At 34.1% G+C, this 72,089-nt stretch overlaps 3 protein-coding genes and 1 pseudogene across 7 annotated transcripts; 1 reads left to right on the top strand and 3 right to left on the bottom strand.

Annotated features, from left to right (window-relative positions):
* Positions 1 to 19,211: 19,211 nt before the first annotated feature.
* Positions 19,212 to 22,919, bottom strand: LOC133311336 (uncharacterized). Of its 4 annotated transcripts, none has more exons than XM_061512362.1 (4): positions 22,741 to 22,919; positions 21,796 to 22,010; positions 20,572 to 20,668; positions 19,212 to 19,694 (listed from the first exon to the last, which is right to left on the bottom strand). In XM_061512362.1, exons 2-4 carry the CDS (start codon positions 21,964 to 21,966, stop codon positions 19,438 to 19,440), a joined length of 525 nt encoding a protein of 174 aa, XP_061368346.1. In that variant the 5' UTR covers positions 21,967 to 22,010; positions 22,741 to 22,919; the 3' UTR covers positions 19,212 to 19,437. The 4 variants fall into 4 exon arrangements, with proteins under 4 accessions (XP_061368346.1, XP_061368348.1, XP_061368345.1 ...); XM_061512364.1 differs by having other exon boundaries at positions 21,793 to 22,010; positions 22,747 to 22,919; XM_061512361.1 differs by having other exon boundaries at positions 22,747 to 22,919.
* A 3,788-nt stretch (positions 22,920 to 26,707) lies between these two features.
* On the top strand, positions 26,708 to 29,546 carry LOC133311323 (beta-glucuronosyltransferase GlcAT14A-like). The gene is made up of 4 exons (XM_061512345.1): positions 26,708 to 27,512; positions 27,634 to 27,709; positions 27,811 to 27,926; positions 29,047 to 29,546. Exons 1-4 carry the CDS (start codon positions 26,936 to 26,938, stop codon positions 29,544 to 29,546), a joined length of 1,269 nt encoding a protein of 422 aa, XP_061368329.1. The 5' UTR covers positions 26,708 to 26,935.
* A 22,119-nt stretch (positions 29,547 to 51,665) lies between these two features.
* Positions 51,666 to 55,340, bottom strand: LOC133311327 (phosphatidylinositol/phosphatidylcholine transfer protein SFH3-like; annotated as a pseudogene).
* Positions 55,341 to 60,351: 5,011 nt separating this feature from the next.
* On the bottom strand, positions 60,352 to 64,235 carry LOC133311341 (uncharacterized). 2 transcript variants are annotated; one of them, XM_061512371.1, is made up of 4 exons: positions 64,014 to 64,235; positions 63,554 to 63,692; positions 60,566 to 60,632; positions 60,352 to 60,441 (listed from the first exon to the last, which is right to left on the bottom strand). In XM_061512371.1, the coding sequence occupies exons 1-4, from the start codon at positions 64,115 to 64,117 to the stop codon at positions 60,392 to 60,394; spliced, it is 360 nt and encodes a 119-aa protein (XP_061368355.1). In that variant the 5' UTR covers positions 64,118 to 64,235; the 3' UTR covers positions 60,352 to 60,391. The 2 variants fall into 2 exon arrangements, 1 of the variants encoding a protein (XP_061368355.1); XR_009751551.1 differs by lacking the exons at positions 60,352 to 60,441; positions 60,566 to 60,632 and having other exon boundaries at positions 63,375 to 63,700.
* Between the last annotated feature and the right edge of the window lie 7,854 nt (positions 64,236 to 72,089).

Here is a 72,089-nt window from a genome sequence, read left to right as displayed (position 1 = left end):
ACAATCTATTGGTATTAATAAAGGAAGTCAGTTACAGACACCAAACCAATTCCAACATAAAGCAGGGCGGGAAAATTACAACCAAAAGGAAATTATAACTGGAAATGAAAGATAATGGGAGAGCAATTTGAGGAGCTCTACAATCCTCCCAATCTTTAGTCTAGCATCAGCCTAACAATTCCAAAATGCACAATCCTATTTAACAACTACTGCTAACAATGTCCTTTCCACCCTTTCTACCCATTTAGCCACCAAGTTTGTTATCCAAGTCAGCCATTCGGTTATGCATCTGCACGTCTAACAAATTGAGATCAGCACCAGTGGCCACGTCAGCATGAGGGAATTTTCCTCTAAAACGTTTCCTGGTATATGTCTTCAGGGGCCTATCAGACAATTTCAACCGTGCATGTCAAATGTACAAAGAGATCAATAGACTATATCATCTTCATTTCAAACATGCAAAATATATAAATGACAAAAAAAATAAAATAATAACATAATAATAAAAAGATTGTTACACTGAGATCACTGCTTGTTCCATGAACAAAACAGCATGCAAACCTTACTCTATTTTCTAACTTTTAGAAAAGTCCATTTACAAATTATGATATAGGTTCATCTTAAAAAGCCTGACCTAAAAGGCTCCATACTAACTTTTAAATTTTTTTAATAATATAATATATTTATCATATATATTATTCACTTAAAGACATATTCTGATATCATAATTTGTAACACTAATTTTCAAAGTAATAAGATTGATGTTATTTTAACAAATAATAAATATTTAAGAATATAATATAAAATAAAATTATTAAAGAAAGTGCAAATTATATGTATATATACATAAATTAGGTTTTTTAGTTTTTTATAATAGGTCAGATAAGACCTATAAATCAAGCTTTTAATAGGCTAATATGCTAGTATAGGCTCTAAATATTTTAGATAGGCTTAAGCTATCAAGCCAAAATCTGGCTCATTTGCACCTTTAGCCGCGACCAATGAAGAACATCAACATAGAAGGACAGGGAAATTTCCCAATTAATAATAAATATGGAACAATCAGTAACAAATGTCTAAAATTATTTAAATGACATTGGATTGACATAAATCATCTAATCAGTGATTAGATATTTAAAAAAATTTAAAAAAAGAAGAAGAAGTTGTTAACAGGTATGTACAAGAAATTTTCATACTCCATATATATACATATATCTTCATTGATTTTTGTCTTTAACAGTTTCCATTCCACTGATTAATTGCCAAAATTCTCATTCCTATTGAGAAATCAAACACAAATAATGCAAAAAAAACAATTCAATTCCATTATCAATAACAACTGTAACTCTACATTAAAATAATTAAAAAAAAAGATACACGTAAAACAACACTCTATTTTTCAAAAGAAATAAAATCAATAAATACAACCAACCACACAAAAAAGGGCATGAATTTTATTCATATTTGAAACACCCAATAAACAATTATGGTTAGCAAAGACAAATAATTTCTCTTTTACAAGGTTAAAAAATGTAAATCAAATTTTCCCCAGCAACCAATATAATTACCAACGCATATTCCAAGAACATGTATCCGTAAAATCTTGATAAAGGAACGAAACATCATACCTTGTCGCAGAATGGCTGAGTTTCGGGTGATGAGTGCGAATAAGAAAAAAATTAGAAGAAAACCCTAAATGTAAAAAGATGAAAAAAGAAGAAGAAGAAGAACAAATTAAGAAGAAAACAATCTGTTATTTGATCACACACGCAAAATAGCTCCAAATCTTTGTCTATTATCATTGTTACAATTTTAGCTAGAGCTAACTTACAATTTTAGCTAAAATCCAAATATAATTACTTATATAATTATATATAATAAATAAAATATATTAAAATGTAGCTGGGACAGGCCCTCACTAAATATAACTGGCACGTGGCTACGCCAGTGAATATGTAATTATAATAGAACGCCGGTTTAATTTGTTACCAAGAATTATATGATTGTATATGTTGAAGAAATTTAGCTTATTTTATTTGGTAGGATAACCATAAATAGTTATTCATGGAGGGATTGTAAGGTGGGACCAAATGTATCGAATCAGGTGATGGACCAATCACTACAACAAAAATGTTATTTAGCCACATTTAAAAATGTGGCAAACATTGATAAAAAGTGTGGCTAATTAACTTTACCACATTTTAATTAAATGTGGCTAATAGTGGTGTTGCAATAATTTAACCACATTATTTTATTCACTTTGCCACATTTTGACAGAGTGTGGTAGCTTTTTTTTAGCCACATTTATTGTTAATTTAGCCACTTTATAAATGTGGTTAAACTGTATAATTTGCCACACTAAAAAAAATGTGGCTATTTATGTATGAATTTTTTTTTAGCCACATTCTTCATGAATGTGGCTAAATATATGAATTTTTTTTTTTAAAAAATATTTCAAATTTAATAAAATTACATTAATAAAGAAAATAATATTAAATCGTGCAAAATAGTAAACACGATAAAACGTGAACCAAACTCCAAATCCTATATCCAATTTTGGATATGTAAGTTTTTTTATTGATATCATTGAAGAATTTATACAAGACATCAATTTTAAGTTATAAAAGAAAACAGGACAATGTTAAGTCACATTATGATGGATGGTACTAGAACACAATTGCATCATGGTCTCCAAATGAAAACATGGAGAAAAAAATATCAAAAGAAAAACCTATTCACCATCCAGTCCATGCTAGAAATAGATTCAGGCCCAACTCTGGTCTTTCTTTTGCAAAATTGAACATAAATGTGTACATGATCACAGTAGGCTCTGCCACTCCCAAAATCAGCAAAGGTTGACCGCCAATGATTGAGTGTATAATGCCACATATAGAAGTGGATACCAAGGTTTGAACAACTGTTAGAGCACCATCTGCAAGTGCAAACAATAGGCATATGTTATAAAGCTCATATAGTATGGTAATAATATTGTTCTATTTCCTAAGTTCTTTAAAAAAAATATTATATATTCCAAAAAAGAAAAAGGGTTGCAATTGTGAAGGCGAATAACGAGTGCAACATTGGGAGGACTTTATCTTTTAATACTTTTTTTTCAAGAAAAAGAATAATATATTGAAGCTAGAATATTCAGTACCTGTATTTCTCTCTAATTGTTCACCAAGTGAAATGACAGGTATTGCTGAAGCAAAAAATATATATGCCGTGGGGGCCAAAATCCTGTAAAGGGAAGCAAAAATTGTTAAAAGTTATACGTAAACTGCCACTGGTTGAAGCTAGAAACATTATAATCTTTCAGTATATAGACCACTAATGCCTAACATTAATTGACTATAGCATGACCCATCTTCCAAAGTGTTTGGGGGAATCAAGAGATGAAGAGACCAGCTCACAAGTTCAAATGTTTTCGGTCCCAAAAGACATACTCTTGTCATCATAGTATCTACCATATGTAGTTAACAACTTTTTCTTCTTTCAACAATACCATGAAACCAAAATAATCTACCTTGCCATCATACTCTTGTCTCAGCAATACTTCTAGAGCAATATATACAGGAGTTCCCACAGTTGACTTTGGTTACGAATGAAGCACTGAAGACTGCAAATAACAACATCAATCAAATTTCCAAGGTACAACAATGATCTTAAAACCTTAAAGAAAAGAAACTAGGATCTAATGATTGAAGTCCCTCATTAGATTGAAAGATGAAATATTTAAGTGCTTACAAGCCAGAAGAAAATTGAATCAATGAATTAAAAGGATGACAACAAAATACAAGTAAGTCATGGTGAATTTTAATTCCAATGTACTCTAAAACAAAAGACACAGATACAAGTATGCAACCCAAATAAAATTTACAGTCCAATAATACAGACATAATATCTTGGAATTAATCTCATAAAAGTGTCATAATTGCACTCATAAGAATGGAACCGGACTGCTTTACAAGAACTTATGTGACAATAAAGATAATAGTACAAGTGACCACAACAATAGTCAACTGGTAATTAAAAATGTAAACCATTATAAATAATTAAGAATAATAGAATGAGTGAACAATATTGCAAGCGAAAATTGTGTATCATTTTAAAGGACACAAAGTTATATCATTTTAAGTGAGAGAAAGAGATAAATCATGAGGGAGGGAATAAAGGAAAAAAGTTTTAAAAATGTGGGTCTCACCTCTTATGAGAGTAAAAGGATGTAAGGTGTGTCATTTAAAATGACACACCTTTTTCCCATAATGCAATGCCACAAGTGTGGACCCTTTCCTCAAAATTTGCAGGGCCACATGGTGACTGCTTAACCGAAAGCAACTTAGCTCCTGCAAAATTAAGAGTTAAGACATGCAATATTTGATTAGCAATACAACAAAAATAAAATAAAATTATCTATGTCCCCACTATCGAAAAAAAGAAAAAAGAAAATCCAAACTAACTAAACCACTTCCTAATATTAGTAATATAATTGAAATCAATAAAAGTTGTATAAAAAATAACCATGATGGATAAAAAATAACGATAACAACTATTAACATGTTATTCTATAATAAAAAAATAATATAAAATAAAATTTATAATTATAAATAACCTTTTTTTATTGTTTTTTTCGTTTATGGATTCTTTTTATAATTATTTAGATTTGCTAGATGTTGTAGTTGCAGTAAGAAAAAACAAAGGTCAATGTTATTTATAATTATTTAGATTAGCTAGAGCTTATAGGAAATAATTCATTTATACCCAAGTAAAAGCATTATAAGCTTTAGACACATGCTGCTTTAGATAGCCTTGAGAGCATGTTTACAACAATTCATACTACTGAAATTGACACTCCATCAATAGAAAAGAGAACAAGGGAAGAGCTGTCCAAATGTTACCTTTAACTGATCCAAGGAGACTGACATGAGAACAGAACCATCCCGGTGCAGGACACCTCTACAAACCATCTCCTCACCCTGTATTCAGATGGAGAGTTCTATAATAAATGCATGTGTAGTGCCATAGAAGGAAAATGTGTAAATAATTTCAGAGTTTGTGTATGTGGTATATATTTGGTTACATATTTTTACAAAGTTTATAATTCAACCTCTTTTTGCACTGGCAATTGACTAGATCGTTTGCAGAGTTTGCTTTACAACTCTTTGAAATATTCTTAATATTAAATCATCATGTTTTATATATTCTAGTCTTGTTTTCTCTATCTGAGGTTTAAAGATTTGCAGATTCGTCAGAGAAGAAATAAGAAAGCAATTTGGCATGAAAAAAAAAAACCAAACAAGCGAAACCAAAAATTCTTCTTACATGCTAAATCAGTTAACGTTATCATATGATAAAACATCATTAGTTCACACCAGCTACACTTTCTTCAGGAAAATTATCATGTATACTACATAAATGATTGATAAGACTGCAGCGACCTGAATTAATAACAAAGCAATAAATCAAATTAAAGAAGAATAGTGTATATAATAGAAATTTGTTAGAATCTTCAGAACTATTCCAAAAGAGAGTTGACATACAAATGCTTCGCATGGTGTAACTTACCAGAGATGCTGCCACTAGATACTGGGATAAGCCCTTGAAGCTGTTTGTCAGCTAAATTTAACCGATAAAGTTTTGATAGGTTACTAATAGAATGCGGAATTTTTCCACTAAAGCTATTTGAATTTAAAGATCTGCAATTCAAAGTAAATGATTTAGACTAGGATATAAGATATATAATTAAATTACAAAAACTAAAGACACATTAGTTATATAGCAGAATACTTCTATAGAAAATACGAATAAACATGAAACCATTATTCAGTAAGTTTTCAGTTAGAGCAACTAAAAAACCAATTCAAATATTTGCACTATATGACGGACTTAAAAATCCTTATAAGAAGAGGAGCTCTTGTAGGTATCCTATTTTGTCTGGAATTGGACCATTGAAGCTACAACCAATACTGCCTTACAAGGTTGACAACTTCTTCAACTCTCCAATGGATTGTGGAAGTGGTCTTGTCAAGTCATTGTTGTAAGATAGGTCCCTAAAAGGAGAAAAATTAGTAACTAATCTACCCAAAAAAATCAGGAATTAAAGAAAGAGGGAATATCATAAAAAATGATTTCTCTATCAGGTTAAGGCTTTTGCTTGGACAATGGGATTAATACTAGTGGCCTGCTGCAAGTACATAGTCCAGATAAAGCCTTATCTTCAGATGTGTGTGTTTTGCATCATAGGAACTTGGAAACTGTTAATCATCGCAAGGATCTGAACCAACCCTATTCGAACGAGTGTTCTTCCAGGTACTTTAGGGTGGCCACTACTTTAGAAATTAAAGAGATAAATAGTAAGAATATAATTTAATCACTGAAATCTTATATATAGAATTATCCAACTTTTGATTGCTTTGAAGATGTGCAGAAGAAATGATTAATACTGACAAACTCTTGCTAAAAATTTAAGTTCTCTATGCTTTCTAGCATTTGCAATCAAGGCCTTAACGAAAATAGAAAATGGAGTCACAATATCAGTATTGCGGTAGAATATGAAGGTGAATTAGATTAACTTTTAAAAGGTAAAACCACTATTGTCATATACAGTAAAGTTTCACATAAATGTATCAAGAAACCTTATTAATCATATTTTAAGTGCAATAATATGATAATAAGAAAATATTGTTTTCTAGTTTTTTTTTTTAAACCAGACAGCATAGACATTAATATGCCACTTGCCTGTTTGAGCTATCACTCAACCCTTCTAGAATAGAAGGTACTTTCTTCTCGGCTTTTACAGATGGACCTAAGAAGCATGCCTGAAATCAACACAAGATCCAATGTTCAGTAATGAATATTTGAAGCATAAAATCCAATAAGCACATAGTACCTTACGTACATGCATCATGCATGATCATATTCTGCAGTATATTTAAAGGAAGCGGAAGACATAGAATATGAATCACATATAATCCTGGACTATAGATAAAAAATAAAGGATCCATAAAAAGCTATATATAAATAAGACAATAGAAGATATATAAAGGGAAATTTAACATTAAAAAGCTCATGATTTTGTCTTTTCTTCATGATGAATTTACGCCTAGTAAATCTACAGCTATCAGTTTATACATTTCGCTGTACTGCATGCACAACACACAAGTAGTGAAGCACAGACCTTCCTACTATTAGTCTATTAGTCTAGTACTAGTACTATTAAATTACTATTACTACTTAGCTCTCGAGATTTTCATCATCATACTATTTTTATTCACTTCTACGAAAAACTAGTACTTCAAAAGGCTATTCAAAAATAAAATTCGGCTTTCTAAACAAGCAATTGGAATTTATGCTCTAAAAAATGTTCTACAAAGACACTACCCTCCTACACATATCAGCTAAATAAAGATTATGGAAAATGACATCCATAACAGCTTCAGTTAAATCAGTCTCCAAGAACCTGAACAAGATTAAACAATCCTAAATTACAAAGATGGGTCAGATTAACATACCCCGTCTGCGAACAGATTACTCATGCTTTTGTTCTTGAAGAGTGCCAGCTGAAATTCTTCATGGACGTGTATATGATCTAAAACTTTAATTACATAATAGAGAATAAAGGATCAAACTTAGGGACGTCACATTAATCTGAAACGATGCCTCACCTTGTGAATAAGACCATTTTCAATAACTGAATTGCTCAACTTCTTATAGAGTTCATGTAAGGCCTCTACTTCACCCACAGTAACTGTAAACAGGGAAAGAAAGATACAATTTTCTTTTATTCAGTTGATTAATGGATAAAGTGACAGCCTGCAGGGCCCTTTCAATCATGTATCATACATTATTACCGCGTGTTGAATGAAATTATTAAAAGCTTTACATTCACCAAAATAAAAATAATCAACACCACTCAATTAATTTTCCAAATGTAAAGACTACTAAAAAATAGAAAATCAATGTATTTTTAGTGGAGTTAATGGTTTCGATAAGGAATTATAAGTTCAACAATTTGAACTATAAATGCAAAACAGGTTGCTGCACTTCCTTTAATGGCAGCGTGAAAACGAGGTTGTCTGGCTTGATTTTTAAAAGGAAAAATCACACCCACAAAGTTCAAATAAAATTATACTATTGATTCATGATTCAAAACCAATTTGGGGCATGGACTACAAAATGTAGCTGGCAATGGAATTCACCAATTTGGTCCACATGGGTCGTGTAGTCTAGATTTTAATGGAATGGGTGCAGAGCAGCAAATTAGCTCCAGAGCCCTCTGCAGATACCAAATCAACCTTGTTAAGAATTATAATGTCCTGAAACAAGCAGCAAAATTATTAGCTCTTTAGTACTGAATTCCACTATTTTCATTTATCATTCAGAAAGAAATATTATTGTTAAACTATTATGGGTACCCCTAGATTAAATGCTTGTACTAGTTGTACTATGCTTGTCCTGACATAAATTGTTAGTATAAATAGGAGTATAAGGTTAGTGTTATATAACTTGGAGTCACATTGGTGAAATATATTTTATTGTGTTCCCTTCTTTTTTGTTCCTTTTCCATCAAATCTCTAAAATTCTGGTGATTATTAAATGAGAAAAGGATACATATGAGATCAATATAAATCAATTATAAACAATTACCGCAAATGCTATATGAAAATATGCTTCAGGGAATGAAGATGAGTCACGATGCTCATTAAGCTGGAAGCAAACATTTTTGGCATCCACCACCTACTTGAGCAGAAACTCAATTAAAAAAGAGACCATGATTCACAAGACATGCCCTCATATACCATGGAAAGAAACAACTTCTAACATTATCCACAGCTAAAGAACTTGCACTGGCACTATATCCCAAATCCACATATCCAGAGCTTCCAGATGGAGTTCAAATGATGTCTTCTCTCTATCTAATCCATTAGAAGTGCTATTAACACCACTACTAATATTCTGGTGTTAATAGCTTGAAGACCATCACTCTCATAGTCTCATGCAGTCAAATACTACAAAAACAAGAAAAATTAACACGGTAAAGGCTGCATACAGTTCATATTTTGTAAAGACGGCTAGCAAACAAGACCTTCACCTTCGACTGAATGTCATGACATGGATTCTTATTCAATCCAGCTATGTATGAGAATCTTTAGAGCCGCACCATTGAACGACCACAAGTTGATTGTCTCGTAGGACAGTCCAACAGAGACCTCATTTCTCTCTCTGCTTTTAATTTCCACCGCGAGTTCAAACTCAACAATTTGAGGAGCAAAGCAAATCAACCCACCAACCAGCACAAATCTCAATCAATATTCTCAATTCATGGCCTCTTCCGAGTTTTCTACCTCTTTTCCTCTCTTTCTCTATTCTCTTTCAAGTTTCCCTTCCCACGATCAGCGGTACTATAGCAATGTGGCCCATATCTAGACTAATATTCTGCAAAATTCAAACAAAACCCTTACTAAGATCCTTATAAATCCCTTTTAACTTGAACAAATTAAGAAAATTAAAGCAAAGTTGAAGACAAGACCAAAGAACAAAAGCTAGAAGAATAGGAAATCACCGAGGAATAATAACGAGCTCCAATGGAAGGAAATACCTAACAAAGATGAAGAAAGCAGACAAATGCAAACGACGTCAGTGAAAAGAGGCTACAACCCGATGATTGCAAATGGTGAACTCAAAATGCTCTTCAACCTTCAATGTTCAACCATAGACGAAGGTGATGAAGCGCAAATGCAAAATAAAACGAGGATTTGAAGAAATTGTGAACTTGCTGTGTTCGAAGATTTGAAGACATCGAAGGATGAAAAATTGAAAGAAAAAGCTAAAACTAAATATTACAAAGTTTCATTTGACCTCGATGGGGTGTTTGGTTGAAGTTTTTTGAGAGGATTACCGGTAATCCTTCTTTGGTAACGTTTGGTAGAAGGAATAAATTACGATTCTCGGATATCCAAGGATTACCGGTAATTTGATTTATAAAGAAAAGTCACTATTCAGATTACCAAAAATAATATGGTAATTCGGAATACCAATCAGAATACCAAGTAAAAGGAAAGCACAACAATAAATTTTGAGACAAAAATACCTCAATACACATAAAAATCTAGACCCAATCTATCAATTACAAAAGTAAAAATAGTTTGGGGTTATTTTTGTAAAATAACTTCATATTCCAAGTCATATTTCGTTCTAAACCAAATATGGAATCAGTAATTTTTACCCAGTATTCCCGGTAATATTTTGGTGAACCAAACACCTCTTTCGTAAGATTCCAAGTAAACTCAATTTCTACTGAATTCCCATTAATCACGATTCCCGGTCACCAAAAAATTTCTCCTGTACCAAACACACCAGGGTTTTTTTACGGGGAAAGACGTTTTTATTTTTTTTTGTAATAAGGAAAGACGTTTTTGTTTGTGTGATTTTGATACAAAATGATTGTTTTTAAGGGTAATTTTACCACATTGGTAAACAGTGTAGTAAAATTTAGGGTACTTTCCTATTTATACCATCATTTCAATAAATGTTGCTACACCAATGTGGTTAAATCCTGTGTTTTTTGTAGTGAATGTAGTGTCACGAACAATTATCAAAAGCATGAAGAGCGAGAAGAAAAGGAAGAGAAGAGAAAATAAATAATAATAATTACGCAATACTATATTTATATATAATAAAATTTTCTTCTCACCCGTAGCATAAATAGTAATTAATTTAAAACTCATAAAGTATATATAGAATGCATTAAAAATATTTACCGGGGAAATGGACCCTCTTATATCACATGACTTCATATGAAATAATCATTTATAGTGAAATAAATAGTTATCATTTTCTCATTCTTTAGCCCTCTCTCATTTCTCATAATTATTGTTGTTATGAAATGAAATCATTCCATGCCACTTGAATTCATATGTTATGAAATGTTCCATACCCAATTAGCCATCTAATTTATGAGTGAACTAACCATGTACTTTGAAACCCTTCATATTTACTTGCAAAGCATTATAAATACTAAGTTCTTTGATCTACATTTTCAAATATTATTCATGAAATATGTATATTTCCTAAAATTAATTTTAAACAAATAATTTTTACAAAAATAAATTATTATAAAATATTTTATTCAACTAAAGTAATAAAAAAATCACATCAAAATAAGACATAATTGAGACAAGGTGCTGCAACATACTTAAATTCAAGTGTTTTATTATTGTTTTGGGTTGAATTTATGTGGCCTCGAAATTACACATGGTTATGGCATGGTAGAGGGGCATACTAGATTCCAAAATGTAATCCCTTTAGACTATAAGGTGGAGAGGAAAATCTAATTCTCTTGTAACGGTTGAAAACACCTTACATTAGTGATTGAGCGTGAACAATATTCAATTATTTAACAATATTAGTATTGTTAAGAGTGTTAGTGTTAATAGTGTAGAAGTCCCACATTGAGTGTGTCTCTTTGTATTCTTCAATTGGTTTGCTATATAATAGCACCAATGTTGTGTAGTTTAATACAACAAGGATTACTATCATTTCCTCTTGTATCTATGATATTTAACATGGTATCTAGAGCCTAACAAGAGAAATTTTAATCCGTTTAACTTAGTTCTATTTTCCATAATTTTAATATGGTTATAGAGAGATATCACCCTCCTTGAGAGATTCCCGTTGCTATTTCTTTTTCGGGTTTTTCTTAGTATGCTCTGTGACTGCAGCTTAGACTGATCTGTCACATTAGAAAAGAATGATCCTTGGGAAGTTGTTGGGTTGACCACCGTTGTCGTTGACCGCGTCGTCCACCGTTGACAGCCGTCTCCGGCGACTTTTCCGATGACTTTCCGGCGACTTTTTCGGCGATCCACCACCGTCTCCGATGACTCTTCCGACGACCCACCGCCGTCTCCGGCGACTTTTCCGATTCTGCGAAGCTTTGTTTTTCTTTAATCTTCTTTCTTCCCAAGATGGAGTATTTATACTATTCATCATCCATCTTGAGGGGGAGCACTGTCCAAGTTGCTGATGTTGTCTCCGCTGATGTTAATTCCGACACCGAAGTTCTTCTTGAGGGGGAGCACTGTCCATGTTGCTGATGGTCATTCCAACACAATTGTCTTTGCCGATGATAATTCTGGCACTGTTTAGAAGTTCCTCTTAAGGGGGAGCACTGTCCATGTTGCTGATGGTCATTCCAGCACAATTGTCTTTGCCGATGATAATTCCGGCACTGTTTAGAAGTTCCTCTTGAGGGGGAGTACCGTCCATGTTGCTGATGGTCATTCCAGCACAATTGTCTTTGCCGATGATCATTCCGGCATCTTCCATGTTGATGTTCATTTCGACGCCATTTTTAGCACATTGTTGATTTTTGGTTTCTCATTTAGGAGATTTATTTTGATGTTATATTACTTGGTCTTTCTTGTAATAAGCTTGTAGCATAGTCAATGAGAAACCACGGCTGCTCACCAACTGTTAAATGAAATGTCTGAGAGGGATCTTGATGCTGATGTCCTGGTCAGCTCAGTTGTCTTTGCCGATGATAATTCTGGCACCACCCATGCTCTGATGTCCATTCCAGCACTGTCTCTTTATCAGCTCTTCAGACTGATGGTCATTCCAGTTGATTTGTTGTACTTAGTCATTTCATTTCGTTGATGTAGCATTGTTGTTTTTGGTTCCTAATGGGAGTATTATTTATGTATCAAGCTTGTAGCATATGATCTATATGCTACAGCTTGAGGGGGAGTGTTAAGAGTGTTAGTGTTAATAGTGTAGAAGTTCCACATTGAGTGTGTCTCTTTGTATTCTTCAATTGGTTTGCTATATAATAGCACCAATGTTGTGTAGTTTAATACAACAAGGATTACTATCATTTCCTCTTGTATCTATGATATTCAACAAGTATTATGATTAAAGTGTGTAATTGTGTGGTAACAACATTAATATTGTCGACGTATGAAAAGATATTAGTGCAGACAATCAAGTAATGACAAAGTATATAAGCAACGAAGCGCCAATAATATTTGTAATTGAACTTGAATTGTTTCTCATAAAGGAACTTCAAGTACAATTCGAATAGCTAGATGAGCTATGAAGTTACCATGTATATATAGCCATTGGCTATGATTTAAGCTAACGAAAGCAGAGAAAATTTTGAAAAATCCTTGGAAGAAAAAATAAGGAATATGTTGGAGGTGATATCTTATCAGATTATACTTGTAGATATTATTGTGATATTCTTGCTGTTGTATACCATTAGGTTGTTGCGTAGGATGTTTCTCATTTGTTATTGCTTCTTATCTTTTGCACTGAACCTTTGTACCACTTTTGCCTTCTTTAAGAGGCTACATCTCCGTGATATGATCAAGTTGTAATACCAAATATATCTTGATATCAGAGATATCTTGTGTTAAACACTTCCACAATTTGTGAGCTTTAAGAAGAGTTGGAAAGTTAGCCCAGCAAAGGATGGCCAATGAAGGAAGTAACAAATTGAAGACGTCAGATCCTGGTTCACCATTTTATCTGGGAGGAGGCTCAGATAGTCTAGGGATCCTGTTGACGACTGTGATGTTACAAGGAAAAGCCAACTATGAGAATTGGGAAAAGCTCATGAAAAATACACTTAAGGCGAAAAACAAATTATTTGTAAAGAAACCAGAGAAGGAAAATGCGGAGGAGTGGCACACCTAGGAGATGTGCAACTCGATGATCAATAGGTGGATAGACAATACCATTGATCCAAAGTTACAACCTTTCATCAAATGTTTACATGAGGTGAAGGATCTTCGGGTTGAAGCAGAGATACGTAGTGGAGAAATTCCCACCCCAATATCAACTCAAGTCGAGCTTAGCCAACATAAGGCAACAAGAAAGCAACTTTGGAGAATATTACATAAAGCTGCGAGTAGTGTGGGACGAACTTGAGGAAAGCAAGTCTTATAAGTCTTGCACGTGTGGTGATAATTGCGCTTATGCAAAGGAGGTCGAGGAAGAAAGAGAGCATGATTGTGTCTATCAGTTACTTATGGGGTTGGATTTAGCCACCTTCCGGAACTTGCACTCGCAGATTTCAAATAACTCAATGCTCTTATCCGTCAACAAGGTTTATGTTGTTGTCATGCAGGAAGAGACTCATCGTACCATTGCTCATAATCAAGAGGAGCGAGGCATTGTGGTAGGATACGCACCTCTAACTGATCCCAAGGTGGGAAAGGTCTCACTTCTAGCTTTCTTTCCTCTATTTTTCTGGTTTTGGCCGAGAGACATGGTGAGAAAAGAGCAAGCAATAGCTTGATGATCTAGTCACAATTTCACCTAGGTTTCAACATGAAAAATATTGCCAATCATCTTAGGAACATAACCCTTTAAACTACACCTCTTGAGTAACTGATTTGGGAGATATATCCTACCATATAGGTAGCGACCTTGTTGCTGGATTTTCATCTTGGAGAAGTTTTCCTTCTTGTTTAAGTTGTAGGGAAGCCTAAGATCATCCTTTGGAAGCTATTTGAGGTAATAGTTGTTAATTTGGATGGTTGGAAATTTAAATACCAAGTGTGTTTTTTTATTTTGTGGGGCTGATTAGGGATGCTTTTATCTTGAGTATTTGGTGGTTTATATGATTATATATGTTGGTTGTTTAATTGGTGGAAGATGTTCTATGTTTAAGATTGTTGAAAAGAAGAAAATTATGGAGTCTTGCACATATACGGTGTAGTTCGGTTATGTGTAATGAAATGGTGCCAACCATGTGTTTGTTTATATGTCTATATGAAAGATTAATTTTTGAGTAAATTAAAGATGATTAGAATGAAAAATTAAGAGTAGAAATTGTAAAGGAAACATATGTACCCTATATTTTGTTTTCGGCTATTTCAAAAAATAAGGTATGGAATTAGGGATAGGATATTGTGACAACCAAATAATGTTACTACCAATGTTACTACCACATCTTAACCGTTGATTTCCGTTAATCAACGGTTATCATTTTTCAAATCAAACTCATTAATTAATTATTAATTCGTAATAAATAATAACCTTTGATTGATGGAAATCAACGGTTAAGATGTGGTAGTAACATTGGTAGTAACATTATTTGGTTGTCACAATATCTTATCCCATGAAATTATTGTTGCAATGTATTAAATAATGTTTTATGACTCTTGAATAAGGTGTAATTGATTAAAGTATTAATTGGTTAGTGGAAGTTTGTAAGGTTAATGAATCAATTGAATTAATGTGATTAAATGAATAAGTCTAGGAGATTTACCTATATACCATTGGACCACTTGTAGTTAAATAGAGTTGAATTGTGGTTTGTTGTTTTAAATGGTATTTGTATGTATTTAAGTGTGATGAATTGATAAGTGAAAAACTAGGAAAGATGTGTATGTTGTGCACGTAGGGTTCGGACAAGTTGTGAGGTAAGTGTTTGGGAATCAAGTTAATTATAAGTAAAGAGTATAAACTTATTTGAAGTGTATTTCAAGTAGATTCAAGAGGTAGAATATATAGTTTGTGGTACTTTGATGTAGGTTTAAAACTATGTGAACAAGTGTCAAGTTATGAGTTTTAGGTCTGATTTGTGGTGTAGGTATGAAATTGTCAAGTATGTTAAGTTAACGAGTATTATGATGTAATGTGTATCAGGCGATATGGTGATTTCAGATCAGGATTCTGAGAATCTTACGAAGGTTACTTGTAACTCAAGTAGTCGTGATATATGAGCATCGAGAGGTAAGCTCTTGGTTTAGGAGGATTTTCTTCTTCTTTGTTGTTCCACCATGGTCCGGTGGGAATTTGGTTTTCTGATTTATGACTGTTGATTGTTAGATACTAGTATAGTAGCATTCATGTAGGTTATGTATATGATATAATATGATATGTATGACTTTCATACGTCGAACTTATGGTGTCGGGAAGTATAATATTGATATGTATGACTTTCATACGTTGTACTCATGGTGCTGGGAAGTATATGTTGGCTCTCATTATGGGATACAGCCGTGGAGTATAGCCACTGGATATGTTGTGTATATTTCGAAATATATAATGTATTCTATGCTATGTTATTTGACCTTTCATGCAGGAAGTAAACTCATGAGTAGAGACTACTTCATAAACCCTGAGTTTACTAAGATGTTATCGCTCACCCCATTTTGAGGACATGTTTCAGGTAAGGCAGTAGTAGAAGAGCTCTCACAAGGCAAGGGACCCGCATAGGATTAGAGCATACCAGATGGATTTTCATATACTTTTTGTGGGCATGTTATAGTATCATGCACTATGTATCTATGTATTGGCAGATATGTATTTTTAATGGATGATTGTATTTATATGATTTGTAAACCGTGATATGTTAGGATTATGTATATGATGTATATTATGTGGTGAGATAGTATTAGTAATGGCACGAAGTCGTTTTTTGGTACTTATATGTGTATATATTTTTGTGGACAGGACTTGTCTGTTATCAATTACAAGATTAAATAGTGAGATATGATCCCTGATTATCCAATTTACAGTTGTTATGTTGAAACTTTATCCAAAATAGTACAAAATATTATTTTTGAATAGTTATTTGATCATTAACTATTTATAGAGTTGTCAAGTATTAATTTTGCACAGGTGTGAGACTGTATAATTTATAATAAATGAAAAAATAAATTAGGAATGGAAAAATATATAATGTAAATATAAAAGAAAAAAATTAATTCTTCTGCTACTTTAATTTAACATACAACGCTTTTATGACCATAATATATGTTAACAAACCCAGTGCATAATTAATACTTGACAGCTAGGAAGCACGGATACGTTGTTTTGAAAAAAAAAATTATGTGTCAGATACCGACACGCGTTCGACATGCGGTCAATTTTTTCGGACACATTGACTATCTCGACACGCGAATTTGACCGTGTCCGACACGGTCAAAGGGTAGAAATGTAATTTTTTTGAGATTTTTATAAAATTAAAATAATTATAAAATAAAATCTATAAATCCCCATGGCAGAAACTCTTCATCGCCTTCAGACGTCGGGCACCGCCAATCATCCGGTGGCTTCTCAAATTGAAATCCCGCCAGAACCGGATATGAAGGGCCACCGACGACCTCGTGATATTTATACCCACAAGAACAACAAGATCTCAATATTCAGCACCGCAAATTTCTCTTCTAGTCTACGCTTATCCCAGTATCCCACTATTCCACCCACTTGCATTGTTGAGTCTGGTTGCCTAAAGTGAACCTGTCTTGTATTTGAGATGTCAACAGAGGTTAGGTGGATTTGTGTTTTCATGGCCATGTAACTTTAGCTTATCTACGGCTATGATTTTTTTTTTTTTTTGCGATCCGTGTGCTTTTGCACAGACCAATAGAATGCCATTATTCCACCATCTTTCTTCTATTTGTACTAGGTTTTCTCTCTTTTTAAATAGCTTGGCCACGTCAATTTTAATTGGCTGTTTATAAGTGTTGTCTAATGCCATTTTATGGATTTTAAAAATAATAAATTTATTTGTGCTTTACTTTTTTAAAGGAATTCTAAAGAAGTTGAGTAAAAAAAAAATATTCTACTTATATACTTTATTATAAGATATTATATGTATTAAATATAAATTATATTATATATATTAAAAATATTATTTAATATCAAAATGTGTCTTAACGTGTCGGAATATGATATTTTTTAAAATTTACGTATCAGAATGTCGTGTCGTGTCGTGTCCCGTGTCGATGTCAGTACATCGTAGCTTTACAGAGTACTCAAAGGAATCATCGTCGACTATCCAACGATCTATAACTAAGGTAAAGAACCATGTCATCAACTAGTACAAATACATTCTATCCAAACAACCTTTACTTTTGACTTTAATTTCGATATTATGTACATTTTCTAACCAGCTCTTTACTAAATTCTTCTCGGCACATGTTTCTTTCGATCAACTAGCTTGTTTCTTCCAAGATAGCTCAATTCTCTACTTAAAATAGCTTCAATATTCCCAAAAAATTGCCTCAAAGTTAATCTTCTATCATGACTATGTGGTAGATTTCCTCCAAAACCGGAGCAATATCAATATTTTGCATGGTCAATAATCATATCGCAATATCAAATCTTCAATTATTGGCAACTCGTGATAATCTTCAATTTTCATGTCTCAATATTTCCACATATCTCAATTAATTAAATTTAATTTTTTACTCGTAACGACTATAATTTAAAGCACCTCCAACCCGAGTACTTGACTTGTAGACGCAGTTAACATAAATATAAATATTAGTTTCACTTAACAATTAAATATTGTTGAATATATATTTAATATTATTTATTGATAATATTACTTAATCAATGAATATTTTAATTACTTATATTTAATATTTTATCTAGTACTCAGCACATTTATTTGCAACTGTTATAAAATATTAATTAATGTGTTTTACTCATTTAATGATGGGTAATTGAAACGTTGCCGCATAGCACTCAACCTATTTTTTATATCAATTCTAATTAAATTTTTGAGATGAGTCAATCCCGAATGTTTTGTATACCCACAAGTTTCAACATTTGAAGTCGGCTATAAGACTAATCTCGAATCGAGATTTAATTACAACTAAAGTTCTTCACTCCTTCCCAATTATATATTTGGTCATAATTAAACTCAAAATTCTCTCGCCATACTCCTTTAGATTGAGGATCAATATAAAAAAAATGCCATAAAAATTTTAATTAAGCAAAATAACATCATAAATACCAAGGTTGAGGACCCCATCTCCGTTTGAGCGCTTAATTATTAATATATTATGGGAAAAAATGTGTGCTTTTAAAGGACACAACATTGTATTTAACTTTATGTCTTACTGGTAATACATAATTATAATATGAAAAGTTATTTTTTTTCTCTTTTCTCAATCACTTTGACGTGGATAGAGAAATTTTTTTTCTTCATATTATAACTATATTTTACAGGTAAGACATAATATTAAAAACTAAAAAGACACGACTTTATGTGTACAGACACTCAACCCATATGTTATATATGCAATAACCTAATGAAGCTAACATTTAACATTTGATATTTGCTATTAGCAGTTATTATTCATCTCCAATTGGTCAATAACAAAGCATTACATTAAGCAAAGAATTTGAACGTGCGGCACATAATTCCTCCTCTCTACACAATCTTCCTCAGACAAAATTTGAGGGTCACAACTTAACCTGCAAAAGTTACGCGTTGAAAATAAAAGTACAAGAGTTCCTAAAAGAGCTGAATCCAAAATCATTAGGTACACACCACTTATATTGCTTGCTTAGAATATGATCTCCAATACAGCATTAGCAATTCAAAATTAGAATATCTGGGGGCATCCAGATATTACCAGAATCGATTATCGTCACTCAAAGATTTAACATAAATAAATAAAAAAACCCTTCAGATCAATCATCAGGAAAACCAAGAAATCTGTTTATATGCTTGGCCACTGGTGTAGCATCACCTGGAGTGTAAGGAAGGAGAGATTTTAAATCCATATCTGCTATAGTTTGATGGAGTGTTTCAGGACTTGCACAATACAGATGCTTTCCGTTGGCAAGTTCTTCTGCAAGCTCACTTTGATGATTATCCATCAAATCTTTATTTACAACCACAATTAAAGGTTTTCCCAGCCGCAATGTCTCAAATATGCTACCTGACCCTGCATAAAATTAGAATAGTTACAGTTACTTATCCTAGAACCAAATAACAATAAAAACATAGGTCACTTAAATTTTCCTTTAGTCATATCATACATGTTGTCCACTCATGATGAAAGGCAATGAATGGATGCAGGATTTTCAGCATAGATAGGAATTAATGCAGAAAGGCTTTAAGGCAGCACATATAGGAATTGGAACACATCCAATCACACGGTTGATCTTATCAATGCAACTTGGCAATCATTTCCACATCGTCTGTGGGCCACACGGGAAGGAATGATAAAGCAAATCTACAATGATTCTTTAATAAGAAATTTTTTTACAAATCATACTCAACTCTTTAACTTACAAATGCATCAATTCAATACTAACAAGTCTGTAAAATAATTCCATTTATTTGACATCACGCGCTGCACCATACCCTCATTTTGACCATTACAAGCCCGTTATTTCTGGATTATTTCATAGCAAATTTTTTATCATTTCCTCATTTGATCAAGACAAAAAATATATTCCTCAACTACATCTCATGCTTTGACTGGTTTGGCAGCTTGTGATGACAGCTGCTACTCATTTCTCATTATCTCTTTCTTAGCTCCAACCAGTGAGTCACAATTGCACCCAGTTACACTGAACCAAAAGTTTTCTAAGCCAAGTTTGTTTCAAAGGAAAAGGTCATCAAATATTAACCAAACACCATTGACAATAAATCACTAATCACAATACCTAACACCCAAATGGACAAGAGAGCAAAATACAAGCCACCAAGACCAAGTAACAGATAAACTGACAGTGTAGACTTGAGAATTATAACGTGTCTGTCATTACATAATAATTAGTAAAAAAGCATGCAAAAGACAAGCTGAACAAGCATACCAGCATGGCTAATGACAAGAGAAGCTGATCTGAGATGATCTGCAATACTGGATGAAAAAGTGAAGTAGTCTACAGTCAACGAACTATCTCCTTCAGACTGCAACAAAAAGTATACTAATAGGAATAACAAACTCGGTAAAAATAGAAGTATCTGCTATTGAAAAGGATACTACACGAAACAGAGTCAGAGAAAAAGAAAATTTGAAAAGGAAACGTGTATCAATCAGATTGAATGCAAACACAGATCCAATATGGGTATTACACTGTAGTGTTCAAGGAAATTTACAAGAACTGGGAAGGAAAATTACAGAACAAACAAAAGCTACAAGACTGCGAATTAACAAAACAGACACTGATATCAAGAACAATTTCCGAGGTTTTGGATCTCTTCCAAGAGCCCCAGAGCCCCAACTTTCCAAGATGATTCTAAAATGATCCTCCACTTGCTATTAGTAACCCACCTCGTGTGATGCCATCAGTGTGACTCTCACCATTAGATTGCCCTCTAACCAACTAATGCTGACTCAGCAATTGTAAGTGGGTGTTGGAATCCTCTATTTCTCTTCCTCTCATATACCCTTCCAAATTTGTTTCTCGGCACAACTGTATCAGATATTTGTCGATACTTTGTGTACAGAAGTAATGGAATTGTGTTCCTTTTGTTTTAAATTTCAAACAAGGCAAGATTATCTACAATTTTCTACATATTGTTATTTCCCTTCATTTCTCCTGTTAGTTAAACTTAGTTGCACGTACAATTCCTAGATGTTAGTTTGTCTCTCCGAGTTGTTAAGTTGTGAGTTGGTTGCACTGTCACATGGCTTTAACCAGGCATACGGCTCGTGCTACTAAACAGATGTACTTATATTTTTCCGGTGATCAATGCAATGGACAAAATCGATTTTATGATCAATTCATAGAACCAACATGGTATTACAGCTCTGCCATTCTCTCTTAAATCAGCAATACCCAATTATCTCCAAGATTCTTCAAACTTTCTCCACCCCAATCGACAGTCATGACATCAAGTTAAGTTTAGAAGGATCATTCAGTATTCAGTAAACGTTCAAGTGACAATTCCATATTATTTTTCATAGCCCATTTCAGCACAAGTTGATTTTAAAATCTAGTTATAACTTGTAAATGAAAATGCACAACCAAAAAAGCAATTTAGATCAGAAAATGAACTACTAGAAACAAAAATTGAAAACGTTTGAAAACTACCTTTGTAGGAACATAGGATCCACGACCCATTTGGATGAGAAGGTGTGTATACCCTTTTGCAACCAACTCTTCTTTAACATTCTGGGAATCCACTGCTCTCACAAGAGCATCAAAACAAGTCGTCCCTACAGTCACGAAAACGACTCTCCTTGTCTTATCCCCATCCCCCATTCAGTCACACCAGTCAATTCTCCGAAAAAACAGAGCTTGAAAGTCTATTGACATCAGAAACAACAAATAGCATTTAGGAGAGTCGATTCCATCATTGAACAAAGCATCACAAACAAACAATGAATCAATCAATTCAAACAGCCACAAAATCCAATTCAAATCAAATTGCATAAAAAACGTGTTGCAAAACATGGCAGGGAGGAAAGAAAGCAATAAAGGGGAATCTGAGAATCAAATTGAGTGAGAAAAGGTGTATTCTGCATAACAAGCCAAAGATGTGACTGGCACAGATCAAAGAAAGTAAGGACAGCCCAATAATATAAAGCTCCCGCCATTCACAGAATCCATGGAAGGGTCTATGGTATATAGCCGTGTCTTGCATTTGCAAAAGATTAAATATATGAATCGAAAATGTGAGTTTTGGGTACATGACCACAACACCAACCATTAAGACTAGAGAAAGTAACAACTTAGTAAATCTAAACTAAGTTAACTATACTCCTAACAGATGGGTACTCAGTAGTGGTGACCACATCTACATTCAGATGGTCTTTGTCATACCAACACAGAAACCTAGTGCAAGGAAAACCACGTCTATAAATAGAGAAAAAATTGAAAATCAAATAGCACATAACTAATATGAGAAACTAGAATCAAATCAAAGGCAGGTGAGTTGGTGGTTCAGGCATTTTATCGAACATAAGATAGGCAATTCACCAAAAATAATCAAATCATTGTTGAAAGAAAAAAAATTCTTCAAGACAGGTGTCGAACTTTTACATTGGGATTCCTTTTCTAGAAAATATGCAAGAAGCTTAGCGAGCTTCAGACCTTGGACTTCAGGATATAGATAACAACGACGTACGCGTGATTTGATTGATCGAGAAAAGTGGGGTTTTTTCTGGCTTCGTCAAATTTCAACGATGGTTGCTTCAATTCTTGTTAGGATTCATCAGATGGCTTTAGGATGAACTCAATTTTTATTACGGTTTTAGTTTTAAAAATTTATAAAATAGACCGATTGGGTCGTTAAGTAATTAATTATTGAGAAAAAGGATATTGTAACATATGTTACTACCATACTACTACCAATCAATCTCACCGTTAGATTAATTATGTTGATCTAACGGTTATATTTATTTTCATCTTTGTGTGATTACATTTATGTTTATCCTTGAATTAATTTTTATTGGTACATGGCATAAATTGATTGTCATCATCAAAAAAGAGAAATTGTGGATATTTGTTATACCCCAATTGTTTAATTAATTTAAAATATATTTTGAAGATTACAATTAATTTAATCTTAATTTAATTGATAATAATGTATTGTCTTGAAATTACTAACCTTATTGTTTGAGATTTCATAATAATATTTATTCTGATTTGAAATAGTATTCAAGATAATTGAAGATTGCATGAAGAATGGAGAAGATATGGAAAATATCATGAAGAGAGAGAAAAATATGGAATCAAGTAAAATTTAGGATAAATTTTATCTTTTTTAGATTTCATGTATGAGAAATAAAATACTTTGCCAAAGATTTAGATTAAAATTGCATTGTATTATAGAATAAGATATTTAAGCTTTACATACTTTTTTATTGGAAAAAATCACAAATCTTATTTTTGAAAATTGCATTTAAAATTTCATTTAAGGGTAAAAGATTTCTGGTTGGTTTTTAGAAAAGATTTCTGTAATGCCCGGCCACTTCAAGAATCAATGACTGTCCCCACACACTAAGACTTTTCAGCGTGCTTTGTCCTCACTCGCACACTTCCCGGGAAAATTTCCCAGGAGGTCACCCATCTCAGAATTGCTCCAAGTCAAGCACGCTTAACTGTGGAGTTCTTTCACTTGTAACGCCTGGCCACTTCAAGAATCAACGACTATCCCCACATACTAACACGAGACTTTTCAGTGTGTTTTTTCCTCACTCGCACACTTCCTGGGAAAACTTCTCAGGAGGTCACCCATCCCAGAATTGCTCCAAGTCAAACACGCTTAACTGTGGAGTTCTTCCGATCCGGGCTACCGAAAAGCAGATGCATCTCGTTAGTATAGGTAGTACCAATTAATTCTTATAAGTCATTCTCAATTGTACTGTCTCATACCAACACAGTCTCTGGAATCCCTCTCTTTCGGGTGTTGATTCGATTCATTCATGTCGCTGGAGCTTGCCAGGAGCCGCTCCTTGTCCGTACCCTTGCGCACCGGCGATCACTCCCCGCCCTCGTCAGCGCCCGGGATGTTACAATTTCAAATTTCAAATGTATATCTTTTGGGCTTTTAGGAGAGAGAAAATGTTATTATTATAAATAAGGCTCATTGCATATTATTCATAAGAGGAAAAAAAATACAAGAGAGAGAAGTGAAAAGTATATATAAGAAAGAAAAAAGAAAAATAGATTTTCAAGATTAGGATTCATTATTGTGCATCAATTAAAAAGTTTTTTCAAAAACATTCATTCATGCATTCATCTTTTGGCAAAGTGAATATTTCTCCGTAGGAATTCATATTACCTATCTTCTTGAGAAAAAGAAGCATTGAGGTAAATCACTTTAATTGTAATTTTCTTCTTGACCTTTTTGAAGGTATGTACTGAGAAACTTATATATCAGTTCTTGTGCTGGGAAACTGGGATACCAACATATCTCTTTTTCTTGAAAATTGAGAGTGACTTGAGAACCCTTGTGTTATAGGGTTTCAGAATCCTAAAGGGTTAGGATTTCGTATTGGAAAACTAGAATACCAGGTGAGAATTTGTGTAAGGGATAAATTAGGAAACTAGGATACTAGAGAATTCATTGTACATAAGTTTCATAGCGGAGTTGCCCGTCGAATTTCAATATTCGATATTAAGGCCAGTTGTTTTTCTTCCCTTTTGGGTTTTCTACATAAAAACTACTATGTCAATATTTCTCTCCTTATCTTGAATTATTGTTTTGAGTTAATTTTTAATTAGCAAATTATTTTTGTAAAACTCAATTCACCCCATTTTGAGTTCATCTAGGACCAACATATACTACCCGTAGTATGGAGTGAATTTTCTGAAGAGAGAAAAAAATAACTTTAATATCATAGTTATATACTATCCGTAATTAGGGGTGTTAACGGGCCGAGCCGAGCCGAGCTTTGGTCTTAAAAGGCTAAGCCTGTGTTAAAATGTGTCAGACCAAGCCTGTTACTTGTTATAAATATAACTATCGGCATGTGGCCTGAGTTATTTACAAAAAAATAAAAGCCTTGTTTAGCCTGTTTAAAAAAATAAGACAACAAAAATTTATCCAAACAGAATATACAATCAACAACCCTAGTAATTCCATAAATATTCATAAATTCAATTTATATCCAAACAACATAATATAGAACAAAATCATTCAAAAAGTTTGTTTAATCAATAAAATGGGGTGAAATGCATTGAGGAGAAAGAGAGGGCTATTAGAAGTAGTATAAAAACTATAAAATATAAATAAAAAATATTATGCTAGGTCAACCTGAGAGGCTTTAAGGCCGAACTTTTGAATTGGAGTCTGAGGCTTTTTTATTAAATAAGTTTTTATACAAGTCCAAGCCTAGTGGAGCAAACCTTGGGTACTACTGTTGCACCATACATCACTTCTAAAAAAAGAAAAATTTTGGATTTGAAAGGAATTATGAGAAAAGACTTGGATTCAAGTGGTATTAGAAATTTCCAATTTAGGAAAATGCTGTAACGTACAGCAGTAGTATAGAAGAAAATCTCAGCCTAGTGCCACCAATCAATTTTAGACATGTAAGCTGAGGTCTTCATAGCCGAGCCAAAGGTCATTGGTTTGTTTAGCACCCTTATCCGTAATACATAATTATAATTTTTTTACCATATCAAATCTTAGATCCGGTCACTATAAATCCGCTAAACCCTTATATATATAGAGGGTCTGTTGCTTCTCATGTGACTGTTGATGAGAAAAGTTGCAGCAAATTTTTAACACTAGAATACACGTGCGGATTCTATAAAAAAAAAACAAGATTCGGACGCGTATAGTGTTGCTGCACTTTTTCCCTTCTACAGTCACATAAAAAGTACTTTTCAGATTATGATTAACCATGTGATTTATTGCCTGTTTCTTCATGCACATTAGTGCTTAAATTTCAGCCTTGTGTTCTTCGCCAAGCTGTTTCTGTTGTCGTATGTTTTGTGTTTATGTTATTTTATATGTTTTAAGAAAAGAAAAAAAAGTATAATTTTTTGTCTGGATTTTGTCCATTTTGTCGTTTTTTTCTCTTTTTCCTTTTTTAATGATTCTTTTCTTTCCAAGCCATTTTCGGGGGAGCACATCTTTTATTCTTTCAAAAGCATTTTGAAAATACAGTAAAGGATTCAAATTTGTAGATCATTACTTGAGCTCAAATGGTGTTCATTGTAATTCAGTCGATACAACGATTTGATCTAGATCCTTGTTTTTTGGTCTATTACGTTACAATCACGAATTCCAATTGGCCGGTTTCTTTTATCGTTTCTTTTTTAATAGCTCATTGACAACACAAGTACAAGTTTTTTGTCTTTATGTAGTTTTATTCTTTTGCCACTTTGTCGATATTTTATATGCTCCAGATTTGTCACTTTCTGATAGGAAAAGGTTACTGATTTAAAAATAACACATGCTTACACACGTATCTGGCACTTTTGGTAATTTGAATTGTCCTTTTCCTTTTCCTTTATTTATTTATTGGTATTTGGTACTTAACCTGTTTGATTTCGGAAACTGCAATTCCTCTGTTTATGAAAACAATTAATATCATTATTCATTTCTTGAATTCAATACATGATGTGGATTCAACAGCTTCAAAGGCAAAAGATGATTGAGAAGATATATGAAGAGGATCCCAAATATGTTCATTTCAGTGGATGCTAGATGGGTAAATTGGAAATTTTATTTCTGTGATTCATGGAATTGGATAAGAACCCATGATAAGGCTCCATTATGGGGTCCTATAATATGGAGAAGAAATGGCTATTTCCTATCATTATGATCTCTGCAATGTACATGTTCTTTCTTGTCAAGTACTGCAACATGGGACTTGTCTCTTCAATTCACAACTTCACTTCAATATTCTTCTTTCTTCCATCTTGTCTTCCCATAAACCAAACTGCTCCAGTTTTTGTGGAGACAAAGATTGCTCCTGCTCCTGCTCCAGCTCCTACTGGACTTGCAATTCCTCGTTTTGCTTATTTGATTTCTGGCTCAAAAGGTGATTTGGAGAAGCTTTGGAGAACCCTTCTTGCTCTTTATCATCCACTAAACCATTATATTGTTCATTTGGACCTTGAGTCACCGCTAGTGGAAAGGCTGGAGCTTGCTTCTCGAATTGATAAACAGCCTGTCTTCACTGAGGTTGGAAATGTTTACATAATTCAGAAAGCTAATATGGTCACTTATAGAGGACCAACTATGGTTGCTAATACCCTTCATGCTTGTGCTATTCTGCTCAAGAAAATTCAAGACTGGGATTGGTTTATTAACCTTAGTGCTTCAGACTACCCTCTTGTGACTCAGGATGGTTAGTTTATTATCTTTAAGATTGTTTCAATTAGCTTTTTGGTTCCGATTCAAACTGTTTGGATTTGCAACTGTTTTTGCTCAATGATCTTTAGACTAATATGGTTAATATGTTTGTGCAGATCTTCTATATGCTTTTTCTGATTTAGATAGAAACATTAACTTCATTGAGCATACAAGTCATTTAGGATGGAAACTGTAAGTTTCTTTCTGATATGTACATTATGATGAATTGTCCTCTTCTCCTAAAATATGCAACCTCGATATATATACATTAAGAATTGAACCACACTGTGCAGGTACAAACGAGCAATGCCTTTGATTATAGACCCAGGGCTTTACAAGTCAAACAAGTCTGAGGTATTTTCGGTCGGTCCTGAGAGAATTTTACCAACAGCATTTAAACTATTTACTGGTTAGTTTGTCCCTTTACACCTTCATTTTTTTTTATCACTATTCAATTTGTTTTGCTTATGCTTATGCTTATGCTTATTTGGAGAATGAAAGAGAACTAAACCAATCATAAGTTGCAGACACCACTTCAACTGGCTTCCAGGACACAAATTATTTAAAAATAGTGGTAATGTATCTATGTGTAATTTGCAATCATGAAAAACTTGCTTGTTTCGGGAAAGGTTCTCTTTTTGCATCAAAAAAAATGAGGGGAATAAGTATAGATTAAACAATCTCAAGACTTGAGTTTTCTTGTCGAACATTTTTAAAATCTATGAGCTAATGTAATTCTGCTGTTTAACCTTACTAATTTTACAAAGTATCGGTTTTCGATGAGTCTGCTGTCTCGTTATGTTAGAGTAGCTTTCATTTTTTTGAGGATGAATACATTCTAATAACAAGACTAACATTTCAGACTTGATCAATAGCTTAAATTTAAGAATTTCTAGTTTTTCATGTGGTCACATGATGTCATTTTTGATAATTCAAATGTGAGTGATATGAAGACACGCAACTGGTAAAAATGGCCAAGTAAGGAACATATAAGTAAAAAAGACCTATAAAGTCATAAAATTTGAATTGAGAGATGTGTCCAGAATATATAATATAATTTGTTGCTTAGCACATTGATTGAGACATCTTCTGCTATGGCTCCCTACCTGCATAACAATCATTTCCCATTTTCCATAAAACTGATTTTTTGTTTGCTGTCTGATGGGCCTAAAAGTTAGTGGGTCAATTAGTTAGTTAGTTATTTTAGAATATTCTTTGAGTAGGATAAAAGGTGAGTGAGAGTATGTAGTGAGGTATGCCTGTATTTAGTATTGGTTTAGTGGGAAAATTTGGGGATCTCTAGGGAACTCAAGGAGCTTAGGTATGTTGGCTTTGAGGGGAAGTTGAGGTTTTCTAGGTTTATTTTCTGCCATTTGTGTTGTAAGGAGCTTGTCTCCATTTATATTTCTTTCAATTTACAGTCTATAATATTGGGTTTCATCACTGTCCTTTTCCCCTTTACTATTATGATTATTATCTACTTTGCTTTCCAAAGTTTTTTTCATTAAATCATGGTAGCTACCTTGCAGGTTCAGCATGGGTGGTTGTATCAAGGGAATTTGTAGAATATGTTGTCTGGGGTTGGGATAATCTACCAAGGACCCTTCTTATGTACTACACTAATTTCATATCCTCCCCTGAAGGCTACTTTCAGACTGTTGTATGCAATGTGCCAGAACTAGCTAAAACTGTTGTCAACAATGACTTGCATTATATTTCCTGGGACATCCCTCCCAAACAGCACCCACATGTCCTTAACATCAATGACACCAACAAAATGATTGCAAGTGGTGCTGCCTTTGCTAGGAAATTTAAGCAAGATGATCCAGTCTTGGATGTGATTGATGAAAATTTACTACATAGGGAAAAGGGACAATTCACCCTAGGTGGTTGGTGTTCTGGCAAACCCAAATGTTCCATGGTTGGTAACATCAACAAGATTAGACCTGGTCCAGGATCTCAAAGGCTTCGTCTCCTTGTAGCTAGGCTAGTTTTGAATGCTAGATTTGGTCAGAATCAGTGTATATAGATCTTATTGTGAACTTCAATTGTTGGAGTTGGAAAAGTAACACATTACGGTTATTTTTATGGCCAGATATGTATGTAACTTCAGCATCCAGCATCTTATTCTTAACATGTAAGACACATCAATCCTACACAAGAACTCAACCAAAGTTGTCACTTGCTACCATATTCAATCCCAAATATGACATGAGGGTCATCTTTTTTTGTGTGTGACTGTGAGTCCCATTTACATTAGAGTTTTCACAATATTTTGCAGTATCAGGATCCCAACTCCCATGGATTTTGTTCTTTTGTTTCTTTACTTCATTTTTCATGATCTTTTTTTTTTTTTTCCCTATAAAAGACAGATATTTGGATCATTAGATTTTAGGCTCAGTCAGCCAAAAGTCCACTGCAAGACATTTATACATCATGATCAACTATTCATTGGGTTACTGAAATTTATGATTTTTTTTTTTAACCAAGTTTAGTGGCAATGATTGCACTTCTTCAAAAATCCAGGGAATCTCAATCCAGAGTCTGGGCATAATAAGCATTTCAGTTTGCTTTAAATGAAAATTATGAAAGGCCATAAGCAATTGCTGATAAATAGAAATATGAAAAATGAAACGTTTTTGGGTCAATGAACCCTCATGTGGATTCATTTCGTGGCCAGGGTTACAAAACATAATTTTCAGTGGGACCGAGCCTAAGGTTGCCTTAAAAGTTGAAGTTTTGGTAACGACATTGTCCAATAATTTATTATTACTACTTTTAGAGAAAAAAGTGTGTATCATTTTAAAGGACACAAAGTTATGTCATTTTAAGTGAGAGAAAGAGATAAATAATAAGAGAGAGAATGAAAGGAAAAAGTTTTAAAGATGTGAGTCTCATCACTTTATAAGAGTGAAAGGATATAAGACGTGTCATTTAAAATGACACACATTTTCCCCCTAGTTTTATTACTTTGGACGATATTATGGCAGAAGTAACCACCTCAGATACAAACTAAGCTAACCAATGGAAGCCGGCTTTTTGACCCTTATAACCCTTTATTAATTATTAATTACCAAATTGACCTTCATTTAAAACTATTTCGAAATTTTAACCTCCCCAACAAACATAACACCACTCTACCCCTGTTTGACCGTTGACCACGAAGCCTACCCGGGTACACCCCTCTTTACCCGGGTATTTTTTGAATTTTATGCATACCCGGGTAGGGAGGGGTGTACCCGGGTATAGTTCTTGAGTTCTGGAAAATTGTTTGAATTATTTACCTCGGGTAAGGAGGGGTGTACCTGGGTAAATCTCGACGGTAGGATTTTTATATAACCCAGCAGCCCCATTTCGAAACCCAACAAAGGGGTACCCGAGTAGAGCTGCTGGAGGTGTGTTGGTTGCACGATTCTCACACCAAATCTTGCTCAAATTCTTCATTTTTGTGATCATCAGTTCGCGCACGTGTGAATCTCTGCCTTCAACCGATTGAATCTACAGCCAAGGTTCGTTTTTTTTTTCCATAGTTATCAAATATGTTCTGATTTTGATATGTTTGTCCCTCCCTCTTTGAAATTATTGCGTTTTTATAGTTTGCATGGTTATGTTATATGATTTTGACCGATTAATTTTTGAAATTACTAACCCTAACCCCTAACCCTAACCCTAACCCTAACCTGTATCTTTCTGATTTTGGTTTTTTTTTTTTTCAGTTTAATAGTGTGACGCAATGAGTTCTAGACGCGTTTCAAAGCTGCCGGTGGGGAATACCGAGAGAAGAACCAAGAGTCGACACGATGGGTCGTCGTCCTTTCAGCCCCAGGCTGCTGTGAGTCAGTCTCCGGACTTGACGTTCGGATATTTGTTTGAGGATGACATAGTTGCTCACGAGAGGTTTGTGAAGTCTTTCATGAGCCGGAGGATTTGCGAGCCGAAATCACTGGATTCGGCCTTCTTCAACTTGGAGCGTTTTGACATTGTGCCGCTTCTTAAGGAGACACATTTACTTGTCCTTGCGGAGATGCAGTGCCCATACTCGGAGGTTATGGTGAGAGCCTTCTACCAGAACCTTGGCTATGCGCATGGCGAGCTGACTTCCCGTGTCTGCGGGATTGATATCATCATGACTGCTCCTATCTGGACAGAGCTACTGGGGTTCGATTTTGATAGTGTCACAGGAGCAGCACTATATTATGGAGACAACCATCATATAATTGGTGATTATGACCGGGAGGCCGTTGTTACAGAGACTAGGAGGGCAGACGCTGAGGCCGGACATTTTGCTCATTATCCTGTGAGCAACTTGTCGGTGTCTGCTCGCATTCTTCATTACGTGGTGACACATATTATTTTCCAGCACCCGCATAATCACTCGAAGGTGCTGGAAGGGGACTTTGTCATCTTGTGGGCCCTCCTTCACCGTCGGCAGGTGAACTGGAGGCATTATATATGCATACTGATGTGGAAGGCTGCCAAGTCAAAGAGGGCTGAATTGCCTTTTGCATTCCTGGTGCAGAAGATTCTGCATAGATTTGGTGTGCCTATGGCAACAGAGACCTTGAAAACCGCCAGAGGCTAGAATGCTATATTTGGTGAGAGGCTTCTGAAGCAGTGTGGGATCCTGCCGAACAGAGCGGGTATCTGGTACTGGAAGAAGGCACCAGAACCATCTGAGATCCCAGTCCACCACGATGCTGAGATGGAGGATGCACCTGCAGGTGATGTGTTTTGGCTTTATGGTTTATGCATTATTGTTGGTTTCTTTTTTCTGTTCTTAACTATAATATGTGCTTTTCATGACTTATGATGCAGGCCTTGATGACGATGACGATGATGATGGCGCTGCTGCTGTTGATGAGAGACGGGCACGTCCCACCCGCAGTCGACGACCACCAGCTCCTCCATCTCTTGAGGGTGGATGGACAGCTCCTGAGATTGGTGGACACTTGATCATGTCATGGCATCCATGTATAGTCTGACATGTGGCCTTGACTCATTGACTACTGATTTTAGAGGATATAGACAGAGCTCAAGCAAGTGGCGGAACCAGATTGACACTAGGGTTACACGCTTGGAGGCTGCCTACAGCAGGGGTGCCCACACTCATGAGGAGGCCGATGCGGCTGTTGCTTCCGATGATGATGTGGAGGAGGATGATGAGAATGGGGAGGACACGCAATCAGATTCCACTCCATAGGATTTCACATGAGGGTTTTATTTTAGTGGATGTATTTTGGGTTATTAGGGTGTCTGTATAAACCCGACGTTCATCAAAACATTGATTTGTATCAAGCTTGAACACAGAACCCACATTCACCTGCGTCATATACGTCAGCCAATTGGGCAAGAATCCATACGATTTCTCCCAGTCACCATACAACTTAACAATGACCTTCATTTTTGCCTTCCAGGCCTTCCTGTACGATATGTTGTATCCATATATTCCCTGTATTCTCTCTTGAATTAGAGCGGGTTTTGTAGATGTATCTTCCTTAAACATATCGGTAAAAAAAAAAAAACACAACTTTACAATATACTCAATAAGAAGTTCCACTAAGTAGACAGTAGAATACATACTCATTATAGTCGCACAAATGACATCTGAATCCAACTGTCTATGATCCTGTGACAGGCCCTGATTCAGGCATGTGTGATCTTGACCCCATTTATGGACCACCCAATTAGCTCCCCTCTTCGGCTTGATTGCCCTCATGTACCAGGGACAACCATCGGCATGGTTTTTACACTTCATAACAAATCTTGACTCGTCGCTTTTTTCGACTATGGCTGTCCTACGCCCCTTCATACAATGTATCTTCACAACATGTTGCATTTCTGGTTTGGACCCAAATTTTTGTTGCACAAATAACGGATCTCCTAACTTCCAACCTCCGTGCAAGTCATCATCGCCATATAGGATCTCCAACTCGTCATTAGGGTGCACCCAATTAATGAATGAATAATGTTGGCTTTCATTCCAGAAAGGCTCCACCGCAATCCCTGCATCTAAAGATCAACTCTCATTTGTCTGAATGAATACCACCACAAATAATAAATTGTCTAAACCAAATGTCCAAATTTAATAACTTACCACCGCAAAGCTGGGTATAATTCGCATTGGAGGGTATTTTATAGACTTGTGTTGATTTGATGAAATATGTGATTCGAAAACCAATTTCATTGGAGAATCTCATCACCTAAAGGGTATTTTATAGACTAAGTCAAACCAATTTCATTAGAAAATGTCTAAAGCGCACAACAGTGGAATTAAAATCGGAGTTGTTACAGTGATTTGATGTCTAAGTCAAACCAATTTCATTAGAAAATGTCTAAAGCGCACAACAGTGGAATTAAAATCAGAGTTGTTACAATGATTTGATTTCGAAAGCGCACAACAGTGGAAGAGAGGATGAGAGAGGTGATTCCAAAACTTAGAAAGAGAAAGACAAAGAGAAAATATGAGAGCAAAAATTAGGATTATAAGGGATAATTATGAACCATTAGATTTAATTTTAACCTAACGGTTAGGAGATTGGTTGTAAAGATGGTAAACTTACCTGGTGGTAAGTATAACCGTCCCCTATATATATATATATATATATTTGTTAATCTAGTTTTAATTTTGTGTGTGTAGCATTTCTTTTCTTTGATAGATTAAATGAAATTAAATTTATGTGATTTTTGCTTGAATTAACAAGTAGCAATTCCACTTGTTAATTACTTGAATAATTGAGATATGAGCTGGGTGGTGGAAGGATAATATGGTGCACCACTAAGTCCAGATTTCATGGCTGCTACTACTCACTAAAATGAAAACGTCATCCATGCCACTTGCAACAGGAGAGGGAAAACAAATAAGAGACCTTGTCACTCTCAAACTTGGATAATATGAGCTAGAACTCTTGCTTCCTTGTGTTCTGTACATTAAGCTAGGGGTGTTCGCGGTCTGGATTGGATCGGTTTTGGAAGCAAAACTCATCCGATCCAATCCCTTCGGTTTGATCATGTAATCATCCATTCGGTTTAGATTTTTTTTCAAATCCGATCCTATCCAATCCAATTTTTTTCGGTTTGGATTGGATCGGTTTTCGATTTTTTGAATATCCTAAAATTAGTTTCATGATTATTGTACAAATAACATCTTTTGTACATATTGGCTTTGTAAAAAAAAAAATTGAAATACAAAAATATCGCTAAACAATACTATAGTTGATGAGACGTGACTAAGTTTTTTTTTGGTTTAGTTGATGAGTTAATGGGTCTTGAGTTTAGAAGTTTTTGGGCTATGATTGGAGAAAGGACAAGTAGGTAGAGAATAATTAATATATTGGATCGGTTTGGATTGGATCGGTTTTCATCAACCCATCCGAAAACCGATCCAATCCAATTATAATTTGCGGTTTTCTTTCGGTTTCAGATTTATCGGTTTTCGATTTATTCGGTTATCGGTTTTACGGTTCGGTTTTCGCGGTTTGAATCGGTTTGGATCGGTTGATGAACACCCCTACATTAAGCCATCATTGTGAACCCTATACTTATTATTATTATTTTTGTTATGGTCAATTTTTTCTTTTAATTTTTATCCCTTTTTGGGCTGTCGCTAATTTATTTAGCATTCTAGTGACCTCAAGCATGTCTATTATGATAACTGATCACTCATTTCCACTATAGTAAAATTACATTTGATTAATTATTAATTCACTTCATATAATGAATTCACCTAATAAAAAATCCTTTAAATTTGATTTATTAATAATGTTGATGGAAACAAAATTAAATATGATTGGATTTCGGTAAATATAAAAATAAACGTGGCTATTGATGGAAAGTGATTTAATGTAAAAGTATAATTTTTTATATGGTTCTAAATTTAAGTAATTCTAATGCACTTACAGTTAGCTCATTGTACCTTACTTAACCATTTATTCAAGAAGCTTGAAGTCAAACAAAATTGTGGCCTAATAGGTTTGACCCAATTATTAAAAGAAGCAATAATTTAAAATACAACAAATTGCGATCAAATTCAAGTTCAAATGAAGCAGCAGACATGATTTTTATATTTACAACTTTTTTTCACTTACAATCATATTTTGACCGTTGAGCATTAAATCAAGGGAAAACTTCAAAAAAACCCCTACAAGTTTTCTCAAAATCACTTAACCCCCTCCCTGAAATTTTTAATCATTTACCCCCCTACTCAAATTTTTTTTATCACTTACCCCCTAATTTGATTTTCCATCCAAAATTTTGTTAAATTTTTTAAAATGTACCAAAATTACCCTTAATAGAAAAAAGAAAAACATAATTTCCTCACAAACTACTTTGTAACTAGTTTAATATGTCTTTTTAATTTAAGGGATGATTGCTTAATTTTAAGCTTGCAAACAATTGCTTAATTTTAAGCTTGCAAACAATTGCTTAATTTTAAGTTTTATATCAAATCATTTGTTATTATTATTATAACAAGGAGGTATTCTCACTTAGTCCCCTTAAATCACTTTGCGGTTCGAGAATTAGCTATGATAAAACATAAAGTTTTTTAAAAGGTACCAATTGTTTGCATTTGCAAGCTTAAAATTAAGCAATCATCCCTTAAATTAAAAAGACATATTAAACTAGTTACAAAGTAGTTTGTGAGGAAATTATGTTTTCCTTTTTTCTATTAAGGATAATTTTGGTACCTTTTAAAAAATTTAACATGATTTTGGATGGAAAATCAAATTAGAGAGGTAAATGATAAAAAAAATTTGAGTAAGGGGGTAAATGATTAAAAATTTCGGGGAGGGGGTTAAGTGAATTTGAGAAAACTTGTAGGGGAGTTTTTGAAGTTTTCCCTTAAATCAAACCAATGCAACCGTGGTGATCAAACCAAATCAATGCAAACCGTGGTAACCGAACCAAAAAATCGATAACCAAATTAACCGAAAATCAAAAAAATGAAAACCGAAAAAACTCCCAAATTTTTGTTGGATTGGATCGATTTTCGGTTTGGTTGATGAAAATTGATCCAATTCAAATTGATCCAATATATTACCTTACCCTACACCTACTTGGGCCTATAGCCCAAAAATCATATAGCAAAATTCAAAACGCACGACCCATTACCCACCCATCAGCTTCTAAACGTAAACGAAAGGTCTATCTAGGGGTCGGAAGAATTTAGTTTAATGTTTTAAGTTTACTTTCGTTATGCTATGGAATTTCTGTCTACGGAATTTATTCAATTTTGCGATCAAGTATTTTTTTTTTTGTTAGTGATTTTGGAAGACTTATTACTCCGATATTGCCAAAATTTTCTATGATAAAGAATGCTCCCTCATTTTGGTAAAAATAATTCTCACAAGTTCTGTTTTTAGGCTTTTCAAATAATCAAAAATCGATCCAATCCAAACCGAATAAAATTGAATTGGATTAGATTATATTGAAAAAAATTCAAATCGAAGGGATTGGGTCGGATAATATTTGCTTCAAAAATTGATCTAATCCAGACCGCGAACACCCTTGAAATTTTGTATCACATAATACATTTATCAATTTAATATCAAATTATTTTGAGTCTATGTTCTCTCATTTTCTCCTTCTTTACCTAAACCGTAGAATTTCAAAAGAAAAAATAACATTATACATATATATAGGGAAAAAAATATTTGTCATTTTAAATGACCAATACTACATCTTTTTAAATGAAAAGGAGCATTTCACTCCAAATATTATTCCCATCCTTTTTTCTCAAACGTCTCCCCGTTTCAAATCTCCTCATCTCATCTTTGTTTTCTCTTCAATTTGATTCTTCACCATTTCCTTTTTCTCATCCCTAAATATCCATTGTCGTTCTCATCCTTTTTCATCTCACATACTTCGCCTTCACATCTTCCAATCTCAATAATGGAGTCAATGCCATATACTATTTTTCCTCATTACTGTTCTCCTATGTTGAAGTTGAAGAAGTTGCACCTAATCCTTTCTATGATACCTTCATCTTCAGCACTATCATAAGGGCTTATGCTTAAACGAGTGACTCCAAGTTTAAGGCTTTACATTTCTATCGAATCATGCTTCATTATAGGGGTTTTCCTAATAAATTCACCTACCCGATTTGTCCTCAAGGCCTATGCTAACTTTGCTAGTTTGAGTCAGGGAAAATCAGTTCATGGGTTTGTGTTCAAGTTTGGATTTGAGGATGATCTCCATGTTCACAACACCATGATTCACATATATTGTTGTTGCGAGGAAGGGTTGAGTTTGCTAGGAAGGTGTTTGATGAAAATCCAAAGAAGATTCGGTGACATGGAGTGCCAAGATTAGAGGGTATGCGCCTTTAGGACGTTCTGCATCCGCCATTGGATTGTTTAGGGAAATGCAAGTTATGGGAGTTTCCCCTGATGAGATAACCATGGTTTCTGTTTCATCTGCTTATGCTAATTTGGGTGCACTTGAGCAAGGTAAGTAGTTGTAATCTTATGTTGAGAGGAAAAACATACTAAATTGTGTGGTGCTATGACATGTGCTAATAGACATGTTTCCAAAGTCTGTGGTAGAACCTGTGGCTGTGGGATGCTTGACTTTCCTATAATCGTTACAATAATGGAGTTGGAACACGTACTTGTCTGTTCAGAAATCAATTCCCAGATATACCAAATGGTGGTAGCTTAGTTGGCGCATATTAGCTGAGCAGGTGGGGTGAGAGCATGTGTTTGATCCTCCCAAGTACCACTTGTGGGAGGGGTTTAAAGCCTTAATCTTGAATCCGTTCCGAATCAAACTAGTCGCGAAGCGATGCACCGATTAGAAAATTTCAACAAAAAAAAAATCAAACTAGATAAGGAAGAAGAAAAACAAGTAATATTTATTAAGTCTCAATAATAATACATGTATAATGACGTAACATCTATAAAAAGCCCCATTAAAAAAACCAAAAGCAAATGTTGTTCTTCTTGTGTTTTCTTTTTCTTTTTTCCTTAGATAATAAGATATCCTGAAAAAAAAAATCTAAAATCTAAAAAAAAAGCATATCAAGTGAGGAAAGCTTCTAAAATCTATCAAGATATCTATTAGAAGAAGAAATTGGAAAGAACTGTAACAAATTTCATTCTGTAAAACTGAGAGTCATGTGTACAGAGAGCATTGCTCTTATATCAGCAAAACGTGTACTAACAGAAAAGAGAGAGAAAATAACAAACTGAGGCATATGTGGCACATGAGCCAATAACCAATATCCTATACATCAGTAACTAACTAAAAGAAAAAGAATAAAAGTGTATATTCTAATACTCCCCCTCAAGATGGAGAGTGAATATTGTGCACTCCCATCTTGGAAAGAAGAGAAGAAAACTGAGCCGGATGCAGTGCTTTAGTGAAGATGTCAGCCAACTGATGTGCAGATGCAATAGGAAAAGTTTGAAGACAGCCTTTCACAATTTGTTGTCGAACCAAGTGGCAGTCAATTTCAATGTGTTTTGTTCTTTCATGGAACACAGGATTTGCAGCGATGTGAAGGGCAGCAGTATTGTCACAAAACAAGTGAGCAACAGTGGAATAAGTCTCCATGTAATCCAAACCTTCTAGTTGAGTAAATCCTTTAGCAACCAAGCGAGCTTTATAACGCTCAAGAGACCCATCAGAATTGTACTTGACCCGATACACCCATTTGCAACCAACAGGATGTTTTCCTTCAGGCAAAGAGACTATGGACCATGTCTGATTGGTTTTGAGAGCAGTGATTTCTGCATTCATGGCATCACACCATTCGGGTAATTGGGAGGCTTCAGAATAGGATGAGGGTTCAAAATGAGAAGATATATTATTAATGAGGGTGAGGTGTGAAGGTTTGATTTTGGAATATGATAAATGGGCTGAGATGGGATGTATGGTAGAGGTTGAACAAACAAAATCTGAAAGATGTGGTGGATGTCTTTTGGTGCGTGAAGGCCTAGTGGTGAGATGATCAGATGCTTCAGTGGTAACATTAGGAGAAACAGATTCTGACTTATGAGGTAATGAAGTCAGAGGGGTGGAGAAATGAGTAGAGGAAACAAAAGGAAATATAGACTCATGAAATATAACATCTCTGGAAATAACTATCCGATTGGTGGATAAGTCAAGAAGCTTGTAAGCTTTAAATCCAGGAGGATAGCCTAGGAAGACAGCAGAGGAAGAACGGGGAGAGAATTTGTGTTTGTCACGAGAAAGTGTGGAATAGAAGCATAAACAACCAAAATTATGAAGATGAGTATAAGAGGGAGGTTTGTGGGAAAGAAGTTCAAAAGGAGTTTTGTGATGAAGAAGAGGAGAAGGAACACGGTTAATGAGATAAATCGCAGTGACAACACAATCAGTCCAGTATGCTAGGGGAATATGGGATTGGAAATGCAGAGCACGGGCAACATTGAGAATGTGTTGATGTTTGCGCTCAACAACTGAGTTTTGTTGAGGCCTTTCAACACAGGAATGAAAAATTTGAATGCCTTTAGAAGAATAAAAATCAGTGATGTTAAACTCAGGGGCATTGTCACACCGAATAGATTTAATAGGAGAGGAATACTGAGTAAGGATCAAATTATAAAAAGAAGGAAAAAATGTGGAAAAATCAGATTTATTTTTAAGAAAATGTACCATGTAAAACGTGTGGCATCATCCACAATGGTCAAAAAATATTTATCACCATAAACAGAAATGGGGTTAAATGGTCCCCAGATATCACAATGTATCAAGCTAAAAGCATTTGCAGACATATGAGGATTCAAAATAAAAGGTAATTTTTTTTGTTTAGACAAAGGACAAACAGAACAAGGTGTGTGTGAAATAGTGTCTGTAAAATGCAAAGTGTCTTTCATTGAATGTAAAAGGGAGGGGGATGGATGGCCTAACCGAGAGTGCCATAAAACAGAAGAGGGAACAACAGTAGCCGAACAAAAGGGACGGGGAACATCAGAAATGGGGAAGAAATTTGAGGAATCAAAAAAATACAAGTCACCCGTGCGCCTAGCAATCCCAATCGTCTTGTGAGTTGTAGCATCCTGAAGCATACAAAAAGAACCAGAAAAAAAAAACAAGGATGTTAGAATCTCTGGTTAGAGCACTAACGGAGATGAGGTTCAATTTAAAAGATGGAACAAAAAGAACGCGATGCAATGTTAAAGAAGAAGAAAGGGAAACGTTTCCAACAGAGGAAATTGGAATGCTAGAACCGTTAGGAAGAGAAATAGAAGCAGATGAAGAAGGGAAGGAAGGATGTGAAAGAAGAGAGGAGAGGTAAGTGACATGGTGAGTGGCACCAGTGTCAAGTACCCAAAGATTTGAAGGAATAGATGATGAAATCTTACCACTGAAGCTTGCGATCATGGGATTTGGAGCAAATGAAGTAGTTGATGACGAATCAGTTGAAGGTGTGGTGATGGTGGGATCAGGGTTTTGTGGAACAGGGAAATTAGCTGATGATATTGAGTGGGGGTGAGGGGATCGTGTGGGGGTAGAGAGGAATAGGGTTGAGTAGTGGCTAAGTGAATTTGGGCCTGATGTGGAGGTGGGCCATATGGGTTTTTGGGGCTTCTGGGTTTGTAACCCGGTGGGAAGCCATGAAGCTTAAAACACTTGTCTCGGACATGGCCCAACTGCTGGCAGTGGGTGCAGTAAGGACGAGGGCGGCGTGGAGCGGAGACAGCGGCAGTAACCGGCGGTGAAGCCATAACAGATGCAGCAGGAACGGTAGAGGCGGTGTTCATCATTGGAGTATCAAGGGATGGAGGGAAGGAAGGCGTGATTTGCCTTTGGCGTTCCTCTTGTATGACTAAAGAGAAGACGCGAGATAACTGAGGCAGTGGTTCCATAAGAAGGATCTGGGCCCTGATTGAAGAAAATGAGTCGTTCAACCCCATTAAAAATTGCATGGCATAGTCTTGTTGTTGGGTGGATGATAAAATCCGAAGAGCACCACAAGTGCAAGCAAGGTTGGGAGAATAATCTTTGAGTTCATCCCAAAGAATCTTCAGCTTTGTATAATAAGTGTTGACATCCAGACTCCCTTGATGCAACGAAGAGATTTGCTGCTTCAACTGAAATATACGCGGTCCATTGGCTTGATGGAAGAGAACACGGAGATCATCCCAGAGATCATAAGCCGTGGAAAAATACATAAGGCTATCAGCAATCTCTTTGGAGACAGAGTTGAGAAGCCATGAAATTACCATAGAATTGCATCGGGTCCAAGCAGCAAAGAGAAGATCAGAGTGATCAGGACGAAGGAGACTGCCATCAACAAAACACACTTTGTTTTTGGCAGTAAGAGCAATGAGCATTGCTCGATTCCATGAATTGAAGTTGGGTCCAGTGAGGGAATGAGTGACCAGAATGAGACCAGGATGATCACCATTCTGAAGATAGTAAGGGCTTGCAGAGTCCTCCATGGAAGCAGAGGAGGAAGCAACGTTGGATGTAGAAGAAGAGGATGGAATGGGGTTGGTGTTTTTGCCACCACGAGCCATGGAAAAAGGCTCGGAGGTCAAAAAAAGTCATCTGATACCATATTAGAAGAAGAAATTGGAAAGAACTGTAACAAATTTCATTCTGTAAAACTGAGAGTCATGTGTACAGAGAGCATTGCTCTTATATCAGCAAAACGTGTACTGACAGAAAAGAGAGAGAAAATAACAAACTGAGGCATATGTGGCACATGAGCCAATAACCAATATCCTATACATCAGTAACTAACTAAAAGAAAAAGAATAAAAGTGTATATTCTAATAATATCCAACAAAGAAACCCAACTAATATAATCTCTAGACAAATAAGATCGAAGAAAATATATATTCTCAATGTGTGATTGGAAAGTTCTTTTGTAAAAAAATTCAAGTTACATCGAATAAATCCTTCCCAAATGCCCAGCTGCAAATTAAATTCAAAGCAGAACAATAACCAGAAGCGGATCATTTTCATTCAAACATTCAAAGCCAAGATGGTAAATGCTATGAAATTCGTGCCTCTAAAAATGTTATTAGTTATTACTTAATAACATGCTGCTATTTTCCTGCACAAAAATATGATCGGAAAAATAAGTGAGAAGTATAAGTAAAACATGATCATTTACAGAAAGCAAAATCATTCAGTTCAGGATAAACTTCGACCATATTGATAGATTGTACTCATCCATGCAATCCGATTAGTAAATTACCCAAACACAATATTCGTTTTAGACGAACTCACGGATGCAAGACATAAATGCAAATCAAATCATCTATTCAATCCTTCTTCTACTATTAGAAAAACATGCTGAGTTGACTAAATTCATTCAAGTTAGTGAATTAAATAAGTTATATTTTATGCGATTATTAATATAGTCAATTTTATTATATATAGTTTCAATGCATGATTGAATGATAACAATCTAGGAAACTCGGACATGCCTTTTTTTGAAAAAAAAAATGCATGTCAGACATCGACACGCTCCGACACGCGGTCAATATTTTGGGACACGTGGTCAATTCTTCGACACGTTTTTTTGACACATTTTTTTTTTAGTCTTAATTTTATTTTATTAACTAAACATAAAAAAACAATATATAAATCAATTTTTTTCTGTTACGAAATTTGACATGAAAAATTAACAAGGTACGAAAAAATATTTTTATTTATTTTTGTTATAAAATTTGAATATTTGATTGGTTATATGACTTATTATGGACTGTTATATGTATTAAATATAAATTATATTATATATATTAAAAGTATTATTTAATATCAAAACATGTCCCAAGGTGTCAAAATATGTCATTTTTTAGAATTAACATGTCGGCGTGTTGTGTCTAATGTCAGTATTCGGTGCATCATAGATAGCAATAATAAAAGGGGGGAAAATTGTCACAACCAAGTTGAGTTACTACCAATCAATTTCACCGTTAGATCGATTATGTTGATCCAACGGTTATGTTTATTTCCATCTTTGTATGGTTATGATTTTCCAAATTTAATATTTTATATTTATTTTCACCTTTGTATGGTTATGATTTCCTATATTTAATGCTTTCATTTTAAATATGGGGAATTATAACCATACAAAGATGAATATTAATATAACCGTTGGATCAACATAATTGATCTAACGGTGAGATTGATTGGTAGTAATATGATACTAACACAACTTGGTTGTTCCAATATCATTCCCCATAATAAAAACACAAAATAACATTGTACCAAAATTAAATCCTGAAAATGTTGCATTAATTCAATCAATAAATGAGTTTGTTTTAAACGAACTCACGGAAGCAAGACATAAATGCAAATCAAATTATCTATTCAATCCTTCCTTTACTATCAGGAAAACATGCTGAGATTGTGGTCCTTTGATCTCATATGCAGGTTCTCAGTTTTCTGTTAGTGATACTCTTCAGAAGGTGGTGGACTACGTGGATGAATTGGGGCAATGGAAATGGAATTCTCTTCGACAATTGCTTCCAGATTCTGTTCTGCATCGATTTATGTATTTTCTTCCTCCTTCTAGTCAAGATGGCCAGGATCATTTAATTTGGAATGGAACGACAGATGGCAAGTTTACTGTTAAGTCAGCATATGCAATATTAACCATCAATGATACTACAATCCAACAGTTTCCTTGGGAAAGTGTTTGGAGATGGCAGAGGCAAGAAAGAATTCGCTTTTTTCTTTGGTTAATGGCAGGGGAGAAGCTGTTGACTAATGTTTGTAGACACCGCCGTCATATGGCTCTTTCAGATCTGTGTCCTAGATGTAATCAGTCTAGTGAAACTATCCTTCATACTATTCGCGACTGTCCACAATCAAAGGAAGTATGGTGCATGATAATGCCTCATATAAATCAGCGTGAATTTTTAAACCTCAACCTGCACAATTGGATCATTTCTAATTTAGACAGCTCAAAGGATTGGGGGATGGGGTTGGACTGGCCTCTTTTATTTGGAATCTTAGCCTGGAAAAATTGGAAATGTAGGAATTCTTGGGTTTTTTAAGGTGATCGCCAGAATACTTATTCACTTGTCTGTTCAGCAATTGGTTTCAGAGATAGTGTCGCTCTTACAGCTAACCCTGTTTTTGGAGCGGTCAATCAACCAAGGAATCGAATAGAGAGATTGGTTGCTTGGTGGTGTCCTCCTGTGGATTGGGTTAAGCTTAATGTTGATGGTGCATGTGATGCTAATGGTACTAGGACTGGGTGTGGAGGAGTTCTTCGGGATGCCTCAGGAACTTGGATCGTCGGATTCTGTAAAAATTTAGGCTCAGGTACAGTTTTGCATGCTGAGTTATGGGCTTTCTTGGTTGGTTTGGAGCTAGCTTGGGATAAAGGTTTTAGGCAAGTAGTTAAATGTAAAAGAATACGTTGTGTATTGATCTGTGTCAGGGAGTTACAATATATAGAGACCCTAATGGGCTTAAGTGTAAGGCCCAAACCTAATCCAAACCTAATCCTAATACAGTCAGAATACAGTCAGACTATTTACGGATAAGACAGAATTCAATCATATCTAATCAAATCTAATCATATCATATCTAATATTCTAACACTCCCCCTCAAGCTGGTGCGTATATATTATGAGCACCAAGCTTGTTACAAATGTATTCAACCCGAGGACCTCTAAGAGCTTTAGTGAAAACATCTGCTAGTTGATTAGACGAGTTGGCAAAAGCTGTCTTGATTTCTCCTGACTGAATCTTTTCCCGAATGAAGTGACAATCAATCTCTATATGTTTGGTCCTCTCATGAAAAACAGGATTAGAGGATATATGTAGCGCAGCTTGATTATCACAGATGAGTGTCATGGGTTGTTTCTGTTCACAAAGATGAAGCTCCTGAATCAACTGCTTTAACCAGATCAACTCACAGGTAGTATTTGCCATTGCACGATACTCAGCTTCTGCACTAGATCGGGAAACAACAGGTTGTTTCTTGTTTTCCATGAGATTAAGTTTCCTCCGAAGAAGACACAATAACCAGAAGTAGAGCGTCTGTCCGAGGGTGATCCTGCCCAATCGGCATCTGAGTAACCACAAATTTCTGTATTTCCCTGATCCGAATACAACAAACCTTTTCCTGGTGCTCCTTTGATGTATCGGAGGATCCTCACAGCAGCATCCCAATGTGAATCACAAGGGGAATCAAGGAACTGACTGGCCGTACTGACAGCGAAAGAAATATCTGGCCTAGTCACAGTAAGATAATTGAGCTTCCCAATTAGCCTCCGATAACGTCCAGGATCAGATAACGGCTCCCCCTGTCCGGGTAATAACTTGACATTAGGATCCATAGGTGTATCAACTGGTTTACTCCCCAACATACCAGTTTCTTGTAGGATATCCAAGGCATATTTCCTTTGACAGATAGAAATGCCCTGTCTTGATTGCGCCACCTCAATTCCCAAGAAGTAACGCAGCTTCCCAAGGTCCTTTGTTTGAAATGTACTAAACAAATGCTGTTTTAACTGACGAATTCCGTCTTGATCACTTCCGGTGAGAATGATGTCGTCAACATAGACTAACAAATAGATACACTTATCAGGAGATGTAATCCTATAAAACACAGAATGGTCAACTTTACTGCGGATTAAGCCAAACGCCTGAACAGCAGAACTGGAACGACTGAACCATGCTCGAGGAGACTGCTTGAGACCATATAAGGATTTCCGAAGACGACACACCTTTCCAGACTCCCCCTGAGCAACAAAACCAGATGGTTGCTCCATGTAAACTTCTTCTTGTAAATCACCATGAAGAAAGGCATTTTTGATGTCAAGTTGAAGGAGTGGCCAGTGACGAACAGCAGCAAGGGCAAGAAAGAGGCGGACTGACACCATCTTAGTGACCGGAGAAAATGTATCGCTATAATCAAGGCCAAAGATTTGAGTAACCATTGGCAACTAAACGTGCCTTGAGACGATCAATATGGCCATCAGGTCCAACATTCACAGTAAAAACCCAGCGACAACCAACTATAGACTTCTCTGGAGGAGCAGAAATAAGGTCCCAAGTGCCATTGGAATGAAGTGCAGTCATCTCATCAAGCATTGCTTGGCGCCACCCTGGATGGGAAAGTGCTTCACCTGTGGTCTTAGGAATAGAAATAGAAGAAAGACTAAAAACAAAGGTGAAATGAGGTGAAGAAAGACGGTCATAACTCAAAAAGGTATAAAGAGGATAAGGGTTACGAGTAGTACGTGTACCTTTTCTTTGAGCAATAGGAAGAGTCTCTGATGAAGGATCCGGAGGGGAAGAAGCAACAGCAGTGGACGATGAGTCAGCAAGAGTCGAGTCGACAGGAGGCACAGTTTTGCGACGCTGATAGGTGAGAAGTGGACGGTCCTCAGGTATAGAAGCAATAGGTTGCTCATCTGGAATAGAAGCACCTGCAGCTGGCAAAGACAAGTCAAGAAAAGGGACAGGAAGTACATGATCAACCTGTGACATCTGAGATGGGATAGAATTAAAGGGTTGTTGATCAAGAAAAGTGACATCAGCGGAAACTAAGTAACGCTTAAGGTCGGGAGAATAACAACGATAACCCTTTTGAAGACGAGAATAACCAAGAAAGATACACTGAAAGGCTTTGGATGTTAACTTATCCTTACCAGGAGTGAGATCATGAATAAAACAAGTACAACCAAAGACATGTGGAGTTAGAGGATAAAGAGGAACATCTGGAAGCAATAGATTATGAGGAATGTCATTGTGGAGCACAGATGAAGGCATGCGATTGATGAGAAAACAAGAGATGAGTACAGCATCTGCCCAGAAGTGAAGAGGAACCTGCATATGAATAAGAAGGGTACGGGCAGTTTCAATGAGATGTCTGTTTTTACGTTCAGCCACCCCATTTTGTTGTGGAGTGTGAGGACAAGTAGTTTGATGTAAAGTACCTTGTGTGGCCAAGAGATTAGAAAAATCAATAGAAACATATTCCTTAGCATTATCACTACGTAGAATACGAATAGAAACACCAAATTGAGTATGGATCTCAGTAGAAAACTTTTTATAAATGGAAAATAACTCAGAACGATTTTTCATTAAATAGGTCCAAGTGCAACGGGAAAAATCATCAATAAAGGTAACGAAATACCGAAAACCTAAGACAGACAAGGTACGACTTGGACCCCAGATATCTGAATGAACAAGAGAGAAAGGGGCATCAGCTCGTTTATTGACTCGACTGGCAAAAGAGGAGCGTGTATGCTTCCCTTGTTGACATGACACACAATCTAAAGACTGAAGACCGGACAAAAGAGGAACCATTTTCTGCAACTTTGAAAGACTTGGATGACCAAGGCGACTGTGGATAAGTTGTGGAGATTCTGTGAGAGAGCATGCTACTGAAGGACGAGGCACATCCAGATAATAAAGCCCCCGTGACTCACGACCCACTCCAATCATTTTCCCCGTACCCGGATCCTGCACAGAAACAGAATGGTTAGAGAAAGTAATGGTGCAAGTGAGGGAGTGGATCAACTTACTAATAGAAATTAAGTTATAAGGGATGCCAGGAATGTAATAGACAGATGTCAGGGCCAAGGTAGAGGTCGGACGAGCTTGTCCAATCCCACAAACTGGGGCTTTGGTTCCATCCGCAAGGGTAAAAGACGGTAAATGATCAGAATAAGTAAGAGATGTAAAGAGTTCCTTATTACCACAGAGATGATTGGTAGCACCGGAGTCAAATATCCAAGTGCCAAGTGATGTAGAATGAGAAACACAAGCAACGGGATTACCAGTATAAGGCTGAGACTGAGGAGAAGCCTTCCTGAGAGGGGTTTGGAGTGCAGCACAGTCCGAACCTGAACCAAATGATACTTTGTCTGACTGAGCTATATTTGCAACAATAGAAGGAGAGTTAACCTCCGAGAGATCAGGAGATGCTGCTGCCATTTAAAGATAAAATATAAAAGCCGTAAACGAAGGCAAACGATATCCAATCAAGAAGAACCACGCGTCTAAGGTCAGACCCACAGAGAAACAATCACAGATCCAGAAAGGGGAGGAGAAGGCGAGCTTCTCTGTCCAAGACTGGCCGGAAAAAGCCGCTGGAATAGTGCTCACGCGCCGGCAGAAGGTGGCGCGTGAAGGCGCGTGGGAGATGCGTTGCTGACCGGACCACCACAGACCTGGTTGCCGGGAAGAGAGGGTCCTGATCGCGTGAAGTTTGGTTGGAAAAGTCGCCGGAAAAAGTCTCTGGTTGCCTGAACAGTGATTCTGACGGCGGGCGGTGGTTCCGGTGGCCGTCGGAGGTGCTGACGCGTTTGGAAAAATCACTCAGAGGCTGTTTACAGCCCTAGAAGGCTTGCCGGAAGGACGCACGGCAAGAAAGAGGACTCCTAAGCAGTGGGCTTAGGTTTTTAAAGCAAAAAACAAGGTTTCTGAGCAGAAGCGAGGGTTCCTAGAACGAAAGAGCTCTGATACCAAGTTAAATGTAAAAGAATACGTTGTGTATTGATCTGTGTCAGGGAGTTACAATATATAGAGACCCTAATGGGCTTAAGTGTAAGGCGCAAACCTAATCCAAACCTAATCCTAATACAGTCAGAATACAGTCAGACTATTTACGGATAAGACAGAATCCAATCATATCTAATCAAATCTAATCATATCATATCTAATATTCTAACAGGCTCGAAGGAGATTCTCTTTCAGCTCAACAGCTCATTACAAATGGGTGCCACCATGATTACCCTGCGGCTAATTTGGTGAATCGTATTCGAAATTTGATGCAGCGAGATTGGCAGATATATATGTCTCACATTCACCGTGAAGGAAATAGAGTAGCGGACTTTCTAGCCTCTTACTCTTATGGTTTCTCTTGGGTAATTCAGGAATTTGATAGTCCACCGTCAGGTTGTATTGATAGTCTGTATGGTGACACTATAGGTGTTCACTGGTCTAGGCTTTTGCCTAGTTTCTTTTTGTTGTGTTTTTGTTTTAATTTCCTATTATTTCCAAAAAAAAAAACATGCTCAGAGTTGACTAAATTAATTGAAGTCAGTGAATTAAATAAGTTATATCTTATGTGATTATTAATATAGTCAATTTTATTATATATAGTTTTAATTAGGGGGGAAACAAGAAACTTTATTTACGAGTAATGAATGCAAACAAGATCAAGTTACATAGAATAAATCCTCCCCAAAAGCCCAGTTGCAAATTGAATTCAAAGCAGAACATTAATCAGAAGTGGATCATTTTCATTCAAACATTCAAAGCCAAGATGGTAAATGCTATGAAATTCGTGCTTCTAATATTACTGAATAACATGCTATTATTTTCCTGCGCAAAAATATAATCGGAGAAACAAGTGAGAAGTAGAAGTAAAACATGATCATTTACAGAGAGCAAAATCATTTTGTTCAGGATATACTTCGACCGAATTGACAGATTGTACTCATCCATGCAATCCGATTAGTAAATTACTCAAACACAACCTTCGTTTTAGACAAACTCAGGGAAGCAAGACATAAATGCAAATTAAATCATCTATTCAATCCTTCCTCTACTATTAGAGAGGCATGCTGAGAGTTGACTAAATTAATTCAAGTTAGTGAATTAAATAAGTTATATTTTATGCGATTATTAACATAGTCAATTCTATTATATATAGTTTCAATGCAAGATTGAATGATAACACTAAAAAAACACAATAACATTTGTACCAAAATTAAATCCTGAAAATGTTGCATTAATTCAATCAATAAATGAGTTTGGTGTATTGATTGAAAAATAAATGTTAATCAGTTAGCTAGTTTGATCATCGTTATAAATGTTAATCTTCATTGCAACATCACATAAGACCGAAGAATCTGAAAGTTCAAGGCATTCCCTTGTTGCTATAACTAATCGCAAGCGCCAAAGCATTGCTTGTTATCTTCTTCACCTTCGTCACCCGACGGGATACATCCGTCTTCACCGGACCCTCCGATACTTCGTTGAATCCGTCCGAACACGTCCCTTCGTTGGTGAGCGCCGCACTCATCTGGAATCGGAACGAGCTGGTGCCATCCCCGGTGCCAGAGGATCCTATCTGCCGCATTTGCTCCAGTGAGTCGCGGATTTGGTCGACGACGTCGTCTAATTTCGAGAAGCAGTCATGGACTGCCTTGGCAGCGGGCGAGTTGCCGGATTCGCGCGTGAGGTTGGAGAGGTAGGAAGCTGTGCTTTAGACCTTCAAGAGGCTAACGGCTATGGCGACGCGAGCCAGCTGGCCAGGGTTCTGTTGGACAGCATAGGCGTGCCGAGAGAGGGAACTGTAGCAGACTTTCGAATTTATAATTAGTATATAAAAGCGTGCTTATGACCTTAGGAGTTGAATTTTATTATTTTGATAATTATAATTATAACTGATCACTATTTCCACTCTTTTATCGTATCATAACTTTCTATTTAGCTATTTTTCTATGCACTTACGGCATCAAATTCAATCAAAAGTAGTTTAATGCTTGTTAATATGATTTTAAAAAATGTAATTGAAGCAATTAGGGCCCGTTTGGATGAGCTTTTAAAAAAATAACTTTTTATGCATTGCTTTTTTTAAAATAACTTTTTTTAAAAGGTAAAGTTATTTTACGTTTGGATGTATGATCTGAAAATCACTTTTACATAAAAAAGTTGATTTGATTTATTATAATCATAGATTTGATTAATTTATTCATTTTCGTTGTTCTTTTTCTTTGGCAAATATCGTGGAGGTAGTATTGACTATTGAGTGTATCACTGCTAATCTCGGGACATACATTCCAAAGAATAGTGCATCGGTAGTTTATTTCAAACATATAGGATATTATTATTTTTATAAATCTTGTGTAATCATAGTAATAGCCAGATTTACAAATTAATGTTGAATACTATTTACGAAAATTTATACCATGCTATCAAAAGTTCATAGATTTTTAAGAAGATTATAAATAATCTAATAATACATATAAATTAACCAAATGCAATAGGCATTCGAGGGTATAGAAAGCCTCCAAAAACATGGGGTTTAGTACCGTTCCAAAAAATAAATAAAAAAGTATATTATTGGGGAGTCAATCCTTATGAATAGACAAACTGAGTATCCTTCCCACAAACTGTCTCAGATGCTTTGAGGGATTGTGTCGCGCGGATGTTAAATATTTGAAGGTCACACAGCAAAGCACACCTATCATCTTTACCAGTGGAAGCGGAACTGTAATCACAAACTCAAAAATGAGTGTGAACAAAAGCACTCGATAGTATTTTTTTTTTATAGGAATGCATGGCAGGTATGACATACCAACTTCTTCTTCTTCTTCTTCTTCTTCTTCTTTTTCTTCTTCTCATCAATTTGAGCTTGAAGTTCTACTTGTCTAGCAAGGGCATCATCAAGTGCCTAAACCCCAAATAGGAAGCAAATTAAATTCCAAAAATGTTAGCGCACACGTAGTTATCTAGTGGAAGATGTTTTATCATCTTTTATTTTATTCCCCAAATAATGATGGCATTGATTCAAGTATCAAGGAAAAACAGTAATACCTTTTTGGTTGCAGCCAACTCTTGTTCGAGAGTGAGTACTGACCCTGTTTAGAGCATCATTTAGCATTTCCTCCTTTTCGGGTGGCATGACAGGTCTCATGCTGAGAACAGTCATTTTCTCTTCTAGTTCAACCATGCGCTTCATCATTGTCATGTATTCCTTGCTATAGAGTGTTGCTTCAGTTATTTTCCTTGGCAAGTTACATGTCATACGGATCATAGTTACAATTCTCATTACTAAGGCCATAGGGATCATGGTTACAATTCCCATTACTAAGGCCATGATTCCACCAACAAATTGATTGTTAAACCCATCAGTATTCTTGCTATTATGGGTAGGGAAACAATCTGTATGCAAGGAAAATAAATTTAGAATTTTAACAAAACCATATTTTGATATGTTTCTTCCTTGTCAATGAGCAAAAAATGCTGATTATGTTGTTCAAATTGTTATGAGCAGTGTTTTACTGCTGACCATGTAATATATGTTACTTATAAGATGAAAGAACAATCAAATAGAAGTACCTAATACCTTGAGAAGATGCATATTTATCATTTTGTACTGATTTCTTCCAAGATGAATCGACTGGCTCGTCAAGCACTGGGACAAAGGCGTCATACTGATACACATTACATTGCTTCGACCTGCAATATATATGTTCTCAGAAACAGAAGTAGGAAACAAGAGAAATTCATATGACCTCAAGTTTACAGACACAACGAACAACATGACTAGATAAACTAAGCAGTTTCCTCAAAACTATTTTTTGAAAGAAATAATACATAGGACGGGAACAACAACTGATTGAAGCCTAGGAAACTTACTTTTGGCGACAAACATTGCACATCATGTGTCTCTGGAAAAGATTTTTTGTAACCCTTAATATTATAGGCAAAAAAAAAAGAATATTAATCAAATATTTTGTCAAATAAATACAGAGAAAAGTTTTAGGACAAAGCTTTGCTCTCTGAAAATGTTAAAAGTTTAGGAAACCGACTGTCTTTTGAAGTGATGTTTCATCCTCAACGCCGGATAAGGTTTTTCCCTTGAATTTTCCCTCGTCATTTTGAACCATCTAATTCATCCAGAAGAAATACTTTATTGTTTTCATTTGCTATATTATATTACTAAAGAAATTGATATTTCAGCAGTAAACTACCTTCAAGATGTCTGGGTCATTCCATGGTCCCTTGTCAGAAAACATACAACCACCTTTATCTGCACAAGTACAAGTACCGCCCAAGAACTCTGGAAGTTCACTGTTAAATACCGTAGACAAGGTGTTATTTATAGTCTTAAGGAGTAATGTCAGTGCCATGATGGAACAACATAATTATAAATCAATGAATTTGGTCATGAAGAGAAAAAAAAATACTTCAATGAAGAATGAGATAAATTTAACCTGGCATCAATGATTTCAAGCAACTTGCTCTGGTATTTGTTACCTAGGACCTGGTGAACAAAACATTAATATGTTTATTGCCCCTACTTAACTGAAAATCCACCTTGGTTCAAATTGATAAGTAGACTAAAAACGCTTACCTGGATTTTTGAGGTGGTCTTGGGATCAAGGAATGGCTTAACGGTATTCCAAGGGAGCCTAAATCCAGAACCAACATTGATGATGAACATACGGTTCAGGATCTGCATGCAAAGGAAAACTCAGTTAGGGTAAATTTAGAAGGCTATTTAAACTATTGCCATGCCTAAGTAGATTAACAAGTACCTCAGGATAGTTGTCACCAACAATCTTCTGAAGCCGCTGGAGGAGATCCCTTGCAGCTTTGTTCATACTTGTAAGACCCTGACCAAGCATGCTAGTCAGCAATTGTGTGAAACTTCTTTCAATATGAAAAACATTTACAACAATTGATATGATATCCACTAGTATAATTGGAATTGGACATTTCCTCTTTAAATCTTTAGTGACTATCATCTAATGTGTTACAATATTTCTTTCCTCTTATTGGTTTCTCATTGGGCAAGATAGATTGAAGAACTAAAATATAGGGTTAGAATTTTATACGCACCACTCCTTGCACATCCAAAATAGTTGTGCTTTGGTCAATGTGCTTCTTTGCTGCGATTGAACAAGCAGGCATCTTAACAGCGAAGGTCCTCTCAAACTCTCTAACATGGTACTTGAGATAACGTTCCATAGTTGTTACTTGCATAAGCTTGTTACAGTCAACCTGGCCCAATCTTTCAATGTAAACGGTCGTCCATCCTTATCAACTCCATGATGCCCTTGTGGGTAGTATTTTAGAACTTCATCAATTTCCTCGAATTCAAAATCCTAAACAACACAAAAAATTTATGATTAGATGAAGAACACCACAAAATATATAAAGGGTGATTCTTATCTTTTCCACATGATCACCTCCATGATAGTGTCAGCACCAAATTCCATCCCTCCACTTAAGCATATCTGCCCACATTTGTTTTGTTTTCTCAAGGTCAAACTCCCTTGCTCTCAAGAATCTGAGAGATCATCAATTAAGGCATTAAGCGAAGTTACTTACTCATGCTACAACTATAAATAAATAGTGAACAAAAGACTATGTTAAAAGGGTTACCTAAGCATCATATGATGATCATCATATTTTGAGGGTAATAGGTCTTCCAAGATCAGTGCTTGGCGAAAAGCATCAACTGCCTGTAACTCTTCAGCATCAATTTCATCCTCAATAGAAAGAGACATTACCCTGCTGTGTTTTCGCCCCTTCTTGGTAAAGGAATGCCTGAGCTTAGTTGAGGCATTGATTGCCGCCTTCTTTAGCGACCCAAGCCTTTTCTTTTCATCCTCGGAATTTTCAATTTCATGACCTGTGCTTGCATGAAGAAAACAATTTACTCACAGAAGTTTGAATCAGATGACAGAAATTCATATATTCACACGTTTAACATATCATCCTGATGCTGATGTTTTAATTAATATATAACCAAGGAAAATATAAATCATCTGTTTTCCAATAGCATAACATATGGATTTATAACTGCTTTTTGTTTGTTATCGAACGCATTCTGAATAGAAAATGCTTGTTTGTGATGATAAACTGATTTCAGTTTCCTCTATTTTCCACTTTTCTCATCATCGCATGTTAAAAAGCATGCAAAATAGTTATGGCATAACATTCCACATTCTAGCTAGTACGAATGTAACCATATATAGAATTGATAAAGATTTCATAGTGCATGCAAAGAATATAAGTAAATACAGACAAAGAACCACAAAGGATGCAGAGGAAAGTTCTGAGATATGAAATTCAAGTAATTAGACTTACCAAGTTTCATGGTTCGGTCAACAGATCCAGACATAATGTCACACATGATTAATTGAATCTTGTAAGATTAGTCGTAAGGAAAAAGAGAATCAAGCAGTAACATACATGAAAAGCCCACAATCGAGCCTTCACGTGCACCTACCACCTTTTAGTCATAAACAACATGTCAGAAGCTAAAAAGATCAATTCTTTATCCAATAAAACAATCAACCATGTTCATATTTTAGCATGCATGGACAAAAAAAAAACATAGAAAGAAAGAACGAGATAGATATCTAATTATATGCATGATCAAATGCAGCTCAAGCAAATAAAAACGCTAAAATGGCATCAAAATGGATATCAACATATCATACATATTGGTAGGTAATAAGGAGGAGAAGAAGATAGAATGTTAGGAGATGAGAAGATACCTTGATACAGGAATGTAGGGGTTGCAAAACGAAGAGAAGAGTGAAAATATATTATTCGAATAATTCTCTCAAAGTTGCGGCCACTATGGGATTAGGAATGCCAAAATGGTACAACTAGGGGTGTAAATAGGCTAGGTTAGGCTTTGACTTAAATAGACAAAGTCTGTTTAAAAAATATTGGGTCTGGCCTGGCCTGTTAGCCTGTGTAGGTCCCAAATTATAAGTATGACCTGACCTATATTTTAAAAAAAAGTCTTGGCCTAATAAGAATAATAATATACTATATATATATATATATATATATATCTTATATTATAAAGGAATTCCATTCTGTGAAAACCTTGCTGACGTGTCGCACTGTGGTTCAATTTCACCAATGTGTTCACACTACAACATTTAAAAAAGTTTCCTTTAATGGTAAATCGGTGAATATAATAAATACAAAAAAGAATTATATTTTCAATTGACAGGATTTGTTACTTTAAATCAATGGTCAAGATTGTTTATTCATTGATTTATAACTACTAAATCACTCTTTGTCGTCATCTTTGTTTTTTAAATAATTGATGTTGATCATGTAATCTAATCGTTTTTTTTAACCTTTATTCAGTTTAATTCAAATCTTTACGTTTTTTAAAAAAAAAAACAGGATATTCATTGTTATAAAAACAAATGATTGTTTTATTCCATGAAATGACTGTTAAAAAACGGGATATTCATTGATTTATAACTACTTAATCACTCTTTGTCGTTATCTTTGTTTTTTAAATCTTTATTCAGTTTAATTCAAAAACTTCACATTTTTTAAAGAATACAATTCTATTTACTCGAAAAAAATAATTAGTAAAAAAAAATAATTATACATATCCCGACCTTTGTTCCTTATTTTCAGATTTTTAAATTTGAATCTTTTATTAACCTCTTGATTCCGTGGAATCAGGTATGAGTGTTTTGTTATTAGAAAAAACTTCTGTTTTATTCCATGAAAATCTCATTTATAACTACTAAATCACTCTTTTGTCGCCATCTTTGTTTTTTAAATAATTGATGTTGATCATGTAATCTAATCATTTTTTTAACCTTTATTCAGTTTAATTCAAATCTTTACGTTTTTTGAAAAAAAAAAAAGGGATATTCATTGTTATTAAAACAAATGACTGTTTTATTCCATGAAAATCTCATTTATAACTACTGAATCACTCTTTTGTCGTCATCTTTGTTTTTTAAATAATTGATGTTGATCATGTAATCTAATCATTTTTTTAACCTTTATTCAGTTTAATTCAAATCTTTACGTTTTTTGAAAAAAAACAGGATATTCGTTGTTATTAAAACAAATGACTGTTTTATTCCATGAAATGACTGTTAAAAAAACGGGATATTCATTGATTTATAACTACTAAATCACTCTTTGTCGTTATCTTTGTTTTTTAAGTCTTTATTCAATTTAATTCAAAAACTTCACATTTTTTAAAGAATACAATTCTATTTACTCGAAAAAAAATTAATTAGTAAAAAAAATATATAATTATACATATCCCGACCTTTGTTCCTTATTTTCAGATTTTTAAATTTGAATCTTTTATTAACCTCTTGATTCAGTGGAATCAGGTATGAGTGTTTTGTTATTAGAAAAAACTTCTGTTTTATTCCATGAAAATCTCATTTATAACTACTAAATCACTCTTTTGTCGCCATCTTTGTTTTTTAAATAATTGATGTTGATCATGTAATCTAATCATTTTTTTAACCTTTATTCAGTTTAATTCAAATCTTTACGTTTTTTGAAAAAAAAAAAGCGATATTCATTGTTATTAAAACAAATGACTGTTTTATTCCATGAAAATCTCATTTATAACTACTGAATCACTCTTTTGTCGTCATCTTTGTTTTTTAAATAATTGATGTTGATCATGTAATCTAATCATTTTTTTAACCTTTATTCAGTTTAATTCAAATCTTTACGTTTTTTGAAAAAAAACAGGATATTCGTTGTTATTAAAACAAATGACTGTTTTATTCCATGAAATGACTGTTAAAAAAACGGGATATTCATTGATTTATAACTACTAAATCACTCTTTGTCGTTATCTTTGTTTTTTAAGTCTTTATTCAATTTAATTCAAAAACTTCACATTTTTTAAAGAATACAATTCTATTTACTCGAAAAAAAATTAATTAGTAAAAAAAATATATAATTATACATATCCCGACCTTTGTTCCTTATTTTCAGATTTTTAAATTTGAATCTTTTATTAACCTCTTGATTCAGTGGAATCAGGTATGAGTGTTTTGTTATTAGAAAAAACTTCTGTTTTATTCCATGAAAATCTCATTTATAACTACTGAATCACTCTTTTGTCGTCATCTTTGTTTTTTAAATAATTGATGGTTATCATGTAATCTAATCGTTTTTTTAACCTTTATTGAGTTTAATTCAAATCTTTACATTTTTTGAAAAAAAAATGGGATATTCATTGTTATTAAAACAAATGACTGTTTTATTCCATGAAAATCTCATTTATAACTACTGAATCACTCTTTTGTCGTTATCTTTGTTTTTTAAATCTTTATTCAGTTTAATTCAAAAACTTCACATTTTTTAAAGAAGAAAATTCAAAAACTATAAATCACTCTCATTTATAAATCAATCAGTCGAGAGGTTTATGCAATGGCATGAGATTGCTTATTACAAAATTAGGGAATCATGTTGTTGAGGCAATTGTACTTACAGGAAGCAATTGAGGGGAAACTGTGTTAATCCCTAGAATGACGATGAGCCCATCGAGTCATACATTTCCTGTAAATTTCCAAAGAAGACAATTCTCCCTGATTGTATCGTTTGCCATGACTATCAACAAGAGTCAAGGACAATCACTTTCACATGTTGCAATTTATCTCCCTAAGCCTGTCTTCACTCATGGGTAATTATATGTGGCACTGTCTAGAGTAAAGAGTAAGCATGGATTGAAGATATTGATACTTGATGAAAATGGCTGCGTTAGGAATAGTACCCTTAATATAGTTTACAATGAAGTATTTCAAAGACTGCTATAGTATATTGGGTTCTTTCTTCAAAGATATAACTTCATTGTATGGTACAGGTAAAGACAAAAAAAATGACTGTTTATTCGCGTCTCTTTTCCTTATCTATCTTCAAAGATATGACCTTTATTATCCTATTTTCTTTCCTATTTTTAATGTAACAATGAATGACTGTTTTGTTATTTAAAAAATGACTGTTGGGACCTTTGAAATACTGACAAAATGAGTTCGGCCCAGAGGGCCGACCTACCATGCCAAACAAACCAATTTTTTTTTTTCGTGCATCGGCACAGGTAATTCACTAGTATATATATATATATATATATATATATATATATATATATATATATAAATATAGATATAGGCAAAATGATTTGTAACGTGACTGTATATAAACATTGGTGCAGTCATTTAAACACTACGTCTTTTTGGATGGGATAAAGAAAATTCGCGTTCAAAATTAATTGTAGAAAATAAAAATATTATATTTATTTCCACATTTGTATGGTTATGATTTCTCATATTTAATGCTTTATATTTATTTCCACCTTTATATGATTTTAATTCCCTATATATAATGCTTTCACACTATAAATCGACGTAATTTTATATGACTGCACTAATCCTTAGATGCAGCCATTGTGCATCCGCTAAACCCATATATATATATATATATATATATATATATATAAATATATATATATATAAATATATATATATATATATATGGGGACAGTTATACTTACCACCAGATAAGTTTACCACCCTTACAACCAATCTCCTGATCGTTAGATTAAAATTAAATCTAATGGTTCATAATTATCCCTTATAATTCCAATTTTTCTCTCTCATCCCCTATCTGTCTCTCTCTCTAGGTTTGGGAATCAATCCTAATTTTTTCTCTCTCATCCCCTCTCTGTCTCTCTCTAGGTTTGGGAATCAACAATCTCGTCCTCTCTTTATTGTTACAGTGCTTTAATCTTCAATTCCAGCAAAAATATGTTATATTATTTTGGTATGCTCATATGTTATATTATTTTGAAATCGATACCATTAAGATTAATAGTTGTTATATTATTTTGAAATCGATACAATTAAGGTTTGAGAATCGACGACACTGCTAACAAAATATGGCTAATCCTACTATTTCATCACAACCTTAAAGTAATCAATACAATTCCAGAAAGAAGTATATTCATTAATAGTTGTTAAGAATCCACAAAAATTAATAAAATAATTGATAAATTATCGACATCAACATCATGGACAGTAAAGAAAAAGAAAATGAGAAAATATGTATACAGGTGCCCTTTGCTTGAAATGTGTAGGGCCACCGGAGCATATCTATGATTCGCAAAGCTGGGTATAATTCGCATTGGAGGGTATTTTATAGACTTGTGTTGATTTGATGAGATATGTGATTAGAAAACCAATTTCATTGGAGAATCTCATCACCTAAAGGGTATTTTATAGACTAAGTCAAACCAATTTCATTAGAAAATGTCTAAAGCGCACAACAGTGGAATTAAAATCAGAGTTGTTACAGTGATTTGATATCTAAGTCAAACCAATTTCATTAGAAAATGTCTAAAGCGCACAACAGTGAAATTAAAATCAGAGTTGTTACAGTGATTTGATTTCAAAAGTGCACAACAGTGGAAGAGAGGATGAGAAAGGTGATTCCCAAACCTAGAAAGAGAAAGACAGAGAAAATATGAGAGCAAAAATTAGGATTATAAGGGATAATTATGAACCATTAGATTTAATTTTAATCTAACGGTTAGGAGATTGGTTGTAAAGGTGGTAAACTTACCTGGTGGTAAGTATAACCGTCCCCAATATTTCTTTAGAATCCAACAAGAGTGAATTGTTTCTTCTTTCTGATAAATGGTAAAATTTCATACGAGTTTGGATCTTAGTGAAATGTCCACTAGAGATAAAAAAAAATTGTTGAATACGAAATAAGAAGTTTCTTTTTACTTTTCAAGCAATTAGAAAATGAACTAGTTAATATATTCAAGAAAATTACGTATTTCATAATATCATCCTCAAATCATTCCATTTCATCATATTTAGCATGTGTTATGGTTTCAAAGGATAAAATAGACAATTCCAATCAAATTTTATTCTTCAACAAAATTCATTTATACTTCATCTATTCCATGATCGAAACAAGGAGTAATACATTTTACACCATGATTTTTAAATGTAATATAGATTTCAAGAAATGACAGATCTAATTACTCTATTAATAATTGAACCAAATCTAGTATATCATAAAGGATTTGTCTTTTCTATTGATTTCTACATACTCGATAAAAAATAATTCTTAAATGATGTATTCAACTAATTTATGAATACCAAAAATATAATTATATAGGTCCAACCTACATTTTTTGTGAAGAAAATGAATCTTTTTATCAAGGGCTCATGTAAAAAAGTGGTCCAGTCCTCTTGCAGGAATGATGTGGAATATCACTGTATTTGCTAGCAATAATGGAAGCAGTCACTCAATATAGGTTGATGAAATCTTATTCAAATCCAATATAGCACCAATGGGTACATTAGAAATGTATTGAATCTATTCTTTTTAAGAAATAAATTCAATCACATTAAATGTGGAATTGAAAGGTATATATATGAAATGATACTCTGAATCTTAGAACTCAATTAAGACAATAAACCAACATTTATCAAATTCTAAAAGGAGTCAGAAAAATGGTTTGATTCTCTTATTTTTATTTCTCAAATCGAGATATGCATGAATTGAGATCCTAAAGCATATAGAAACAAATGGGGAATAAGAATTTCCAAGAACATTTGGAACATTCTATTTTTTAGTTCAAGTCCCATTTTTTGTGATATTTCGATAAAAGGATTTATTCACTTCATAAAAAAGAGGATGTATAACCAATATTCTTTTATTCATCCTCGAAGTTGAATACCTCGTTCAAGAATTATTTCTAATCTAATTTGGTGAAATCAATAGAAAAGGAAAATCCCTTATGATACATGAGATGAACTCTGTTATTGATAGAAAGAATAGATTTGTCACTTCTTGATATATCTCTTATGACTCAAAATCATGGTGTAACATGTATCCTTGCTTGTTCCAATCACGGAATAGATGAAATAAACCCAAATAGATTTTTTTAGAACAGAATCTTATTGTACTCGTCCAATTCATCCATTTAAATTGTATCACATCCCAAATAGGATAAAATAGGATAACTTGAGACGATAAAGTACATAATTCCCTTGAATATGTTAAATATATCATCATTTTCCAATCACCTATAAAGAGCAAGAGAAATCTCTTATTCTTTCTTCAACAATTTCTAATCTAGAGTGCACCTCTTTGTAGGGTTTGAACCTAGATAAAGTTTTGACCAACTATAGAGCAAAAAGAACTATTATCTCTTTTATAATTCCATAAAATTGATTGATATCATCAAAATGCAAAATAAATATTAATCTTCTTCTCATGTTCCATGAATAAACGGTACATTGAGGAATATCCAAAAGGTATTTAATCACATCCCTACTGACACTTTCTTTTAACATTTAACCATAGCTTTTAACCTTTGGTCCCAAGAGGATACCCTATAAATACATATTTAAGCATCCTATCATTGAGTTTATTTTGTTTAGTATGAGCATATGCTAACAACCAAAAGATTTCAAGTAATTCAAGTTTAAAGGTTTGTTATTCCAAAGTTCCATTGAATTTTTGAATGAAATATAAAATGAGTGGGAACTATTAATCACATCACAAGTGTTTGAATTCCCTTAGCCCAAAACATCTTTTCATGGCCATATTCAAATAACATACATTTGACTTTATTTACAATAGTTCTATTCATTATTTTTTCTATCTTGTTTTCTTGAGGTGTTTCAACACTAACTTTGTCTTAAAATATCATACGCTTTGCAAAAAGCAAAAAATTGATTATTGAAAAATCGTAAGCTATTATTTTTTCTAAGAATCGCAATATATTTTTTTTCGTTTCTATTTCAACTTAGAAAGAAATTCCAGACCTTTCTCTATAGTAGGATTCTATAACAGATGGAAGTAATGACAGCCTGAAAGGAAACGAGAACATTATGAGAACTCCACATGTAAAAATGTATGTACTTAAGAACCCCTTCTATTTGATTTTTCCTTGTTATAAAACTCAATATATAGGATTACACATCTATCTTATTACAATTGAATCCACTGGGTTGTGGTTCCACCTTTTTAGGACTGTTTCCCATGACATGTCCTTCCTTATTACATAATTAGCATGTTATTTTCTCCCTTCGTTTGGTTTTTATTTTTGTTTGAGTTGTTATTCTTTCCTTTGCTATAAGACTCAGCCCATCTGAGGGACTTTTTATTGGAATTCATCTCAAGCTCCTTGGCCTAAGGGTTGACAACACATCCTTAAGTGATAAGGACTCTCTGTTATATTTAATGGAAGCTTTCACATAATTGAAGAAATTTGGTAAGGTATTTATTTGAATGATGGCTTGGTTTTCATAAGATATTAGCTAAATTAATAGGTTATTCTTTTAAATACATCCAAGTCATCATCTAAAGACCTACTTATGTCACATCTAAATCCTAACATTTTTTCTTTCAAGAGTATTTTATTAGACAACAATTTAGTTGTGAATAAAGACTCCAATTTAAGTCATACACTAGCATTTGTAATTTCATCATCAACTTACTTAAGCTGAAAAATCAACAAACTATGGCCAGTCTCAAATACATCAACTTTTTCATCAAGAGATAAGGTAAAGAGTAAGTCCTTATTACCACGAAGCGCTTTAGAACACATCTGTAGATCCCAAACAACTTTAACTTTTTCCTCAATTTATTGAAATTGCCTCTGCCATCAATTTTTGCCACTTCCACCATTGTTGAACCCATTTTGGATATTTCAAGAATTAAAGAACTAAGGCTCTGATAAAAATTGTTAGAGGTTTACATCGCAATAAACAAAATATCAAAGGAATAAGAATATTAAAAGAACACAATTAATCACTTGGTTTAGATTCTAATTATCTTGAATCCTACATCCAAGGATAAATGAGGTAAAATCTTGTAGCTTTTACACTAATCATGAACATAGATTAGATATTATAAATACAAGTTAGATTTACACTCAAAAACATGATAAACCCAAAAGTTAAAAACCATAATCCGCCCACAAATATATGCAAGGATAAGGATGACAAAAGAAAACCTAAGAGCAACTATTATAGGCTAGAAATACCTGGACAACCCAACCATAAGTGGAAAGAAATTGAGGTACTCTTCAAAGAAATATTTGATCCAAAACTCAAACAAACAACCAGCTTCACAAATAGGCACGAGCATACTCTTTGCCTAACAAAGGAAGAAAGTGACATAGAAAACTAGAACACAAGACATCAAAGAATAGTGTTTAGGAACGATAATGGGTTTTTTTGGAGAAGAAACCCTAGACAACATAAGGAACTTTAAAATGGAAAATAGACGATAAACGCACAATAATGAAAATGACGGGTTACAACCACATATAGAGAGGAATAAAAGATATCACAAAAACACTCGACATCACTTTAATTACGAAAAGACAAGTGGGTAACAAAACACAAATGGTCATAAAATAAAACGACGGTCAATTTTCAGAAATACACATCACAATAACAAATAAATTTATATATCAAGTTCATGCATTTGACTTAATAAAGAAGGCAAAGACTATGGGAAAGGATTTTTGCTTAATGATTTAAATGAGTAAATGGTTTCTATCTAAAACTAATAATATATAAAAGTTCTTCCTTTATATATCTTGAATTTTTAATCTTTTAATATAATTTTCTTAGTAAGTTAATTGTAGATTTGGAAACTAATAAAACTTTAAAACAAATTATCCTTATTAATTTTTGTTAATATGTTCATGTTTTTATTGTTTTGTAATTCCTTATTTATGAAATATTAAATGTATATATAAACTATTTTTATTTAGTTAATAAGTTTACTAAAACATTATTTTCCACAAATTATTTTAGCACTATTTTTTCTTTGTATTTATTGCTAATGGTCTCTCTCTACGTGTGTGTGCGCGTGTGCGTGTGAAAAAACTTAAGATTTCAATCTAGGAAAGAGTTTTTATTTCATAATTGAAATAAGAAAGTGATTTCTTTTTAATTCTGTTGTATGGCTTTATATCTTTTTTACAAAGAGTAATTTTTTACTTATGAATGATTTTTTATAGAATAATCCTACGTGCCTTCTTGTAGACAATAATTAAATATTTCTAAAAAAATAAAACAAGGTAGCAGATGAGATAGCATATGTCAAAATCAACCCTAAAAAGCAATTAAAATGAAAAGTTTGAAATTACAAAGCTGCCACTACAAATTAAAAAAAAAACTAAAAAGTAATTAAAAAAAATCTTAAAATGCAAAATAAAATATTGGACCTAATCCCATCGGTAAGACTGCTTCTCAATAGCCTGTTTTAAAGTGACTAGTCAAGTTTGGGGGCTTTTTCACCTTTTTACCCCTTATTAATTAATTAATAACCATTTTGCCCCTGATTCGAAACTATTTATCAATCTGCCCCTCTTTAGTCGACTACCTTGCATTTTTAATCGACTAAATGACCAAAACAGACAAAAAATGGCTGCTGGGAGATTTAGTCGACTAAATCTCCCTATTTAGTCGACTAAATCTTCATATTTTACAAAAAAAAAAATAAGTCAGTATGATTTTAATCGATTAAGTAGAGAGATTTAGTCGATTAAATCTCCCAACAACCGTTTAGTCGATTAAAAATGCAAGGTAGTCGATTAAAGAGGGGCAGATTGGTAGATAGTTTCGAATCAGGAGCAAAATGGTTATTAATTAATTAATAAAGGGCAAAAGGGTGAAAAAGCCCAAGTTTGGGCCTATTTCAAATTGGATCATCATAAATATTCATTCCAACAACATCATTTGTCACGATCCAAATCTGAGTGCATGATCGATGCACAGGCTAAATTTAACTATACCACTGGTTAGCTTAGTATGCGTAATTTTATTTATAGGCTCATTTTTTTTTTTCAGTAAATGCAGATAAGTTATCTGCATTGAGTCTAAAATGACATCGTTTTGAGACAAAAATTAATATATTTTTGTAATTGTAATTTATTTCAATGTTATAATAGTTTTTATCATTATAATTTTTTAAATCTTTTGACCCAAAACAACGTCATTTTGAGAGTAAATGTAGATAACTTATCTGTATTTACTGTAGAAACATTAAAACCTTTATTTATATATTTGAATTTATAAATTTACAATTAACCTACTTGTCAAAATAATGGAGTAACTCTAAAAGTAGTAACATATAAATTTTCTACACAAAATAAAATGTAAACCTTGCCCACATGAAATTATGTGTTGGGCTCACCTCTGACAATCAAATTGACTCCCACGATCAAATCGGAGGAGCAGAATACAAAAGGTAACTTTGTAATTGTACTTGCAAAAATATAATTAAGATTGGGGTGAGTTGCAATTCAACTCAATAAGTATAAGATCTATAACGAGCATAAGGTGGCAACATATAAAATAATATTTAATTCAAACAATAAATTTGAGAAATCGTCAATGGCCAAATCAATATATATAGATAACACAAATTAGTATCTTACCAAAATAACATACTAATGAAACCACATTGCAAGGTTGAAAAGTAAATTTTCAATCCAAACCAAATAATTCAAGAGATAGGTTATTTTACCTAATCTCACTTTGCCTACATTTGCCTACCCCTTTCAATACCGTTAGATTACAATCTCATCTAACGGTTTACATTTGCGAAATAAAATAAATTATTTTTTCTCATTCTTTCTCATCACTTTCTCTCTCCTCCCCTTTCTCTCTTCCTAGCTGGTGACGATGAAGATCGAAAATTCCGGTGATGCAAAAATCAATTCCTCCAAAAATAAAAACACATATTCGATAAAAAAAAACAAAAAAATAGAACATGATCGACACCATCAAACGTGATTATTTCTTAGGGTTCATAGAGATTTGTATAGATGAAGATGCACAAGCGCTAAAATCAAAAACACAATAATGAAAGATACAACGTGATTGAATGAAAGATACACAAGCGCTAAAATTCTTTTGATCAGATGAAATTGCAGATCAAGCTAGGGGTTCCTCATTCTCTCCAGAAATCTTTGGATATCGATAAAGCCAAATCTGTATTTCCCTAATGAGTATCCACATCCGTGGAAACTAGTGCCTCATTCATTTTTATTTTTTTTCATGTTGTTTTCTATACATGATTGATGTGGCTTTCAATATAAAATCATCTATTATAAATGAATTTATTTGAAAACTGTAATATTTCAATCTTTTATTGTACTGTAGTGTCCGATTAGATTTTGAATTTTCTAACTAAAACCTTAGTCATTTTTTCTCTCCTGGTTTATATTCTGTATTGAAGTTTATATCTGCTTGAAGTCTTGAACCAAAATATAGTTTTGGTGTTCTTAGATGCTAATGAACATGTATTGACCTGTGCTAACTGTGTTAAAAGATTTTTTTTTTATTAATTATGAGAAGGGGAAGTCAGCAAGGGTGCTTTCCAAGCTAGATGATTTAACAAATTCAGGAATTAAACCAAAATTCACATCATATGGACCGTTCCACGGCAGACATCAGCAATAAAGGGCAAAAATAAATAAATTAGGTATAGCGCAGAGAAAGAGAGAAATGGGAGGATAGAGAAAATGAGGAGAAAGAATGAGAAAAGGGGTTTATTTTATTTCGCAAATGTCAACCGTTGGATGAGATTGTAATCTAACGGTATTGAAAGTGGTAGGCAAATGTAGGCAAAGTGGGAGTAGGTAAAATAACCTATCCCATATTTCAAAACTAACACTTTATCAAATAATATGCTGATAAAATCAAACGACGAAGCTAAAAAAAAAAAAAATTGTCATATCCAAATTAGTATATGTATATAAATTGGAAAACTACACTTTGCTAAAATAATACATATAGTATATGCATATAAATTGGAAAACTACACTTTGCTAAAATAATACATATACGTTGAAGTGAGGTATTAGCAATTAGTGGCGGACCCAGGAATAATTTTTTATGTCCGCACGCCTCCGAATTCGAGGGCAGCGCCTCCGAATTCGAGGGCAGCGCCTCCGAATTTTTTTACAATCAATCTTCTCTTTTTATAAAAATGAAAAAGGAAACAAAGGATTGAGTACGTGACAGGGAAAAAAGATTAAGTTTTCTCTTTAATCAATTTGCGTTACTACATTATTTTAATCATCTCCGTACATTACTACGTTACTAACTAATATAAGAATAAATATTTTTTTTGGTCCCTAACAAAAAACTCGATTCACACTTTAGTCCATTATAAAAAAAATTAGTCACCTCATCCATATGAAATTCAAAGTGGATTCATTTTGATCTTTTTGAGGGATTAATGTAGGTCTTTTTTTAATTTATGAGGGATCACAATTTTAACTAAATTGATCCACTTTAAGATTTTTAGGGACCTCGAGACTTTTTTTTTTTTGTAAATGACTAAAATGGAGACCATATTTTTTGTTAGGGACTTAAAAGAGTATTTACTCTTAATATATATATTGAACCAAGTGACAAATAAGTACCAACAACTAAAAAAAAAAATTTGAAGTAAAAATTCTTATGACCGCACTTGCGGGCATTTGCCCGCAAGTGGGTCCGCCGGTGTTAGCAATGATGCACGGACACGGGACACGACACGACACCCCGACACGTTAATTCTAAAAAATGTTAAATTTATTTTGACACTTAGGGACACGTTTTGATATTAAATAATATTTTTAATATATATAATATAGTTTACATTTAATACATATAGCAACTCATAATAACTCATATACTAATTAAATATTCAAATTTCATAACATAATTATTAAAAAAAATAGAACATTCCAAGAGTATAGAGTGTAGGAAAATAGAAAAATTATTTTACTTATGATTACACACACTTCAATTACGTATATATATTCTTTAAGAAAAACCTTTGATTACAAATTAATTAAAATAAAAAAAATAAGACAAGGGAAACTAATAAGCATATTATTATTTAATTAGTTTTTGAACTAACTACAGTTAGTAGTAACCTTGTTTAGTGATGTAACTATAGTTAGATTGATAGGTGGCAGACTTACTTTATCTTCTGCATCTCTGTATTGCTTTCTTTTAAGAAAACGTGATGTAGGACTTTGTAGATTTTTGAATCAATAGAAAATTTGTTCAGTTCTTGTTTCTGATTATTTAGTTATAAGAGAAACCCGACATGAAGAAGATGGCAGTTCTTGTTCAGTTCTTCCTCGGTACCTCTCTCTCTTCCTCTTCCATTTCACTTTCATTTTCTCCTCTCCGTCTTCAACATGAAGAAGCAGATCGAACCCGACGACAAAGAGAAGACCAGAAGCCGACGACGAAGAGAAGAACAGCTTCAATAAACCAACGTTCGAACTCGTCCTTCTGTGGGAAGTTTTTAATTTTTATTAATATTTTTTTTAATTGTAATTTTATTTCTTTTTTACAAAAAAAAAAATGTCAAAACGTGTCCCAAATACGTTGACCACGTGTCAGATTCGGTCAAACTCGTGTGTCCCACTAGTCAACGTGTCTCAAAAAATTAACCGCGTGTCCCAGCGTGTCCAAACGTGTCCGTGTCGGACACGTGTCCGACACTCAAATTTCTCCAAAAATCACGCGCCTGATCAGGCTCCCTGTCTGTAAATATAATGTGATCACAATACTAGGCTCCCCACCAGAAAATATATTGTAACGATGTTAGGCTCTCCGCTTACATTAAATCAACAGTATGCTCTCGGCCTATAAAGGCTCCCCGCTTGTAAGTAAATCATGGTGCACCAAGTCTAACATCTATTGTTATTAGTATACCATGTTATGATTGAGTCACACCCCAAAACTAATTCAAAATCATGGAACATAATATATACATTTCTTGAAATCAATGACAAGTAAATCACAGATAATTTTTCAATAACTGTGACTTCCGTTATGGGTTCTTTAGAATCCGAATCCACTTTAGGAGTCTTCATTAAATTAAGTTGTAGCTCTTTATCTAAGCTTTCTAAAACACTAAATGTAAGATTTCATACTCTATAGCTCATGGCATGAGCAAAAGACTAAAACATATCCAGAGCCAAAGACAACACCATTCCACTAACTTCAAGGCCAATTTATGCTACTTTAACACCAGAGTTAAATTTTGACCTCTTCCCAAAAGCTGTTGGCCTGAGTCTTATCTTTGTAAAATACTAGATTTCGTGACCGAACAGTGTTAGTGCTTTCACACACGATTTAAGGACTTTTAGAGCTAGAATCAAGTCTCCAAATCTTCATAAAAGTTGTAGATGGTTTTCTAAGATTTTCATCAAGCTAAAGAATATCAAACTCCATGGTGTGAAGCTCAATTTATAGCCATATTATCGAAACTATATCAGTTTCTACAATAGCACTACTACTATAGATTTAAGCTCCATTTCTGGTTCTTTAACTGTACAATTAAGATTAGACTTCTTCATCAAAGTTGTAGATATGCTTCTAAGATTTTCAAAACACTAAAGATTATTTAAATCTATGGTGTGTAGCTCAAGATATTGGTGAAAATGTAAACTATGCTCACACAAGGTTTCAAGTGGTGTGACTCAAAGATAAAGATCAGAAGAAGGGGAAAGAGTTGCATGAAAATGGACAAAATGGTGGAAAGAAAGAGAACCAAGTGATGTGGGAAAAGAAAAAAGAATAACCATAACTTTCTTTCTTAAGTTCTTAGCACTAGTTTGGTGGTGGTGTTGCCACTGGAACAACTTGCTTTGTGAAAAATAATACACATTCGGATGATTGCTTTGTTAGCTAAGTTATGAAGCTTATTTGGGTCTACTCTACTAACTTAAGGTATTTCTATATGCTAGCAAGAGTTAAGAAAATTAAAGAAGTGGATGTGGGAAAGTATGAGAAGATAAGGAAATCTTATCATGACAACAATTGATATCCTCCTTCTAAATTCTTTGGCTAAGCTGGTCCATATATATCTTATAACTATTCTAGAAGTATCAACAAAATTAATTTTTTTAAAAGGGTATTGCATAATTGAAGATAGAATTTGGTCGATTACAAAATCTATACAAAATGATTATATCGATGGAATTGTTAACAAAATTGACAAAATTTATCGGAAACAATCTTACTCTTGAGGACAAGAGTAACTTTTAAGAGGATGAAATATATTATGATCAGATCTGTTGACATAGTCCATGGGAAGATAGTATGACAGTATTGGGTAGTTTTATTAGAAAATAGACATAAAAATAGTTGGTACTTTTATATCTATTTTATTTTCTTTAATTGTTGTTGTAGTGTATAGTTATTGTTTTCAAATTTTATTCTTTCTATTTGAACCTTCATTATATTGAATTACAAAAATCATCCCCAAATTAGATTTTGCATTCCTGTGTTTGAGGCGGATATTCCTCACTAAAGATCCATTCTTAATTTTCAACTATATATCGCAAGAATAGCCATGTGCTGCTTACCAAAAGTTCTAAACTTTTACCTTTCGTTAGGAGTCCATGTTTGATTAGATTGTGACATTTCTACAAAACTATTGAAAAAACTACAATATGATCAAGATACATATAATAACCCGAATAAATAATTTTTTTTTTTTGGTACCCTTCCGAATAAATAATTTAGTTTATGAGAAGAAATCAGTAATTAAAAAGGGTTAATTAAATGAAAAATCCAAATTTTGGGTTAAGTCCCATTTTGGGGCAAAAAAATTAAATATTAAAAGTTTTAGGGGCAAACAAAAAATGCAATTAAGCAAAATTTGTACAAAACTTAGAAATTATTTTGGTGAAACCATTTCATATAATCTTGTGAGTCCTAAATTAATTGTTATTGGGTTAAAGTGAGGTTTAAAAGTCAAAACATCGCAAAATACACTTTTTCCTCTCGTTTTCTTCACACACTCTCTCCTACCAATGGCATTTTACTCTTTTTTTCCCTTCAAGGTCGTGACTTTCTCTTCTCCTCATTCTTGAAGCCATTTTTGGCCAGGAAAATAAAGAAGCTTCTTGCAATTCTTCTCTCTCATCATTCTTCCATAATAACCAAGCTTCCCACCTAGTGCTCAACCTAATAACCAAGGAAAGGAAGGAAAGGAAGGAAAATCACTCCCCACCTCTAGTGCCCATTTGGATGGGCTTTTATTCCTAAAAAAGTTACTTTTTTATAAAATAAAAGTCCTTTTGAGA

This window comes from Gastrolobium bilobum, unplaced genomic scaffold (assembly GCF_033153095.1).
Source record: "Gastrolobium bilobum isolate Gb01-03AN ecotype WA unplaced genomic scaffold, APGP_CSIRO_Gbil_v1 utg11809, whole genome shotgun sequence".
NCBI lineage: Eukaryota > Viridiplantae > Streptophyta > Magnoliopsida > Fabales > Fabaceae > Gastrolobium > Gastrolobium bilobum.
Note: the sequence above shows the minus strand (reverse complement) of the source record. Positions and strands in the feature narration are given on the sequence as shown.

Bases quoted from the DNA above. Each gene is read 5' to 3' on its own strand.
- LOC133311336 (XM_061512364.1), bottom strand. From the start codon at position 21,966: ATGGGGGATGGGGATAAGACAAGGAGAGTCGTTTTCGTGACTGTAGGG. The intron at 20,669-21,792 runs GTTTTCAAACGT...TTTTTGTTGCAG, and splicing joins CCTATGTTCCTACAAAGGTA to TCTGAAGGAGATAGTTCGTT. The intron at 19,695-20,571 runs GTATGCTTGTTC...AATTTTATGCAG, and splicing joins TCTTGTCATTAGCCATGCTG to GGTCAGGTAGCATATTTGAG.
- LOC133311323 (XM_061512345.1), top strand. From the start codon at position 26,936: ATGGGGTCCTATAATATGGAGAAGAAATGGCTATTTCCTATCATTATG. The intron at 27,513-27,633 runs GTTAGTTTATTA...ATGTTTGTGCAG, and splicing joins CCCTCTTGTGACTCAGGATG to ATCTTCTATATGCTTTTTCT. The intron at 27,927-29,046 runs GTTAGTTTGTCC...GCTACCTTGCAG, and splicing joins AGCATTTAAACTATTTACTG to GTTCAGCATGGGTGGTTGTA.
- LOC133311341 (XM_061512371.1), bottom strand. From the start codon at position 64,117: ATGCTCGTGCCTATTTGTGAAGCTGGTTGTTTGTTTGAGTTTTGGATC. The intron at 63,693-64,013 runs GTATTTCTAGCC...TCAGAGCCTTAG, and splicing joins CTTATGGTTGGGTTGTCCAG to TTCTTTAATTCTTGAAATAT. The intron at 60,442-60,565 runs GTAAGTTTACCA...TTCTCTTTCTAG, and splicing joins ACGGTTATACTTACCACCAG to GTTTGGGAATCACCTTTCTC.